This window comes from Plectropomus leopardus, chromosome 14, assembly GCF_008729295.1.
Source record: "Plectropomus leopardus isolate mb chromosome 14, YSFRI_Pleo_2.0, whole genome shotgun sequence".
Lineage (NCBI taxonomy): Eukaryota > Metazoa > Chordata > Actinopteri > Perciformes > Serranidae > Plectropomus > Plectropomus leopardus.
This window is the reverse complement of record NC_056476.1, coordinates 4,913,770-4,984,597: the sequence shown is the minus strand read 5'-3', so window position 1 is coordinate 4,984,597 and position 70,828 is coordinate 4,913,770. Positions and strand designations below refer to the sequence as shown.

The window sequence follows — 70,828 nt, the reverse complement described above, 5'->3', positions numbered from 1 at the left end:
TCACTGTGCGTTCACCGTGTTTCTGGCTCCATTAACAGTCGTCTCACTGAGGAGGAACACGTGGACGAGCGCTGCCTCCACTGATATGAAGAGGTCCCTCTGAAGTCAAGAACCATCTCCTCGTGTGTGTCGTTGACTTTGAGGGAGAGAGATTGCCGCGTCTCTGCGGGCTGACTCATGCTTGTTAGTGAGGAGCTGCTCTGCTGTGCAGTCATCAGCGGATTTAATGACATGATCGCTGTGATGTGTGGTGATGCAGGCCCGGGTCAGCGGGGGGACCAGTTGGGACTGTCTGACTGCCTGTTGCTAGGAGCTGCGCAGTGATGGTCAGCAGGGTCTGAGGATTGAGTGTGATGATGCTGAGTCACAGTCAATAAGCAGAGTCTCGAGTGAAGCAAATTTCAGTACAAGAGGGGTCACAGATCAAACTCACCTCATGATAACATGAGCAAGTGGAAAGGAGAAGGAGTCTGTTGAAGTAGCAGCAGTGATAGAAGTAGTAGAAGTGGTACTTTCTACAATAACAAGGGAATTAGGAAACATACCGCTCTGCTTCTTCTTCACTGAGATTCATTCTTGACTGATATATTAATGCAACCCAGTCATCACCATAAAATGTTAGGATTGTCCATTTCTGCAAACCACTGATAGGTTACATTTGTATGTTTTTTTTTTGTTTATTTGTTGAAAAGAAACCTACATCCTTGTCAGTATTAAAAGCAGGTATGTTTGTATTTGGGTCTCATTTATGTCCTTGACCAACGAAACATGTTTAACTGACTGAAAAAGAGATGATATATGGATAACATGAAAGTACTGATCGTACATTTAATTTAATTTAATTTTCTCATTTTATTTTATTTTTTTATGTTTGTTATATTACTTTAATATTCTATTTTCATGTATTTATTATATATTTTCATTATATTTATTTATTTCATCCAATTAATAATTAATGAATTTCATTTCATTTATAATCTGTTATTCTTATTCTTATTCTTATTATTGTTGTTGTTGTTGTTGTTGTTGTTGTTGTTGTTACTGTTATTGTCATTATTCATTTTATTTTCTTTGTCTGTTGGAAAGTGTGACTGTATGAGGGGATATACATTTGCACGTACGTTTTGATATACAGTTAAAAAATCAATGAAAAATAATGCTAAAAAAAAATAAAAGCAGGTGTAAAGTTTTCCATGTTCACCGTATTAGTTCAGCACCGTATTAGTTCAGCAAGCATACATTTGTTAAACAACAAAACATTTGTTAATAATTAGCATTTACATACAAGCGGAGGCTGATGGGAATGTCAACACTTTGGACATAAAGTAAATGTTGATGTGATGAGAGGATGAAAAATCAGATTATCACCAAAGTTCATCCTGTGTGGACAACATGACTTTCTGAAACAAAAATTAGATGGAAAACCATACAGTCGTTGACAAGACATTCAGCTCAAAACGACAAACAACAAAGGATCAGAAAAATCATTAATCCTCAGGGAGTCATGACTGTCTGTACTAAATGTCATTTTCCATTCAGTCTGGTGAACGGACAAACACACCCGCAGCACGGCTAAAAATATTATACGGACTGATAAAAACTAATATGGTCAAAACACAACAAAGGATATGAGACCATGATAGTTAATGCTATTCACACTGAAGGTCATTTATAAAAGAGGTGTTTTTTTTAGAATCGACTCTCTCAAAGGCACTTACGCAAAAAAGGCCACTCAACATCATATCCTATTAAATTAAATTAAACTCTCCTGACTGCTGAAATAGTGAGAGTGCCTCCTGTTGGATTTAAAGATTTATCAGCTGATTTCCTGCCCTACTCCTCACCCTGAACCCTGCAGTGTGTCTGCTACTGGAGCACACGGCAATATGAAGATTAAAAAACAGCATCGAGGACAGAAAGAGATTCCTCCAGCCTTCTCTCTTCCTCTCTCACATGCATCATTCAATAGTAACACTCGAGGGCTTACGAAACATTTTTTTTCTTCTTGGGAAAATCTCCTTAAAACCCACTCTGAAAATAAAGCCCTGAGGGTGTGAGAGCTTTGAAAGAGACATCAGATGGGCTGAGAGGACGTCCTGTCCTCCCCTCCAGCTCTGAACAGTCTGCAGCAGCTCTGGAGCTTTACGCGTCCGGCTGGTGTTTCATAAACTGCAGGAGCGTGGCTGTTTAGCTGCTCCTTAACAGTCAGGATTTCCCCTCATGTCATGATGTAACGTCCACAGTACGCATATTTACTTCAAACATGCCTTTGATTTATTCTGATAAATTACGTCAAATCGTTACCCAAGACTCTGTTTCTCATGGTGCCGCTTTCCTTTTGGATTCTGCAAATAATGGACATGTTACAGCTTAGATTTTTATGTACTGTTTACTTTGCATCTTAATGTTTCGCTGTGGGTTAGGTTTAGGCACAAAAAACACTTGGTTGTGGTTATAAACAGATAGTGTTTAGGTTTAAAATACCTGGTTTGTTCGCTGCAATTATGGCTGGAAATGTCCTGAAAAAATATTAGCTTTTATCGCTACAAACAAAGCCAACCCCTCATTCAAAAATACCTGCTTTTGTTGCCACAGTCACAGCTGGAAATGTCCTAAACTCTTCTTAAAAACACTCGCTTAAGTCACTTGGAAATAGAAGATCATCATAGCCAGAAATGTCCCAAACTCAAAAATAAATACCTGCTTTTTCTGTACAATTGCAGTGGGAAAAGTCCCAAACTCTCATTAAGACACACTCTTTTGTTGCTATAATCATGGCTGGAAATGTCCCTAAATCAAGCTAAAAATATTTGTTTTTGTTGCAACGATCACAGCTGAAAATGTTCCAAACTCTTGTTAAAAAAATACCCGCTTTTTTTGCCCCAAAGAAAAAAGCAAGTATTTGCAAATGTCCCAAATCATTCAAAGAATAACAGTATTTGTTGAGACTGTCTTGGCTGGAAATGTCCCAAACTCTAGTTAAAAAATACACACTTTTGTTGCAGCAATCACAGTTAAAAAATGTCCCAAACTCTTGTTAAAAGAATATGTGCTTTTGCTGCAGCGATCGTGGCTGGAAATGTCCCAAACTGTCGTTTAAAAAATATCTAATTTTATTGCTACAAACACAGTTGGAAATGTCCCAAACTCTCGTTAAAAAATACCTACTTTTGTCACTGCAAAGACAGCTGGAAATGTCCCAAACTCTCATTAGCAGTGGTGGCTGTAGTGTTTAGCTTTAAATTTTAGGGGAGATTTGCAGAAATAACTCACAGATGATTCCCACATGACTTCATTAACTTGCGTCATTTGAAAACATAACTGACTCTAAATATTTCCCCGTCTTTGTATCCGTCCTTCTGTCACGCTCTGAATAAAACAAATGAAGGAGACTTGTGTGGGTTAATCCTCCATGAAGGCCGGGCTCCGCGAGGCGGTCCGGGCCGGTCTATTGTGTCTGGGTGTGTGTGCTCAGCTGGGACGGCTGTAATACTGAACCCCAGCAGGGCGAAGCAGGAAGCTGTCTGAGTATTTATATCTCGCTCCTCTCCAACAATACGGAGCTGTGAACGAGCCAAGTCCAGCAGGATCTCACACTGACTCGCCCACAAAACCATCACAAGACAATGTTTGTGTTTGAAGATGATTACTATGTTAACTTTTTATCTTTATTATAGCTTTCTCTGCTATTCTGTGTACAAGTTATGTGGCGTTTACTCAATATTTGAAAGTATAAAGGAGTTGTTAGTGACTAAATTTCTTTTGGTTTTGTGTTATTAAACATGTTTTTGTGTTGAGGAATGGGCCAAATGTTTGGTATGACATGGAAATAAAAGCTAACGATTATGCTATAATATCACTTTAAAAGTCATATGTATATATACATATGTTGAATTTTGTTTTCACTTTTTTATTTTTTGATTTAAAAGACTTTGTAGTTCAATTACAAAATGTTCTATGTTGAAATGTAATTCTGATTTTATTTAATGTCATGTAATTTATTCATGCAATACCTTTCTGTCATAACAGTTTTGTTTTATTAAAAATATTTATTTTTAAAGCATTCTGTATTTTTAAAAAATAATTATTTTCAATTTTATTAAATTGCCAGCACAGATATTCACTTTTGATTATGGTTACATTTTATTTTTCTCTCATTTTTAGGTTATATATTTTAGCCGTTTTAGTGTGGAGGCTGGTTATTGATCTTGATATCACTAGATCCGCGAAAAACAACAAAAATACCTGACGGTTAACTCAAGGTCCACTTGATAAAACTGTGAAATGCAGTTTAGCGTTCTGTAAAAAGATGTGTTTACAGTTTCACAGCATTTATTCAACATTTATGAACTCCTTTAATTTATTTCGCTGCATAAACTGATTAACTGCAGCCAAAGAAGAATTAAGTTGAAAACTCAAACAGTTTGGGGTTTAATGGCCAAAAACACCAGAAATAAACTTATTTTTCTTTCTTGACATTCGTGAAGAGCTCCAAAAAGCCTTTGTCAGATACTTTCATCAGACATTTATCTTCTCAGAAAGGTGACCAACAGACTGAACGAATACCACCGTAAAACCAAGGTGATAAAAAAGCCCAAACTGAACTTACATAAGGAGCTAAACAGTGAGGCTTCAGAAGACGCAGTCAGTGCTGTCCTGTGTGTTAATGCCTCCTCACAGAGGTTAGTACAGTCCGAAAACACTCCTGTTATTGACACGTCTGTTGGGACAGACAGAGACAGAGACAGAGACAGAGAAGTCAGAGTCACAATATTGAAATGTTTGCCTTGAGGCAGCGGAGTGTAATGAAAGTCCTCCTCAGGTGGGAGAGCTCCCACATCAACACCTGCCATTGCTCCTGCTGAGCCGCCTGATGGAAAACAGCCACCACCGATAAACAGTCTCAGTCGTTCACTTCAGCGAGGCCACTGCATCGACGGAGCAGGGTGAAAATACAAACAAACAAACAAACAAACATATGTTTAACCCTTAGGGACTGCTTGTTGCATTTTCACGCTTTCCATTCTTCATGTTTTGATCATTTTGGCTGTGGTTCATGCGTATGGCGTAAATTTTGCCATTTTTCCATCTGATGATGTCCTTTTTATCATATTTGCCATATGGAGAATAAACAGGGAACTATTACAATCAATGTTGCTGCAAATCTTTTTGCTCTTTGTTCCTATTCAAAGTACCCCCAAAATCCCTCCATGTGCATCTATCTTTGGGGCTGTTGGTTTTGTTTGTTTTTATCGTGTTAATTAAGCTTTTTTTCATTGTTGTCAGCATATTCTCAGATCTTTCAGCTCATTAGAAGTCATATTGGACATTTTTAATTCTTTTATCAGTCTGAACACACAGGCCGATAGTTCCTGTTTATTTAGCGATATTTTATGTGAGAGTGTTTGTTATATTGCGGCTTTGAAGACTCTTTCCTGCAGCTGAAAGGTCACCGGTTGGAGCCAGCGTGAGTCCGTCAGCTCCTTCCACTTCTGTTGACGAGTCCCAGAGCGATACAGCGACCCCCCACCTGCGCTACCAGCGATTCGCCCCGAAACATCGCGCCAGCCGAGCGTCTGAAAGTGTAAATGCAGAGCGTGCGGGCTGTACAGTAAAACCTCTGCGAGGCCTCCTGACAGCAGCAGCGAGCGTTTCATCAGACGGGGGCCCGCCGCTGCCTGTCTCATAACTTCCTCTCTCTTTGATCCCCAACCCTGCAGTCATATGCAAAGCAGGTTGGGAAGACGCCGCCATGCTGGGAGCGATCGCATGTACAGAGCAAAGAGTGGAGTAGACTGCGTTTCATTTTCAGAGGTTAAAGTCTGGCAGGGAGCTTCACACTGACACACCGGAGCTGTGAATTATAACAACACGCTTTTCTTATGAGACACAATTCTCTCAAGTCCAACAACAACACGTAAAAGATCCTTAAACTTGGAGGGGTGCTGCTTATAGCCGAGAGCATCATCATCATCAGATGGTGCTCACTTCGCACAGAAGCGTCATTATTTTACTATTTTAAAGTAAAAACATTTAAGAATCGTTGATGTGCAGGAAAACTTGCAATTTCTTTTTCCTGGTGAACCTCCCTTTGCGTCCACGTGCCTCGCCCTTTTCTTCTCTAGAGTTAGTGAGTCCATACATTTCCCAGAATGCCTTTTAAGTGTCCCCAAAAACGGGACTAATGCTGCATTCATATGATGTCAGAAGGTCGTACTTTCCTAGTTTGGAAGTCGCTCCTCCAACTTCATTGAGTTCACGTGCTTTGAGGTCATAAAGTGGGAACAACATCGAAGCTACAAAGAAGACGGGATTCATTTTTATGCTTCGAGCGTTTGTTTCCAGTTTATTCATGACAACAAAGAGCAAAGGAGACCAATTAGTTGAGCCATGACTTCAAAGACAGACATTTTAAATCACTAAAATATAGCTGAGTCACTCTACATGGTCTGTGGTTTACATTAACACCATATTACACTTTGCATTTGATCAATAATTGATATTTAATATGTGAATTAAGAAAAAAAGTTTCTTACCATTTGCCAAATATTGACTTTTTCTCGCCATGTTAGTGCATTTATGACATCAAGTCAGCAACTCGTGCTATAAAATTATGTCTGAGTTACCAAACTGTTTTTCCGCAGCGTTTCTCAGCAGCATTTGAGCTACAAAACTGTGTTTTTTCACTGTCACATCACAGTGTTTTCCAGTGGCATCCGAGGCACTGAACCTGGGTATTTTTATCCAACCCTTCCTTGCTTTTCAAGCAGATTTTGTGCACTCAAACATACCCACCCTAACCCTTTTAACCCAAAACATGATATTTTCTGAACCATAACCAAGTGATTTTTTTACCCATACCTTCACTTTGCTGGGAAACGTAAAGTTTCAACGTACCCACTCTGCCTGTTAGCAAAAATGTGTAATATAAACATTGTTTTTTCTGGTAATTGGGTTGTAACGGCTTGTATGTGATACAACAGGATCTCTGCTCATGTTTAAATCTTTTTCCTCTCTGCTGCGGATCAAAAAGACCTCATGTTCATGTTGAAAACATGTAATATTTAACACTGTCGTTCTGCACCCGCACAAAATAGCAAAGCCCGTTAGAGCAGTGGTTCCCAACTGGTCCAGCTACGGGGTCTGGATATTTCTTTAGTCTTTAGCTAAAGGTCCAAACTTGAGATTCCACATTTTCAATTTTATATCACAAAATGAAAACAACGAGTTGGCTCAGACCACAAAGAAAAAAAACATATTGCAAGACTACAAAGAAAAACTTCAAACTTGACCATTCAGAAAGGATCTGTGACCCACCAGCTGGGAACCACTGTGTTTAAGAGCTACACATCCAGTATTTTTTTATGGTTCTTCAAAATAAATGTCCTCTCTCCTACTCTGGGACAAATGCCTGTGCTCTAAATATGATAAATGTTGAGTGGGACATGTCTCCTGTGCCCCTTCACCCATCTTTGTACTGCGCACTGATGGCAAACTGTGCAAGCTTGCCAAAAACACTGGCAAAAGTGTTCAAATGGCTTTGTAACGCCAAAAACAAAGACGAAACTCTATTACCTGACAAAAGATCTTCAGCTGCACAGCGGTGTACAGAGAGATCTCCTGCAGTGCTCAGACCTCACACTGTCACGACTCGGGAAATGCAGGAAAGGACCTAAATGCAGCCAGTCGAGGCAGCAGGATGATATCAGCGGTTTATTGTTGAAGCGAGGGAATGGATAGACTTGCTGGCCTGAAAGCTATAGTGCAAAACACAGTGCAGTTTTAACGACCTGCCAAGGAGTGAATGGAGACGGGCTGATTAACCCGTTCAGATCCCAAATGGACTTAACTTTTCTAGGATGTCTAATTCTATGATTACTGTCATCTGACCACCCAAATGCACAGACTTACAATTTTCCATCATTTTAAACAAACAAATAACCTGCACCAATGGCCAAATAGGTAAAAAAGATGAAAAATATTAAACAGCAAACAAATCTTCAATTAGAGAAAAAAAAGCATAACAACACCACAGAAAAAGGTATAAATGATAACAATAAAAACAATAAATCATGTCTGTGAATTAACCAAAGCAGCATTATCTAGCATCCAATTAAAATGATCTACAGACATATCATCACATTTTTTTGTGTTTGGAAAATAATTAGGTCAAGTGATGAGAAAAGGAGGGAAAGTCCGAGGGCATCCGTTGGATGGATGGAAAATGACAAAGAAGCGACTGTGGGGAATATGTGGCTGGAGAGGACAAACTGTGACACATAACTGATTCACAGATTGAACTCCGGCCGTCACGTTCTCAAACATTCGACCTGCAGATGACGACGGTGTCTGCCGACGATCATGTTAATGCTGCGAGGAAACAGCAGCAGCAGCAGCTCTGCTTTCTAGAGACTTCAAAGTTCAGTCTGACGGATCCTCGCAGCCTCAGTCTGCCATGGATTTTTAATGCACCCGCTGCTAAGCTAACAACAATAAAGAAACACTCCTCTTTAATACAGAGAGCATCCGAGTTTTCTTTCCGAGAATCCAGTCTTTTCTGTCACTAAAACACAGACACACACAGGAGTATGGAGACATTGAGGAGGGGAAAAACATTCTTGGTGACCTATTTGGTTACTTTTATCAGGATATGGTGACTTTATCTGCTTAATATGAGGGTGGAGACGACACACACTCACACTCGCTCACTGAGGTTATACTGGCCTCCATAGGGGGTCTTTGCTGCAGAGCAGAGCAGCTGGTTGGCCTCGATACTCGAAAAGAGCGTGTGTGTGTGTGTTTGTGTGTGAGAGTGTATAACAATAAAAATATTTCGGATATGTCATTGTGGGTCTGTGCTTCAAGAAACTGTTGTACTTTAACGGTGTGTCGCTCATGAAGAAAACAATAGAGATGTGTGGGAGGAAGACAGAGAGGGAGTACATATAGCGTTGCATTATGTGGCCAAAAGTATGTGGACAGCCAAACATGTCACTCGTGTTCACTTTGTTGCCTAATCCCAGTCATCGTGACGGTCCTCGCTGTTGTATTAACCATAAGGACAGTGCAGCTTTATGCATGCTGTGACATCACGGTAATGAGCTGCATCATCCCACCGTGACGTCATCCCACCATGTGCATTTGGTGACATCACCGCAACGGCATCCCGGCGAGTAAACAGCTGACCTAAAATGTCATAGGCAGGCGCAGAAGTTCCTGACAGAGATGCATCATGTGATGAAGTTGGAGTGCACGTGTCTGGCGGTTGCAGTTTGTGGCAACACCAGCAACAACGACAGTGTAAAGAGTGAAAAGAAAGAAATAAATGTTTGTTTTTAAAGTGAAACCAAAAGTCACTTTAGTTATTTTAATGTCTAAAATATGACTGTTTACTTAATTAAATGTCAAAATATGTTTTTCCATGCCCTCCAGAACAAATACAAAGAAGCAGTGCTATCTGCAGAATGACATAATTTGTCTTTGACTTCCCAAACTGAAAAATAAACAAGAGGATTTTATCATTTGGGTGAAAAAAATTGATAAAAAGAGTAATGCTGTCATTTTTCTTGGGAGAAAAGTCTCAGTCAGCGTTTAGATTTCCTGTCTTTCGAATAACGAGGTCCAGACCGAAAAGGATTGTCCACATACTTTTGGGCAACGCCAGACAGATCAGTGTCAGATAGAGAGTGAGGGAAGTAGAGAGAGAGAAGAAGAAGAAGAAAGTGCAGGGAAATGAGTGTGAAAGAGAAAGAGAGAGGAGAGAGAGGTGACAGTCGGAGAGGTGAGAGAGGAGAGAGGGAGGAGGCGTGAGTTTGCATAAAGAGGAGCGGGAGGGGCGAGAGACACTGAGATACATAGGAGAGAGACAGAGAGAGAGAGAGGGCGAGGTGACATTTAAAAATTGAGAAGAAGAGCGAGCAAAGAGGTCGAAGAGGGAGATTTGTGTGTGTGTGTGTGTGTGTGGCAGCTGTTTATTAAACTGATGTCAGCTGGTGTGTTTACGCCTTTTTAATTGCGAAGACCAAGGCGCGACAATGTCAGATGACACTCAGGTCGACACACACACACAGACAGACTGAAAAAAACAAAATCATCAAACAGTGATGACGAACTTGAAGATGCAGCCAGTCACATCCACAGACAAACATGGACTTCTGTTTGGACGCCGTAAATTTTGGCATTTTGGCCGTCAATATTCTTGGACTTTTGGAGCCAGAAGTGACCATATTTGGACAAGAGGACGGAGTCCAGTGACAAAAAACCTAATATAGTAAAAGTAGGCAGGTTTCCATTACAGATCTGTTCAACTTAAGAGATATTTTCAAAATTGCAATAAAACACAGTTGCGAGATGACTGTGTTTCTATTGACCGAATTGTCTCACGGTGTTACGCGAGTTTCCTCTCACAATAACATTCCAGTAACCATGGTGATGGATGTTCAAAACATCGGCAGGTTTATTTTTATTGCAGCCGCTCAATAAAGCCAATCGAATATCACCATCATTTATTTCTCTCGTATAAGAGTCTCGATCTCTTTCTCCGCCCATACATACTGCGCCATGTTTTGTAGAAAGTCACGTGACTTTGTTGTACTTCTTATTATTATTTGGGTCTACTGGTGGTTGGCATCCATGAAGTTGCATTACCGCCAACAAGTGTTGCACATCATATGATCTATAAAAGCGAGAAAAAAAAGTGTTCCCATTGCAGTTTTACAAAATGTGGCTTTTACGAATCGCCTGAAATACCACCTTGTGCAAGCGTAAAAACGTTTTGTATTCACATTTCATTTCAATTTGTGCAATTTGAGGATTAATGGATATCCGTCTCGTTTGTGTTGAAAAAGTCAACCCCATTCATAAAAATGGAATCATTGCAAGACGGTCGTTGGAAAAGATGTGCATGACGATGCAATTTGTGCTTCAAACCGCCTCACTCAGAGACTTTGCTCTACACTTTTACATCCCTAGAAGCATGTGATAGTGATGAGACATTTCCGGAAAAATCTGCCTCGAGCAGAAACTGTTCTGGTTTCTCAGCAGGACGATGAATAAACAGATGCAGAATAAAAACAAACTGACAGGAACAACCAATTCAGCCGACACATTCGGGAATAGTCTAAAAGAGTCTGTGTGTGTGTGTGTCTGTGTGTGTGTCCAGAGAAGGAAACAGCCTCACCATCGAAACAAAAAGCTCGTAATGAATCACCTCTCTCTCTTGTTTCTTTCCTGTAACGAGTGACCAGCAGCTCCTTCTCTCGCAGCTGCATTAATCAACGCCTTCAGTAACGATCCCCCTCCGCGCTCTCCTTTAACGCCTCTAAAACAGAGAGACAGCATTTTAAAAAGATCACAGATAACTTATTCACAGTCATTTGTTTGAAACTTTTTAACTTTTAAACCAACAATGACAAAGCTCTTTTTTAAGTTTTGTCCCAACTAACACTGGAAGGAAAAATCAAGACAAACAAATTATCATATTCAGGTGGAGATAATGGTGTGGAAATAACTACTATGCAATGATGCAAAAGCAGAAAATTACACAATTTTAAATAACATGCCATTTCAGATTTCTCACACAGTTTAACACAGGTGTTAATTCAGCTGAACGCAAACCTGTTTAGTGTAAAATGTTGTTACACTGCTCATTTCTAAGTTTTAACTTGTTGTTGCTTCCTCTCAGAAACATGCTTGCGATCCTGAAAGCCTTTTTCCGCCTTAACCGTTCTCACTCCAAACTCACCAAATAGTGCCACTTTGGCAGAGCTTTCAGTGTACGAGTGTGACACCAAAAGCCTGCCATGATGCTGGCTGACAGCTGGATGGCACCGGCGTGTTGCATCCACATGCAACACACACGGGCGATGTCACTTGAAAACGAGGCTGGACAGAACCGGTCGCATGTGCATGAAACGCTAATGGACAGCATCAGTTACTATGAAAGATAAGGAGCATGAGGGTGCTACATGTCACTCTTTTGTCTAATCCTAACCACTGTGACGGTCTGTGCTGTTATGTAAACATAAGGACCATGCTGCCTCATCCCACCATGTGCATTTGTTGACATGATGGTACAGGCTGCCTCATCCCACCACGACATCAGCCCACCACGTTCATTTGTTAACAGCTGATGCATAACGTTACCTAAAACGTCATAAGTAGACAAAGAAGGTCACTGAAAGAACGGCACCACTTGATGGGTTGGAATGAGATCATGTTGCCAAGTACCATCAACTTTTACAGCGATGCATTTACAGCGACGCATCGGTATATACAGTATGTGAGACTGAAAAGAACAATCGTTTACAAAAGCCGTACAAAAATTACCAATAAAGTAAATAAATACAATTTCAGCTCTGTTCATCCTGAGGTATTTATTTCAAAATAGTGACCGGACTTCATGGAACTGATTTATATGCAATTATATGTAACACATGAAACATGGCTAGATAGAAAATCTGAGTTAGGGTTTGGAAAAAAAAAAAGTAAATAAATTTAGTTTCGTTTCATCACAGCAAAGAGACAGCAAACAAGCACTGAAGAACAAAATACTAAAAAGTGAACTTCCCCTGCAGTTAAACTGCTGCAGCCTCCGGAGAGAGCGCTTCAGGAGGAAGAACAACAAGATGTAATTATGAGTGGAGGGAACTGAATTTGAAAAACAAAGATTAAAAAATAACCAACAGAGTTTGTGAGGCAGATCCATGCAGCAACAGCAGTGCTGATTTTTATTCATGCAAATGTCTTTTTGTGTTTTTAACTGGAAAAGTGCCACGTTTCCTCCCTGCTGAGTTCAAATAAATCAGTATATTTTAATGCTTTTTTTTTAGTGTAAAAGTCAACAGATGATAAAAAATGCAGCATTTTTACAGCAGAAGATGAAGGCTAAAAATATTAGAGACTAATTCTTCAAATATTATGATTTTGTTCGAAAAATATCTTCGACCTTATGTGACAGATATTTTAACTATCATCAAAATATTAGGGTGATATTGTCAAAGCATTATAATTTCATTCTAAAAATACTGAGTTACTATCCCCAAAATATTACAACTTTGGTCTTAAAATATTTTGACTACAAATATTCAAACTTTATTCTCAAAATATCATAACTTTGCTCTGGAAATATTATGATGTAATTCTTTAAATATGAAAACTTGATTGAGACTTTTTTGAGATTTCACCCCAAAATGTAGCTTTTTATAAAAAAAATCATCTTCCACATTTTAATTTTAAGCCTATAATCTCAAAATATTACTTCTTTTTTGTTTGTTTAACGAATATGGGTATTTTTGTTTTTTTCCCCCTGAAATATTTTGACTTAATCTCTCAACATCTCTAACAGTGGCCCTAATACTTCATTAAATATTTTTATATTTTAGACTAAAATAATGTTACTGTTTGTTTTTGGCTAAGCTAACAGCAAACCACCAAAACAGAAACATTAGTCATAAACCAGTTCACATAGGCTATTATTTAGTGTTACTAAAATGACATTGTACATTTAATTCGTTTTATGTTTGGTGCCCAACCTTTAGATATGTCTTATGCACTAAAGTTTAATATTATTAGCCTATGGATGTTGTTTTAATAGGTTTTTAATTTTATTATGCCATTTTTTTCATATTAATATCTGAAAAAACCTGAAACAACAAACTGCTATTGTTAATATTATGAACATTGTGAAGTATTCAGGTATTGTCTTCACAAAAGAAGAACAAAAGGGTAAAAAGGTTAAAAGCAGAACTAACAGTAAAGTTAAAACATTAACCCGAAATGTCTGCAGAACAGTTTGTTCTCTGCTGGAGGTGTAAACCAGTCCGTCCGTCCGTCCATCCGTCACTAATATTTCATAAAGTACTTCAGTTCACCTATATCGCCATAGCAACCTCAGCCTGTTTTTAATTGGAGCCTGAGGCCAGTCTGCATCCCTTTCATCTTACACTCACACACACACACACACACACACACACACACACACACACACACACAAAGACACACTGTGTGCATCTCTCTGCTGTCACACAGACGCATACAGATATACTTCTTCTTTATGTTTTTAACACACACACACACACACACACACACACACACACACACACACACACACACACACAGACTGCTCTGAGGCGTCGTCTCCCGGTAGGATGGAGCGATGTGGTGTCAGTCATCGCTCTTCATGTTAGAGGTTCAAATCTGGTTCACGAGTGTCAGTCAGTTTGTCTCCGTTACGATGACTTCCTCCCTGTTCGTCCTTTTCCCTCTGCAGCAGGTTTACAATCTTTTAACAGTCAGCCGCGCCTTATAAAACAGTTTTAAAGATGAGGTATAACTTTATTTATCCTGAGGGAAATTGCTGTGCAGCAGTTCAAGTATGACGTGAGAGAGAGCGCACACATATAGAGAGTAAATAGAGAATACAGGTATCAGTAAAGTGCAATCCAAAATATGCACAATGCTTAAAATATAAACAGGTTAATGGAAGAATCACATATACATGATACCAAAAACACATTAAAAACACATGACATAAAAAAATGCAAAACTTAAATAAATAAAATAATAATTAATTAATAAATAAAAAGCATCATCACAGGAATTTTTTTAAGGACATTGAGATGAAGAAGTGCAGCTCCAGGCCTGCGATTAGAGCTGGTTAAGCAGCTTAATGCTGCACATTTATACATATTTTGAGTGTTTCTAGTTCTTGTTGTTGATGCACTGAAACTGAAAATTTTAATTTGAATTGAATTGAATTTGAATTAAAAAAAATCACTATGTTCTTCCATAAAAAAATCATAAAGCGACATTCTGCAAAACAAGAATTATTAATTTTAAAAAGTTATAACTTACAGCAGTGAGTTTTCTCTGCCTCTGCCATTGCCGCTCGTTGGTGCGAAATGCATCATGGCTGTCCCAAATCCACACAAGTCACGCCCCAAAGCATCCTCGATTAAAAAGGTGGAGCAAGACCACATCCGGAAATTTGGGTCAAACTTAGCTAGATGTGGACTTTGAACTGGAACACCACTCGGGCCTCTCACAAGTCCACATGAACACAAGTACCACCAGACTGAGAACGGCCTACCGAATACACGAGGGGAGACAACGAGACAACGAGACACAGGTGCAACACATCAGGGCAGGTAATCACACAGGCAGGAAACACGGGAGGAGACGAAGTGAAGAGACCTGAAACGAGGTAACGTGAGTTTTAATGTAATTCAGGACACACAAGATACGAAACATGAGGATAACAAAGAAGGCAATTTAACTAAATGTGACGGGTTCTTTCATAACAGATCATATTTAACACAACCGTCTGATTAAAAACCCACCGTGATCATACGGACCACTGAGGTCACCAAGGTCAGGACCTCTGTATTTTTTCTGAGGTGTATATCTGAAACTTATCTTAAAAACTTACTGACGACACTCAATGATGTGTGTTGGTGGGTGATGAAAGTGAATGCTTTTGTCGTCAGTATGCAATCGCAGTCAGGTTATATATATATATATATATATATATATATATGTGTGTGTGTGTGTGTATGTATATGTATATAAATATTTTCTTCAGATTTTACTTTAAGTAAAAGAGTTAAATTACACATTTTATTAAGAAAAAGTGAAAGTTTGCAAAAATACAGATACTCCTCGAAAATACTTCAATACTGGGGCGGCCTTTAGGTAGTGTATGCACCCCATTTTTCTGAGGCTTCTGCAGCGGCCTGATTTCAAGTCTGGCCTGCAGCCTTTTTCGGCATGTCGTTCCCCCTCTCTCACCCACCTTTCCTGTCTCTCTTCAGCTGAATAAAGGAATAAAGGGAAAATGCCCCGAAAAAATAATCTAAAAAAAAAAGAAAATACTTCAGTATTGTGACGAAGCATTGTTACTTCACATCACTGCTCAATAACACACACATACAAAAACAGATCATTAATGCCACTGCCCACTGAAATGCTTTTAAAGCTATTGTCATCCATCAACCATCCATGCATATCTTTAGATCAGGGAAATTGAAACATTTTTAGGGGTGCATGCCCCCAAACCTCTCTAGCAAACTCAGTTTTAGGACTTCAGTATTTTAAAACCCTGCGTTTGCCCGCCTGCGTTACTGCTGACTATAATCAATGAATGTTGGTTTGGTTTTACTTGAAAGCAGAGTCTGTAGGAGGTGAAAGCTTTTATCAGTGTCATACTCAAGAGCGTCAGGCTATGGCTATTTCCTGGAAGTAGTGCCTTCCAGTACACACCCAATATGTACTGAACCAGAAAAATGGTTTGTATAAAAGACATGTTTTGTTTATTTTAAAGTGAAAAAGAGACGACGACAGTGAACCCAGCTGAACTCCTGTCGGGTTAAGTGATCAAACATTACTTAAATTGTGCATCATCTTTTGAAACGTCTGGAGCTTTGAATTATTGAAAGGCAACATCTTCCCTTTGTGAGGGACGGCGCAGTATATCTTCGGCCAAAAGGTGATAACGAGGCGCCCTATAGCATGTTTCTGTGGAGTCAGCCGGCTCAGCTTCAAGTTGAACCTCTTTTGAAAATGCTGAAAGTTGAAAAGGTCATTTTTTTTAGTATCCATTAACTGCTAACTCCACTCAGCCTGGAGAGATGGATGAGACATCTGTACTTTCAGCTCCGCACAGAGGCTTTTAAAAATGGTCGACAAAACCGGATAAAAAAAAAAGATGTATTTGAAAAATGGTGCAGCACATAAGTCCGCTTATACGCTGTTGACCCAGCTCTTGAGGGGAGAGGGAGGCAACATAAAACCAGATGGATTTGGTAAAATAAAGTTATTTACTGCCTGAATCAGTTTTAACTTTAGAAAAATATCAGAAAAAAAACGGAGGCAGACTTCAAAGGGAAAGGGGCCTGAGGGTACTGCTTTAATCAGCCAAATAAATACTACCAAAAGTGGTATCCAAAGTTTCAACGAGCTTTACCTGACTAAATAAAAGAAACAGAAGATAAATAAATAAATAAAACCAACCTTTGAAACCAACATTAGTTTGTATATTACGTTTAGATACCTTTCACAAGCCTTTTAACCTTTGACACCTCAGTAAATTAGTTTGATTTCTTTTGAAAATGTAAAAAGGCAACAAGCAGCTTGGTAAGAGATTGCAGGAAACTTGGAAAAGCTGACAAGAAAGTGAACTGAACATTAGTAAAATAAATAAATAAATACTTTTTAAAGACAAAGAGAGAAAGAAAGAGAGAAATATTAGGGAATAAATATAAGTAAAATTTTTTTATTATGATTATATATAAAAAATCAATCACATTAAAGCACTATTTTCAAGCAATTTTCACATTTTTTTGCTCTCTTAAAAAAATGTGGGAAACAGGCAATGAGCAACTTCACAACAAATCATCCAAAATTGGCAAGGAATTAGTGAAAAGTTACAACAACAACAGCAAAAAAAGAAACATGTTTTAAAGAAATTAAGACAATTTTGCTCTGGTTTTGAAGTGCTGCTGGGATTTGAAACCAGTATCTCCTGTTTACAAAACAGGTGTTTTAACCAGCTAAGCCACAGCATCTCTTCACATCTGAGATGCTTTTTGAATCAAATCCTCCTCATATCAACACTGAACAACAAGACAGCAAGTCGGGTAATTCACAAAAAAGACGAACACGCTGATATTTTATGTCGTCATGAGTGAAAAAGTCTAAAGAAAAGTACAGCATCAGTGTGAACATAGTCACACAACGAGAGGCTCAAACCAAAAAGTACATAAGTAAGAGTCTCATGCTGCAACAACTGGATGAATTTGGCATCTTTTTCAATCTAATTTGTTATCATTAATCTATGACAGCATATTAGGCCATTGTAGATAAAAATGTCACAAAAAAAAACACAAAGGGAAATATTCTGATTAAAAACAAACAAACTGAGATTTATGTCACAAATTTGCAAGACAAACGTCAGATGTTCTCTGAGATTATGAAGTCACAATTTTTTTTTTTTTTAAACCACAGTGGCTCTAACATGTCGTCATATAAATCTGGTCAAAGACAGAAATACTTTGATGAAGCCAGGATCTCCTGTTTCCAAGACAGGCGATTTAATAAGCAAAGCCCGCGCACCCAACCAATTGGCATCTCTTTTATGATGAATCACACGCCTTTTGATAAAAAGTCTCTTTGTATCAAAGCAAAACAAAACAGTAAGTCAGATATTTCAGAAAAAGAGGAATAAAAGCTGATATTTTAGCTTTAATACCATGTCATGATGAGATGAGAAGGATTTTTTTTTTGTCTTTAGAGAGAAGTTTAGAAACAACTTCAGTGTGAAGGCTTCAAATGTAAAGATATACACCCAAGAGATTAACAGTCTCATGCTGCTCAAACTTGGCGTCTTTTTCAGTTTAATTTTTCATCTTAAAATCAACTTCCTCCTCATTAGCTCAAAGAAGACATTGCTTTATGATCCAGGGAATATGAGAATATTTGGCTCAGTCTCCTCATTTGCTCAGAAAGAGACATGCTGAGCTTCTATGTACTTCTATGATCCAGTGATGTTGCAGTAAGATGCTGCTGGGATTTGAATCAAAGATCTCCTATTTACAAGACAGGTGTTTTAATGAGACATAGAGTTTATTCGTATTAAAGCCAAACAACAAGACAGCGAGCAGAAAGCTGATATTTTTGATTTAGTGTCATATCACAATGAGCAGAGAAGAAATTTCTGCCTTTAGACAAAAGTTTAGACAAGATTTCTGTGTGAAGTTTTCAAACATCAACCCTTTAACACATGGATCAATGTCAGTTTTGCTATGCTGCATTCAGACGCTTTTCAAAAAGCATTTAAACTTGTGTTTTGATTTCTCTTTTAAAAATATGGGGGGAAAGCAATAGCAAGAAAAAAAATGTAATTATATCATATTAGATATTTTAATAAAAAATAGAGGAAAAAAGTCTGGAAAATTGTAATTCTTATTATTATATTTTTAAAATTATGTTACAGAAACATTATAATTTTATTTGTACCTCTTGCTATACATTTAATTAATTTAATTATTTATGCTCATGTTACTTTTTTTTTTTTACTAATTTCTTGCTAATTTTTGGGCCATTTTTTCTTAAGTTGCTCATTGGCTTCTCCCCATGTTTCTGAAAGAAATTCAGACACTATGTTCAGGTTTCAAAGGGTTAAGATATACACCAAAGATATTATGAGTTTCATGCTCCAACAACTTTGCATCTTTTTCAGAATAACTTCTTAAAACTTTAAAAGTTCCTCCTCATTAGCACAAAGCATATTAACATTTATCATTGGCTCAAAGAAGGACTTATTTTTTATCAACCAGGGACTCAAACATGATGCACTAAGGTGCTGCTGGGATTTGAACCCAGGATCTCCTGTTTACAAGACAGGTGCTTTAACCAGCTAAGCCACAGCACCTGTAGGATGGAGCATTTTTGATGAATGAGATGCTTTTAGAAGCAAATTCTCTTCATATCAAAGCAAAACAATATCGTGAAACGGATATTTCACAACACAGAAGAAATACATGCTGATATTTTAGATTAGTACCATGTCATGATGAGTAGAGAAGAAATAGTTGCCTTTGGAGAGAAGTTTAGGCACAACTTCTGTCAAACGGCTTCAAACATAAATTTATACACCCAAGAGATTAAGAGTCTCATGCTCCACCAACTTGGCATCTTTTTCAGGATAATTTATTTTGATCAAATTCCTCCTCATTAGCTCAAAGAAGACATTGCTTCATGATCGAGGGAATATGTGAATCTCTGGTTCAGTCTCTAAGTTAGGAAATACTTTTTGATATAGCAATCCTGTGATCTAGAGACGATGTAGGAAGGTACTGCTGCGATTAGAACTCTCCTCTAACTGGGTAAATTCAGTATGATTTTACATTAAAATCTCTTAATTTGTTCAAAGATTAAAACACTTCTTGCCATAGCTAAATTTGGATGCAGTGATGTTGCAATAGAGTGGTGAAGGGATGATTTTTGTAGGCCAACCTTATGGGATTTTTGACTGGGATTTTCGGTTATCGCCAAAAATAAGCTCTGTGACAAACGCAAGTTTATGAGACTTAAAGACAGATAAATGTACAAATTCGAGTGCGAGTCTGTAAAGGCGGACAGGTGGGTTTAATGAGTTTCTGTGTCCGCTGTGATGACGTCTAACGTCCCAGACAAACACTGTAGTCCCATTTAGCCACTTGTTAGCAAACGCCTTTTTTAAGACGAGTAAAACCTTAAAAGTTCAAAAATCGTGTCTAAGCAGACGTATTTTATGTTGCAGAACAAAACGTCGAAATATCTTTAGCCTGTGTTAACCACGAACCTTATTTAGGGCATTTTCCTGAAAACCCATTTAAAAAACCCATAGACTTTAAGACGAGGGAACCGGACTTTCGTGTTTTAGGACTCATTACTTCACCGCTCTATAAGGTGCTGGTGGGATTGATCCCAAGAGCTGTTTACAAGACAGGCGCTTTAATCAGCTACGCCACATTACCTATACCATCTGAATTTGACGCTTTTTGGTCAAATTTTTAACTTTCAAAGCAAAACAAGACAACAGCAAGTCCTATATTTCACTTAAAAAAACATTCAAGGTGGTATTTTAGGTTTAGTGCCATGTCTTCATGTGCAGAAATGACTGCCAGTGAGAAGTTTAGGTGCAGCCGTAAAGCAAAGGCTTCAAACACATAAAGATACAATTAAGAGATCAAAAGTGTAATGGCTTTTTTTTTTTTTGGCATAACTTTTCATCTTAAACTCAAATTCCTCCTGATAAACTCAGAGACTTTGCTTTATGATGAAGGAAATGTGAATTTCTGGCTCCATTTCTTTTCCAGGCATTTCCTCTGATACAGTAACTCTGAACCCCTGAGATGACATATTCAGGTGCTGCTGGGATTTGAACCCAGGATCTCCTGTTTACGAGACAGGTGCTTTAACCAGCTAAGCCACAGCACCTGACTGGATATTTTAGATAAAAGACATGAATTTTGAAGCAAACTCACCTCATATCAATGCAAAATAACAAGATGTTAAGTGGTCCAAAAAAAAAAAAAAATGCTGGTCAGACTGGCCGCGTGAGTGCTGTGTGAGTGACGAGGAGGAGAAGATGGCAGCTGCCCTGTGCTTGGTTTTCGTGAGCTCGGATGTCCCGTGAACCGCAGAACAGGATATGTTAGATGCTTTGTCAGTACAATAATTCCCCAAATTAACAGAAAAAGTCACTGAATTTGTCGCTGGTGTTAACCACAGACTTTATTTAAGGTATTTTTCCTAAAACCCTAGAGAGGAAGCATGGCTTTCCTTGGCCTCCGGGAGAAAACGCCACTTTCTGTACACGGGGCGCCTGCTCCACCAACTGAGCCACCAGGTGCCCCAGATTTTTCAATATGATCTTTCAAAGGTTTTATTTGCTCGACAAAGCAATCTTTATAATGCAGTCTTGTAATTCAGAGGTGATATAGTAAGCTAAGCCACAGCACCTATAACACTGAGAAATTCTTATTGAGCTAAAATCTCCCCACATCAAAGCTGAACATCAGTGCAGCAAGCTGATATTTTAGATTAAGTGTCATGTTATGATAAGTGGAGAAGAAAATGATGCCTTTAGTGAGGAGTTTAGGAGCAACTTCAGTGTGAGGGTATAGACACCATAAGGTCTCACACGCGAACTGGGTAAATTTGGTCATTTTCAATATAATTTTCAATAAAGTGAGACTGTAATGATGCACTAAGGTGCTGCTGGGATTTGAACCCAGGATCTCCTGTTTACTAGACAGGTGCTTTAACCAGCTAAGCCACAGCACCTGTAAATCTGACCTGAAAAGGGTATTAAAAGAAGATTGATTATATATATATACTTATTTAATATTTTGTAATGACTTTGTCTCTCTTTTTAAGTCAATTTCCAGGCTATTTTCTTTTCACCTTCCCCCTTTTTGTAGTTTGTAGGACATCTCATGCCAAATTGATTTTTTTTCCCCCATGTTTTTGAAGGAAGGACTTAGATCTTGATATAGAAATCCTGTGATGATGCAGTTAGGTGATGCTGACATTTAAACCCAGGATCTCCTGTTTACACCAGCTAATGATAACAGGGAAGCACAGGCGGAAATCATATTGTTGATGAAACACTGCTCCATACCAGTTAGTCAGTCCAGGGAGAAAGCATGTACAGTGTATGGACCCTGCAGCTGGCCATCACTGATGTCATTAATTACACCTGTGTAAAAAAACCTGTGAAAAAAGCCTGTGAGGGAGACGCTCCTCTCTGGTCTCGCCAGATCAAAGCAACACCTGCATTACCTGCAGGTGCCAAAGAAAAAAAACCCTCTGCATATTTCATCACATGCACTCTCAAACTTTTCAAAAAGAGCACACATACAGGTTATGTTCATAAAAGTCCCTTTCAAAGGGTGTGGGAGTGAATGTTTGCAGCTCTGTCCTGCTCCACAGTGCTCAAAGCCCTACCTGTCAAAGATATGAGAAACTGTTTGAAAAACCTAACAGTAAAACAAATTTTAACCTTTATGTTGGTTTAATATGTTTTCAAAAGGATAATCTGACCATCATTGTTTCTCATATTTCCATAATAGTAAGGCCATGAGCAATTTTTAAATATAAGAATGCTTTCTCTTTGTCTGTGTTTCTCCTACGTGGATCATCATCATTAGGACGGTATTTTTTTTTTTTTTTTACCTGAGACCTGTTGAGTTTAGCCTCACTCTGTTAGCATGAGTGTTAATTCACAGCCACAGTGAAAAGAGTGTCTTGATCCTTAATTATGTCATGCATTTCTGGGTTAATTAAATAATTGGTCAATACCATGTGGTACGAAGTTGTCGACTGTGGACAGTTGTCCCACATCTCTCTTGCCAAAAGGTGGGTTTCCATTAACCCTAAAATTGCTTAAATTGAAATTGCCCAAAAAAAATAGGGCTATGGAAACACGTTAATTTAAAAAAAAAAAAAAACCTCCCATTCATCAGTCACATAATGAACACATTTATAGGTCACACAGTGCTATGGCTATGCTCTTGTTGCTCTTGTTAAGGATCAAAGCAATAGTTTGACAATTTGAGAAAAGCACTGTTTTGAAATCTTGCAAAAGTCGATATCAGTCTCATGTCTGTGCATTAAATTCCTTTAGCTGAAGTCAGGACAGAGTTAGCTTAGTAATTAAAAAATGCACCTCCAAAAGCTTTGTTGTATTCTGGCGACGTCTAAACTGCAGGAAATCGCTACATCTGGCCGTTGTTAGGCAATAAACAGCTAAAGCGCCTAACTCCCCACAACTCCAATATGTTATGGTCACTCACTGATTTATTAAACAGAGCAGTTATATGAATAAATGTATATATGGCCAATATTATGACAATAATGTTGAGAAACTACAATTATGAAGAGACAGAAATTAAACTGTGGTTTTCTATACGGCTATAAATTATTCAGACACATACACACACACACACATGTCTGGCCTGAGGCTTGAGGGACTCAGGTGAACCACTTAGCTTATTAACCCTCCAACACACACACATACACACACACACACACACACACACACACACACACACACACAGACCTTTAACAAGACAAAGGGAGGCTCCATCTTTTGACAGGCGAAGTGAGCAGGGTGTTGCACTCCATCTTTGTTCTGTCTCAAACCAGCGGAGCGTATAGCATCATGGGAAATGAGAGGGGGAGGGGCTTTCATGTCAGATTTCGCCTGTTAATTTAGTCAATCAATGTGCCACTTGTACCCAGGCACGGTTCGTCAATCTGTGCCCGAGTCCACTTAAAAAGCTTGTTGCGAGTACAGTTCATACAAACTCAGGTTGACATCAGGTATTTAAGAAAACTGACCCAAAACACAGAAGTGGATGAATATTTTACATTAGTAGCTGTCGGCGAGCTGTTGGCATTTCTCAAAGTCACCTCGCTGCCATGGTTTATGCACGCAGCATGCGGCAACCTTGGAAGGTCATTCTTCTTGCCATTTTATCCAAAATATATACTTTAGTAGTCTTCCTATCGACAACAGAGGTAGCCACCTAGGACGCTACCCAGAGAGGTGAAACACTCCTTGCTCTTGTCTTGTTCTCGGGAGTGGATGAAACCACTGACGAACTCTTTTTCTTTTTTCATGGAGTGAAAAAGCCACAAACTCATCTTCCCTGCTGAAGACACCATTTTGATATTGTACCGCGAATTTCCGCACTTACCAGAATAATAAACGTGTTGGACTCGGTGTGCGAGGTTTGTGTCCGTGACGTTTTTTGTTGGATTAAGGATCCAAAAAAAAAGCGTCTGAAAAAAATGGACTCAGTGTTCAAAGACCTTAAGGTGTAACGTTATAACTGCAACATTCTGAGGATGTTTTGTTGATGTAGAAAGGTGACAGATCATAGAACGTTCTTTCAGAAAACGTTCCTACAATGTTGCATAAGAACAAAGGAAGAACATTATCAAAGCAACATTCAGAACATGTTATTAAGGCCTGATATTACACTTTTTTTAAATGTAATTTGATATGTAAACAAAAACAAAAATCAAATCGTTCTGGAAACTAAAAGAAAATCTTCCGCTGAAAATGTTACTGAAAAATTGCATTGGTTGCATCGTACCATTCTCAGAAAGTTTTAAGAACCAAAAATTGCTAGCTGGGATGCCAGAGCAGTGTTTCCCAAACCTCTTCTGCATGTTTTGGATGTCTCCCTGCTCCATCACAGCTGATTCAAGTGATCAACTCGTTATGAACTCCTGAAGCTGCTTGATAACAAACTGATGGTTTAACTCAGCTGTGTAGCAGCAGGGAGAGATCCAAAACAAGCAGGACAAGTGGAAATGCTGTGCCAGAGCATTAATGGGTACGGTGGTGTGGAGTAAATGTGGAGAGCACATTTAAGGTATCCTTTTATGTTGTCTGTTTATGCTCCAGGATGCCGTTACGTTGACGTCAACAAATGCACATAGTGGGATGATGTTAATGTTTACACAACATGAGCACATGGCAACCAAGGCCGCCCGTCATGATGGTTAGGATTAGGCAACAAAGTCACGGACAGTTTAGGTTTAGGTTTAGGTAAAAGAGGCAAATGGTAGCTCAATTCTATTTTAATTTCAATTTTATTTTTAAAGCCCATTATCACAAATTACAATTTGCACCATATGACATTCCTCTGTCCTTGGACCTTCACAACTACAAAAGAAAAACTTGAAACCTTGGGAAGAGTGACTGAGCTCAAGAATGAGTACTAAAACCCGGAAATGAGTTCATATGGTACAAATTTCCGAATCCTAAGATAGCGAAGGAATAGCCAGACACTTGCTACTCTGCCTTACTCTGCCTCTGATTGGCTACAAACCCACTCCTCTTGTCTGAACCTGACCAACCCAACTAACAAAAGCAACGAGTACTAGCCACTTATAGCGAGAGTAAGGCAGGTCGTTCCCGCGTCGATCTGTGTCGGCCTAAGTCTATTTCTTGGAGGCAGTGCGTAAAAGTGCAAAACCACCTCAAATCAAACTCACAAAATCAGTATCAACAGAAAACAATCATTTGTTTTTGTTTTGCATTTCCTCCCCCAAAAAAGCATCAGTTTAATTAATGCGTGACTACTTTTCCTGTCTGTGTGATGCATCGGGTTTGTACTGCTGTAGCTGACGTGATTACAAAAAGACAAATGAAGGAGACAAGACGAGAGACAAAGTGTTCAGGGGGAGAAGAAAGACGAGGAGAGTGGAAGAGAAAAAGGAGGTTTTCACCTTGTTCTCCAAGAAGAAGAAGACAGATGAGAGGTGTGGGGGTGCTGCCTTAATGAGAGGACACACATACACACACACACACACACACACACACACACACACACACACTGACACAGCACAATTGCAACCAGCTGCTGCTGTTTATCCAGCCACAAGCAGTACAGCTGCGTCGTCACAGCAACGAGGCAAAGCTTGGGGGCTGCGGACGAAAGCAGCAATCACAAGGTCAACAGTGTGTGTGTGTGTGTGTGTGTGTGTGTGTGTGTGTGTGTGTGCGTGTGTGTGCAGGGATACTTATGAAGAGTGTGAAAAATGACCTCCTTCATGATTAACAAAAATAAAGGGAAAGTCGGTCCTAAAACTACAAAGTCACTATTTTTTTTAACAAAGCATTAACACTCCTCCTGATGTCAAAAACATTTTAAGAAATCCACCAAAACGGTTTGAACTTTGACTGAGTTTGCCTTTTTTTCGGCAGCTCTGTTTCTCTTGTGTGCACTTAAAGCCTGAGCTCAGCTATAGTTGTGTAAAAGCTTCTCAACCTTCAGAAAACAGCTGCTGTTTGTGTTCACTTGTTTAGTGTGAATTTCCTTCCGGAGTATAATCAATGAATTGACGCTTGTCCAAATATTTCCAGTAGCTCTGGTCAAACTTGTTGGAAAATATATTTGCGAGGATCTAAAACGTTGTTTTCCGGGACCACGTTTTTGATAACACATATCAAATCAGAGGCCCCATTCACTATATCCCATTTCATATCTGATATACGTCCATTAACACTAATCTACATACATGAATCTCCATTAGCGAGATAAGGGATCTAATTGCAGCTGTCTGTCTTAATGTCTGGTTCAGTCTCAGCGTTTCCAGCAGCTGTTTCCACCAAACAAGCTCTGACTAAAGCCGCCGTTCTCTACCTGCTCAGAGATCTAATCGCCAGAAAAGATGTTGGCATTGTGCGTTTCCATTAACCACTGATATATTACATTTGCATGTTATTATTCAGATGATAGACTTTATATTTCAACAATACCGTAACTCACTGCATTGTTGGAAAAGATCATGTTTTGGTGTAAAATACTATGTTTTCCAGAAGTACCAGTAATAAAACCATAAATAATGTGTTTCAAAATATCGGTTTACGACTATATTTCAGCTAGAGACGTGGTCTTCGTTACATTTCGTGTGTTTTTATAAACAAGCTGTCTGTGTGATACTGGTAAAGTTACAGTGTTTCTGAACGTACGTTAGCATTAGCTTCATATTGAATTGTTTATCTAACGTTAGCTGGCCCATTAGCTTCTACAGCCAGATAAAAGGTAGGCCTGTAAGCTAGCAGCTTAGCCTATTCACATTTGTCGCTTTAAAAGCTCACTGACATGTTGTCTGTGTTATTTTGAGAGTGCGACACTGGACCGAGAGCCGGGGCGTCGTGTGGACCAAACACCTGAGGACCGTGGCCTTTGCAGGAGGGTCGGTAGCCGACAGCAGACAGTCCCGTCATGTTGCATGACAGTGTGCGACCTTCACAAGTGGTCATAGGCTAATGCAGCTGGTCAGTTCATTACCGATTTCCAGATCCTCACGGACAATAGCACTATTTCTCGTAAATACTCTGAATGCTGTACTGTACTGTAAATAGACTGTTTTAGCTAGCTCTTATATCTCCAAAATGTTTTAAAATGTATGCAACTTTACTATTTTATAATTAAATTTGTTTTACAAAGTGACGTGTTTCTACTTAAATAAATCAATCGACACATTACAATATCATATTATCACAATACTTTTTGAACTACATTTAAACAATATGAATACCTACATTTGTATGTAACTGTTTGGTCACTTCAAAGGCATTTTTATCCACTCTGTAATAAGTCAATGCTAGCCACCCCTAGCAGTGAAAACAAGCTAACGTTAGCTCCACAGCAACATCACAGTAACACAACATACAACCTACAGCGTTACACTGCAATAATGTAGCTGTGAAGCAGAAATGAGGCTCGTTTGAGGTTCTTCCCGGTCCCGTTAGGTCTCACCACTTCGGAAAAGCCGCTCCGGTGTTCACCCTCATTTTATCTCGGGCTTACTAGTACACTGCTGGCGCTCTCGCTTTGACCACATCCGATCACAGAAAATGAAAAACTGGGCCGCAATGCAGAAAAGGCAGAAATGGGTGCATAAAAATTGGCAGAATGCAGAAAATTAAGTGTTTGATGCAAAGATTTTCTGGAAAAGCACCCAAAACCACCTGTTTCATGTGTCCCCCCAAATCCTGAAACACAACCCACATGTTGAATGAAGTAAACAGAACCAGATCGTCTGCAAACATGCAAGTCTGAGGTTCCCAAAGTGGACACTCTCCCCAATCTATGAATATCACAAAATCGGTGACAAGGGAAGACTGGCAGTCTTGATTGGTGGCAAAATTAAATTACTGTGTGATAAAATGTTTGGGGACACATGTGCTTTACTGACAGGAGCCCAAATTAAACATAATTTGTCTCTAGTTTTGAACAAAGACCAAAGAAAAGAAAGTTATGACATCTCAAGCACTACATCCAGATTTTTGTACATCCTTTTGTTTCATCACATGAAAGCTGTCATCATCTTCTTCCAAACATTTTAATTTTGTTATTGTTTACGAATCCGAGACTTCACCTGCGTTCACAGACACTAAAATAGAAGACGAAGGAGAATAGGGGGAGGCAGTGTTTGCTTCTGTGTTTGTAAAGTCGTCTCTCCCACTCATTTTCTTTTTCTTCCTCTTCTCTAATTTGGGAATGCAGGATGTGGTTTTCATAACAATGAGGAGTTATATTTCATTTCACTGCTGACTGAGGCACAAACACACTCATACAAACACACAGATACACACAAAAGTGACATGTGCATCTTTACATTCAGACAGCGCGCTCACACACAAGATGCAGGCACACATGAACAGCACTCACACTCACCATTGTGCGCACAATAATAAACACATGACTACAAACACACAAAGAACACATTCACTCACACAGAAACCTGCTCATTACAAATGCAGATGCACATACAAGTGTGTACTTTATGTGTATTCGATATTATGCAAATGTTCAACAGTGACTGAACACAAAGACGCACACATACAGACGAGGAGGAGGAAGATGGAGAATGAAGAAAATGGAAATGAGAAAGCTGCTGGATGAGTGACAGACGTTATTCAACTGCAGCTGAACTGTAGCTGGGATTCGACGCACTTTGAGGATATTTTTGTAATCGCTATGATCATGTGAAGCAATTACATTTGTTTGTCATCATTATTTAATTATAATTTTTACCTTGAAGACGTGACTTCGACTGAAGGGAAGATAAGTCTAAACCCCAAATTTATGGAGTGTTTATGTGCTCATTATTATTCTGCTCCGTGTATACATGACTGATAGTATCCAGGTTTTTCTGTGTCTGGGTTTCTTGCCATTTCATTTACTCAAGTTTAGTCAATTTTAACATTCTTGTACTTTACTTGAATAACTTTACTGTGTGCCGCCTGTACAACACTGCATTTTAAAGGGAAATATTGTTCTTTTTACTTATTTTACTAGTTACCTTTTATGTTCTCATATGATATAATGTGCTACTGTACTACTAATTTTCCCAGTAGTACAGAAAGTTTCCAGTTGTATACAAGTGTATGTGTACTTTTCACTGTAAATGAGCCAGGTCAGGGTGTGTGGATATTTGTGTGCTCAGATTTTTCTTTTTACATTTTCTCTATGTGTACAACTTAAATGTTTCTCATTAACATACATCTTTTCTTTGTATAAACATTTAAAATGTACATTGGCACATTAACTGTTATGTTACTCTGTAAAAAAAGAGCATGTGTAGAGTGTAGGACATTTGTGATATTTAAATATCCAAATATGGAGATACTTCATTAGTGGCATGAAAAATTAAGAGAACATCTGTTGGAGTTGGTCTCAATTGATATTAAAATGAAAGTGTGCTGTATTTGTGACCTCAGACTTTAAAAAATACTCCTTCAATACAAGTAAAAGTACTTTTTATAAATGTAACTATTATTTTATTTTATCTCACTGTGATGTAAATATAAAATGTAATATTTCTGTATTTTGGTTTGAGCTTCCGATGAATCGTTCCTGTGAGGTAAGAAGTTATAAAAAAAAGTTTCTTAACATAACCTGAATCAATAATATATTTCAATCCGGTATATTATTCATGTTTCTGCTCTCAGCAGTGATGAGTCACATGCAGGAGGGAAACTGAAGGAGGAGAAATAATTAAACACATCTATCTGTCTATGCAGGAAGCTTTTATTTTGTAACCAGAGAAAGATGCAGTAACATTATTTGACATTAGACTTCCCTGAGAGGGTTTTACAACAGAATGACGATGTGAAGTTTGAGGCTTCTCCTCCTCCTCCTCCTCCTCCTCCTCCTCCTCCATGTGGCTCATCTCCTGAGCTGAAATAGAATTGACTTCCTGATACAAGGTTAAATGAGTTTGATGTCAATTCTCTGCAGGGAGACGGAGAGGGAGGGAGCTAAAATGAATATGTTGACTGTTGGGTCGACATCATCATGCTGTCTGTGTGTGTGTGTGTGTGTGTGTGTGTGTGTGTGTGCGTGTGCGTGTGCGTGTGTGTGTGTGTTTTGCATCTTTAATTTGCAAACATCCAGGAGCCTTGAACAGTCAGATAACTTATGAGCTCAATTTTCAGTCTGAGGTTTGTGTCTGCAAAGCATCAAGTGAAAATCAAGTCAGACTGTTTGTGTCTGGAGCCGGCAACAGGTCAAAACCAATCGAATCCACAGAATAAATGTCGGTACTTTTCTGCAAATTTGTACATTTTTTATATGGTGGATGTCTCTCGGCACATGTGGTTAGGTGAGGGCACAAGACCCACCTGATTATGGTTAGAAAAAGATTATGTTTTGGCTTAACATATTTGCTTTTTGTGGCACTATCCCAGTGGGAAATGCAGCGATGTCTCCATAAAAAACAATCACATCTTGTGACAATATCCTGGCAGAAAACGCAGCAATATCGTGGTTGAAAAGAATCTCTTTTTATAGCAGTAACCCAGCGGGAAACACAATGTCTCAGTAAAAATCACAGAAGTGGTTGGAAAAATATCATGTTTTGGTGAAGAATATCTGCTTTTGCTGGTATAATCCCAGAAGGAAACGCAGCAATATCGTGGTGAAAACAATCACTTTTTGTGGCACTATCCAAGCAGGAAACAAAGCGATGTCTCAGTAAAAACCAACCACTCATTGTGGCACTATCTTGGCAGAAAAAGCAGCACATTTCTAAAAAAAAAACCCAACAACAAATAAACAATAAACTTTTGTGGCACTGCCAGCAAGAAACGCAACAATGTCTCAGGAAAAAACAACTGTTATAAGCACTATTCTGGCAGAAGATGCAGCCATGTCTGCAAAAAAACAATCGCTTTTCCTCGGACTATCTCAGCTGCAAACGCAGTGACAAGTCGCATCAGATACCCACATTTGAGGGGGAAAAGCTGCTGGAAACACGGCAGGAAAAAAAACCCTCTGTTTTGTGGCAATATCACAACTGGAAATGTAGCAATGTCTCATTAAAAAACAATTGCTTTATGTGCTACATTTTAGTAAAAAACAATCACTTTTCATAGCACTACCCCAGCAAGAAATGCAGCCGTGTCTCGGAAAAAAACAAATAGTTTTCACGGCACTATCCTGGCAGGAAATGTGGTGAAAAAAAGTTTTTCACGGCACTATCCCCACTGAAAAAAACAGCAATGGGTTGCCAAATCATAACCGGTTTTGTTGTAGTTTCTTAGTTTTAAAAATGATCTATTTCCTCAACCTCAAGCTCGCAAGGTCAGCTCATATCGACGTCACTTTAGTAACGTTGATATGATGCATATGAAACATGCAAATTTAACATATTCATGGTTTGCTAAAACATGCCTTGTCAACATTTTCTTTCGGCAGCTGGTCTTGGTTTAAGCAACTGTATCTGTCGGTCAAAGAGGAAACCTCAGCTCGCTGTTTTAATAAAGAAGACTGAATATTGTCCTCCACATTATGTGATATACGCACTGCAATTCTCGGTGAATCCCTTGTGCGTGGGCGTGCAATTTGAATCCTATTCAGAAAACGTGGGCTCCGCCAGTAACAATGAGAACCACTTTATGGAGAGGAAAAATGCAAATTCATCAAATTGATAAGAAAAGTCATTAATCAAATGTGTATATTTTTGATAAAAATGTTAATAATTCTGACTTTAAAGTTTTAGAAAAAAAACTAAACGTATTCTGCAGCTGTTTAAACTATTTCTTGATGCAGTTTTACTCAAAGTGAATTTGAAAAGTTGAGAGAAAATAGTTGACAAGAAACTGCACTTTTATGGAACCAAAAGTTCAACTGAGCTTCTGGGAAAATCGCTCTCTTATCTTTGCATTTATTATTTCATAATAAAAGTACTGATTACATCCGTGTGTGTGTGTGTGTGTGTGTGTGCGTGCACATGCATGCTTGAGTATAAAAAACACACAAAAGATGAGTTATTGTCCTTTCATTGCTATCACCTTTCCAGAGAAACCCTGCCTCCCCTGTGTGTGTGTGCGTGTGTGTGTGTGTGTGTTTCCAGTATACGGGGGCTGCTGCGCCTACACAGTGAGATGCTTCACAGCTGCGGTCAACAGTTTCTGGCAAAGACTGTGTGAAGAAAAGTCCTGTTACGACCCGGTGACTCCTCGATGACTCGTCTCGTCATGTGACTGTTCTGATCAAAACAAAGAGCTTTACAGACTGCGGCCAAACTAAAGAAAAAACATGGATAAATGGATGGAAAAAGATTATAAAACCAGATGTTTCCATGCTGAATTGTTTGATAAGTCAGCAATAAACACACACAAATAGGATCTGGCCCATGAAACAGTTTACAGGCCCCAAAATGGTCATGACTGTTTATGCTGTCATTTAAATTGAGTCCAGTACTTTTAAGAGCATGATGGGAAATCAAACTGTATAGTATAGAAATGTTGAACATAAAATAAATCCTATTTCAGAGGTTTCCATTGACTATGTCTGGGTATCCAGCCATTCATGAATAAAAAAGGACACATGAAACAATGACAGCTGAAATTTCATTGCCTCATTAAAAAAATAAATATTTTTAAAAAATCATTAAATTATCAAATTTATAGGCTAAAGATTAAATTTAAAAATATAATTCTGCCCTATATACAGTGAAAATAAAACAACAAATATTAATGATTATAAAATACAAAAATAATTAAAAAAATAACTTTAAAATACAATTGAAAAAAAACCCCTCCAAATTAGAATAATTGATGGTACAGTCTGATGATATGTACTAAAAGAAGAAAACTCAAGATGCAAAACCTAAAATATTCAAAAATTTAATTTAAAAATTTATTTTTAAAGCTAAACATTTAAATAATCCAAAAAATGACATCAGGAGTGGAAGATGTTACGTGAAAAATTCTGTGACACTAATTCAGATATTTTAGGTTCAGATAAATTAAATAAAATTGCATATTTTATATTGTGATGACATTTTTAAATTCAATATGTAACAAGCACCATCTGTTGTCTGTTCCTGGAAGTGCACAGAGCAGTAAAATCCCGGAGCTGAATCCTCCAACATTAAGGGGTCCTTCAGGTTACTGTCAGCGTGTTTTTAATAAGCAAAATCCTTGGTGACCAGTGTGTCCTCATGAATAAATTGGACACATCCTTCTTGCTTTTTTTTGTAATTTATTACAATCATTTTCATTTCTGAAAGTGATACAATAGGCTTTTTTTTTTTTTTTTTAAAAAAAAGTAAAAATTGTGTTTCTTTACACAAAGAATAGTGTCGAACACTACATATAATATATACTTTTTCCGATGTTCTTCAATTCCTTCAATAGTTATTTTATCAACTATTGAAGGGATGAATTTTTCTGTAGAGCTACTGTATTCATAAGACAGTTTTTGAGTGTGAATGTTATGTTATGTTATGTTATGTTATGTTGTTATGTTATTATTTATGTTATGTTTGGAAAGACTGGACTGAGTTCTGACTTTCAAATAATTTAAGTTGCTATTTAGTGAGTCTCTCATTTTGGTCTGCAGTTGTGTTTGTGTTTCCTTTGTCGTTTCTGCGCTCCCTCGTGTGCTCGTCCACACAGCTGCCCTGCATCAGCCTCGTTATCCCTCCTGCTCCTGAGCTTCTCTGGCCTGAACTCCACCTGCACCGCATCCCCTCTTTAGACTAGTTTTCTTTTTTTCAAGTGTTTCTCAAACCAGAATTCAGGAATATCACATTACTGTTAACAGCATTTCTTTAGACTGCACTGGAACTCTGGGTAATGAAGTCCACATATATTAAACAAATAACTCTCAGCACCAACATGCAGTTATTTCAAATATTTTAATAATATATTTTAAAATTCATAAACAAAAAGCCCAGTTTTGTAACATATCATCACACAGCTAAATGATTCACATTTATTCAGTAACACTGTAGTACTAATACACAGAATACAGACAGTAGTGCTTTGGATTTAACTTATTGTGCGTAATGACAGCAAAGACGTTTTGTATGTTTACATAAATGTGTGTCACATGTTTTTTTCTGTTTTGTTTTGTAAGTGTCTGTGTGTCACATGTCATAAGTGTCTTCATGTGCGCTTCCGCTTCATATCAATCACGTGTTGACTTCCTCTAGTCTCTGGACCACAGCAGACGCCACCTTTTTGTAAGCCTCCGCCTAGAAATTAAACACACACGCACACACACACACACACACAATGTAAATGGAGCTAAATTCAGGTTAGAATACAATAGAATAAAAAAACACAATATAAATAGAATAAAAAAGAATAAAATAAAATAAAATGGAGACCTCTGGGCTGTCTGGCGAGGAGACAACCACAGGTTTTCCTTGGTCTGACATCTCTCTGATGTTGAGATGAAGAGGAATGTCACCTGGAGATATAACACAACATTAAAAACAAGACATTTTAAAGTAAGATTTTTACTTCCTGTTTTGTTGTTTTCTAGAAATAACTATTGAAACTTATATACAACCTAAAAAATCATCAACAGAAAACTGTAAACAGGCTAAGATTATGTTTTAGTGTTAATGTCACAGGAGCTGATTTTGTAATGTCACAGCAAAAAAACAAACTCCTTTATGTTAAACTCTTTTATGTTCAAAGTTAGATATGTATACAGAGATGGATGGAGCCTTCTGTCCGTACAGAGCAGTATTACTGGAAATCTTTGGGAACGGTGTAGAAATCTTGTGATATACAATTTTAGGAAACAAGAAAGACATTTAAGAAACAGCACATCAGAATGAATAATAATATAGTGAATAATTAATAATGTTAATGGTACATTATTATGATGTCCTCTACAGTCAGCTGTTATGTTGTCTAAAACTTTTGACGCCATCTTTGGGCTTTATCTGTGCTATCCGAAAGGACACAACGAGGGCAGTGACATTTACAACGTTTGAAACAAACACACCCTATTTTCATAAATAAAAGGAACATAAATGAGCCTTTAAAAGTACGGGCCAACAACAGAAACTAATGTTTTTAAATGAACTTGAAGACCTTGAAAATCTGAACAACATCCAGACTGAAGCAAAACCAGATCACGAAAATTGGCTCTGCCCTGTTTGGTATGACTGACCAAGAGGTCATCATCACTAAGAGATCCCATTAAAACTACCAGACTTAAATAAAAAAATAGATTTAAAAACTGCGACAAACTTTGTTGTACTCTGTAGGTGGTCTATGTAGGTGTAAGTCTTTCTTCCAGGTGTAAATGTGGTCACAGCTCATAACAGAAGAAAAGTGTAAGGAGAAAAATCGATCTTGATATAAAATATTCTGCAACAGTCAACACTTTTGACAGGTTTCAGTCCCATCAGCCAGCTTGCTTTACTTTTAAATACGTAGCTGCTCTCACTGATCCTCCTACAAACCTAAAAGTTTGACTCCCAGAGTGTCTGCGAGCTGTCGGGCCCCGTCAGAGCCGAAGATGTGAGTCTGGTGGTTACATTTGGGACACTGGAAGACGCTCATGTTCTGCACCAGACCGAGAACCTGCAACAACATCGAAACGCAACATTTTTACCGTCCTGTAACTTCAACCCTCATTCTGTGGATAAAACACACACACACACACACACACACACACACACACACACAGATTACCGGCACGTTAACTTTCTTAAACATCTCGGCTCCTCTTCGAGCGTCGAGCAGAGCGATGTCCTGTGGCGTCGACACGATGACCGCACCTGCACACAAAAAAAAACCACACAACGGACACGTGACTCAACTTCACTTTCACACTGAGCAGATTAAACTCATTTAGCAGATTTGACGCATTTTTTGCTATAATTTTCTTAATTGCATTATATTTTTATTTTTGGCTCTTATTATATATGTATACATATTATATATATATATATATATATATATATTTTTTTACAATAAAAGACTACCTCTTTTTAAATAGAACTTTATAAATAACGACATAATTATTAGTATTATCACTGTTGTTTTTGTTATTGTCATTTTCCTAACACTTCCTTTGTAGAGATTCGGGAAATGCAACTCCAGCTAAGCTAAACCTTCACAGAAAAATAAACGTTTTATAAAAATCATTTCAAACTTTTGTCCTCGAGTCTGGTCAAACGTAAACACAAAAAAAAATGTGTTTAAGGTCAGAATTAGGTTTAGGATGAAGTAAAGTTGTATTATTATTATTAACATTTTTAATGAAAACCCTTGTGTGTTTACTGTTGCAGTTCGAGCGTGTGACTGACCGGAAACTGGGATGTTCTGGGAGATTGACAGTTGGACGTCTCCTGTCCCAGGAGGCATATCAACGACCAAATAGTCCAACGTCCCCCAGTCCACCTACAAACAAACACACGTCAGTCTATAAACTTTAATCCCATTTTGCCGCCAACCTCAGATGGATATTTTTAATGTTTTCACCTGTCTGAGCAGTTTCTCTAACGCTGACATCACCATCAGCCCCCTCCACACGATCGGAGCCACTTCGTCCACCAGGAACCCCATCGACATGCTGACAGAGAGGTTAAAGACGCGTCAGAGCAGGTGAGAGCTGAAAATGAAATGATCATTTTTCAGATAAAGGGACTCACCATGGCACCCCGTAGTTGGTAAGAGGGATCATCAGATTGTCTGGGAGATTAAAAACACTCAAAGTCAATTCACAGTTTTAGTATTTTATCCTCAGCAACCTTTAAACCTCCATGACATATAACCACTGTGAATCGTGATATAAAAAAAACCAATGATCGGGTGTCATTTATGACACAGAAAAAGATTAACAATGTGGCGTACTGTCACTGAGCTCCGGGTTTCCCTTCAGGTTCATCAGTTTGGGAATCGACGGACCGTAAACGTCAACATCCAACAGACCAACTGACTTCAGCTGAGAGAGACAGAAAAAGAAAGAAAATAGACTCTGTCAACTTCACAAAATTCAAATTTAGAAGGAAGACAAACTGACACAGTCATTTTACCTCTTATGTACTTTTACTTAGTCATTTACATCTCTTTACATATCTGTATATATATATATATATATATATATATATATATTTAGTATAGTTAATTACTTACTAATGCATAGTCAGCTTTATTGGCCAAGTATGTTTACACAAACAAGGAATCTGACTCCGGTTGGTTTTGCTCTCAATGTACAGGAATTAAACATTAAATATAAAAAAATAAAACCCGAAAATTGTAGTTTTAAATTTATGTATCAAGCCCTAATTAAACAATTTTAGCAAATATATACAAGTATAATATATATTACTACGTTCCTGTTTGCAATTACTGTACACCTGTTTACCACACTTTTTTATATGATTTAGAGGAGATAAAAATAAATGTGATACGAGTGAGAAGATTTCTTACCGGATCATTGGCCATTAATCCAAGAGCCAAATTCACTGTAGAGACAGAAAAACACAAACAGCAGGCTGGCTGAAAAGTATTTGAATTATTTATCAATTCAAAACCAATTGTGCATCAATGCTTCACTGCCAGACAAAATTTGAAGACAAATTTGTTCAAAATACACATAACATGTCTCATTACTACTTTTATTTTTCAGAAGTAAACTCATACTGTACCCGCAGTGGTGGACTTGCCCACGCCACCTTTCCCTGAAGCCACGACGATGACCTGTTTGACCCCCGTGATGGGCTTCTGTTTGGGAAGACCTTTCGCCATCTGCTGCTTCTGCCGCTCCTGAAGCGCCTTACTGTCCACTGACCTCTGAGAGAAACGACAAAACAACAGGAACATCATGAAAACAACACAAAGGTGAGAGGCTGTGACTTCAAAGTCGCTGGTTTCCATTCCTGGTTAGACCTGGTGAGGAAACTTAGATACCTTAGTAACACTGTGAGTTTCACTCTTGCTCTTTTATTATGAAAATTAGGCTTTCGGGAAATCATGGGCAAAACGGCCGAAATTAAAGCAATTTATGCTAACTATAATCGGTTCTATTTATCGGCCAAAAAAATTGTATTATTTGAATTATCGTATGATGTCATAAGTCCCACTATCGGGACGATAATTATCGTGCATCCCTGATTATCTCAAAGTGAAAGTACATGCACACAACATTGAAAGTGTTACAAAGAATAAGAAATAAAATAAAATTTGTTAAAATTAAATGACATTTGGTTTAAAAAATGTTACAGTTATCGCTTTTATTTTGAAACGTTTCCGGTCCTCTTCTGCTCGTTTTCTGTCTGTCTTGACGTTAGCATGAAGCTGTTAGCTATCAGAGCTAACTGAAACTCGCAGAAATAGTCAAATTTCTTACGTGGCAGCGTGTTAACTGGACACAACAGGCAGGTCCCGGTTTTATTTCTGTCCCCGTTCGTAAAATCGATTGTTTATTAGCAAATATTCGCAGTAAATGCGACAGTCTGCTGTATGTGAAATGAGCCATGGTTAGCTGTTTAGATGCTCCTCAGCTCGCTTTGTGCGCATCAAACATGCGCAAATACGCATGCGTGATTTACGTTTTCTGTTGTTTCGCTTTTTAAATAGTTTTAATAATAATAAAATAATAATAAATAAAATAATAATTCTAATTTTCAGACCTTTATTTATTGTTGTATTTTACTGTTTCATGAACTAAGATTAAATTCATTTTTATGTTATTAATACATGCATTTTCAACCAATCAATCCGTTTGAGAATGATTAGTCGAATAATTAATCCATGTCTGCATCTTAATTAGATAATTTGAATAGCCTAATTTTTTACACGGGAAATAACATTCATACATACTAATATAATTTTGAGCTATTTGTTCCTGAAAAATGAAATTAAAATTGGAGTTGGAGGAGGAGTTTAGGAGCCTCGCAGCCAGGGGAATGAAGCTATAGCCAATGGCCATAATTCATTTCAACTGCCTCTTTATATTCACATGTTTAAAAGAATATGTATGAGTTTGCTTTTATTAACCTTTGCATTGTTCCTTTTTGGGTTTTTTTTTCACAAGCTTATATCTTGTGTATGGTTTCTTTACCTTTATTTGTTTTTCTTTTATCACATTTATTTGGCACCGTGTACAAAGAAAACTCATTTTTTTAATTGAAATTTTGTCTCCTTTTTGCTTCATTAATTGAAATAATTCTACTTTCACTTATTTATTTAAATATTTTATGTATGTATCTATTTATTATTTATTTATTTTTACTTTAACAAATTAAATGCGGGAAAAAAAATCACACAATGGTCATATTAATGTAAACATAAATGATCAATTATTAATTTTATTATTTATTCTTTTTATTTTTCTTAAATGTGGCCTGCGTAAATAATGCGCAGCTTTGAGCCCTTTTGGACAGTTTTGGTTGACGTTACTCCGGAAGTGTGTTGCATGAGTTTTCTTCTTTCGCTTTGCCATTCATTGAGCACCTTTGCCAGTATTGCTCTGTGGTTTGACACGGTTTTACTGGTTTCTTTTGTACCGCCGTTTATAAAGAGCATAGAAACCAATAAAGTGGATAAACGTAAATGGCGGAGAAAGGCGCCGCTCCTGTGGCCCGCGCGGTGCTGCAGCAGTGTCTGCAGGCCAGACTGCAGGTGAAACCAGCAGAGGAAAACTCAGAGGCTGAATTTGTCCAGGTGAGATCACCTGAACACCTCACTGTGTCCCTCTGCACTGCATCTGAAGAGCTCATATTATGTTTACTGTGGTGTTTAGTGGAATAACGACATAAAGTAAAACATGTCTGTCCAGAGATGGTTTCTGGATGGCATCTTTCCAAATCTTTAGGCTTAAAGGGGTGTATTTATTTGATTAAAAAGTTTGTAAAACAAGAGTACCTAAATTTATCTTAAAGAAGTGGCCATGACATGTCACCCTTATAGCATATAACAAAATAAATCATCAGCAAAAAGCATTTTACATGTTTCTTTCTTGTCTTGTTGAATTTAACTCGTCTCATGTTAGAAAATGTCTATATTATGGTTGGTATTTCTTTAAAATGTGCTTTAAAATTTCTTCTATTTTTTTTTTTTGTTTTTTTCCATCTCTGACCTATCTGAGTTACCGTATCCATGTGCTGTATACTGATTTATTTTGTTTATTTTTTCTTTATTTTATTTCAATGTTTACACACACACATGCACACACACACACACACACACACACACACATTATTATCTATATTCATTGTGTGTGTGTTTCTTTTCATTCATTCAGCACTCTCGCATGCAAAGTACTTTGAGCTGCACTTTGTGTATGGAAGGTGCTATACAAATAAAATTATTATTATTATTATTATTATTATTATTATTAAGAGTATTAGTAGTAGTGGTATTACTTTATCCTCCCAAATTTAAGCCACACTCGTCTCCCTTTAAAGTGATATTGTATGTTGTTGCTTGGTTTATGTTTTATACCCTAATGGAAGAAAAATATTAATTTTAACATGAGTTGATTTAGAAAATGGAAACACATTTATTTGTGGCACACCTTTTAAATAACACTTTTTTTCTGGGGAAAAAGTGTCGAGTATTTTCCAGTCAAAAGACTCAAGAAAAGTCACGAGTCACTGGTGTTGAAGTCCAAGTGGAGTTGCAAGTCTCAAAAATAGTCCACACTTTTTAAAAAATACTATAGGAATAATAAGATAAAAGGGACAAATTACAGCATTTTGCACTAAAACTGAAAGAGACACAGTGTCCGTTGGTCCACATCGCTGATGCCTGATGTTCTGTTTTCAGATCGACAGAGGGATGGTGATCTACATCTGTTTCTTTAAAGGAGCCACAGACGACGTCCTGCCTAAAATGGGTCAGAGACCTTTTTGACGGATGTCTTGCATGGACATAAAGCCTCCTGTGGCTCAGTGTGTTGCTTTATCACACACTATTTGGTTTATTATCTGCACATTAAATTTTAGCTCCGTCCACTGTCTGTAAATCCCTCAGTATGAGGTGTAAACACTGTGTCCTCCCTCCTGTCCCCTCCAGTGTCCACACTGTTGAACGTGCGTCTGTGTGAGTCCGACTCGGGGAAGATGCTGTCGGTGTCGGAGCTCCCTGGCAGCGTTTTAATCGTCCCTCAGGCCACGCTGGGCGGGAAAGCCAAAGGCAGGGCCATGCAGTACCACAACAACATCGGCAAAGAGGACGGGCTGCGGCTGTACGGCGCCTTCGTTTCTCTGTGCGAGAAGGAGCTGACGGCTGCTTCAGCTGAAGTGACGGTGAAACACGGGACGTACGGAAACAGACAAGTGCTGAAGCTCGACACCAACGGACCCTACACACACCTGATGGAGTTCTGACAAATGAAGCTTTGCAGTGTCATCGTGGAGGTCGAAATTGTCTCTATATATACCACACAGTACCTAAAACTCATTTTGATATGTTTTGTTTTTTTTTTACATTTTTGTATATAAACAAAATCACACTGGAATATGTCACGGTTTTGTTACAATCTGCCACAAACATGAAAAAGTACCATACGAAAGAACATAAACACTCACATTTCTGAAGTTAAGGGGACTTAAAATGCGTTCAGAAGTACACAAAAAGTTTGTGTAAAAACTTTGCAATAGAAGAGCACTATGCAAGAAAACATGCTGAATTCATAGTGCCATCTCTTAAATTTAATAATAAATAATAGAAATTTCTTTTTAAAAGGAGCCTTCCAAAACCCTCAAGGTTACCTCACAAATAACCTAGTAAAAATCTCTGAACAAAAACTAATTCTGTAACATAATTTTAAAGACAAAATTATGTTAATTATAAATATAGTTAAAGGACATTTTCCACCAGCTTTTATTTTAAATACATTGTCTAAATCAACAAATTAATTCCAATTTGCTGTACATTTCTTGCCAAGTTGCCATCTTTTTACCCATGTTCTACAGATAGCATATAAAATGTTTTCAATCAGTCCAGCCTGAAAGAAAACTTATAGTTACACATGAAAATATCAGCAATAGTAATACATTTCTTGCAGGGCCTATTTTCAGCATTATTAGTACTTTTTGATTCTCAAATTACACTCTAATTGCATTTTACTGATACTTACACTCTTGTACTTTTGTAATATTTTCAGTGTGGTATTTTTATTTTAAAGAAATGCATCTTAATGCTTAATCTTTGTGCACTGAATACTAGTGAAGTGTTTATGAATGAGTGTCAGGTGTCCTCCGGCCAGCAGGAGGCGCTCAGCTGTGTTTCAGTGAACGGAAATGAACAGCACAAAGTAAGCTTGGGTTACAGCAGCATCTACAACCTGCGTCAAAACCCCAAAACGAGTCCTCCGTCAAGCGTCGATCAAACGGCAGCAATCAAATATCCGGTTAATCGCCTTTGCTGCCAAAATAAAAGCACATAAAACAGGGAATACTTTGAGAATGAGTGGTTCCACAAAACAGAGACCTAAAAATGAGGCATTATTTTGCAGTAGAATTACCAGTGTCATATATGTGTAGTTGGGCAATGTTGTTAGATAAGGCTCTCTTAAATTAAACCAATAATGTGCATGGCCTGAAACCTATTTCTAAAAAGAAAAAAAATGAGTTTTTGGCCGTCAGTAATTTCTTTCTACTACTTTCTTTAGCTACACAAGAACAGAAATAGGCACAGACAAATTAGGGGAGTAAAAAAATGGGAAATTGCAGTGCAGTAAATGCAATACATAAGTAAGTTATGAGTGAAGATGCAAAGCTTTCAAAAGGACTAAAATAAAATTATAAAAAAAGCAAATGTATGGTGAATATTAAATACAGCAGGTATAGGGCATATTCAAACGAGATAGAAAACTAAATAACAGTAAGATACAAAATATGAGAACTAGCTATCAGTAAGGTGCAAAATATAACAGCAACAACAAAAAAAGGTAATAGTTGGGTGCAAACAGTGAGGTGAACATAGGTACAAACCAGTATGTTCAATATGCACAATGACACAAAAAGGTCACCACTAGGCTTTGAATGATGAATGAAATTATTTTTTAAAAGGTAGAATTAAAAGAAGAATAAAATAGAAAACATTGTTTCGATTATTTGGAATAAAAGCTTGCAGGTGAACAAAAGTAGTCACAGTTTTTTGATTTGATTTATTTCGAACATGTAAAAAAAGAAAATATCGAAGTGATTATACAAACAAGCAGACAGAAAAAAAAGTAAAATTTACAGGTAATAAAAAAAACAAAACAAAGGAAATAGTCAAACACGTAATAACTTGGTTTAAGGGATTTAGAAGAAGTACAAACCGTATTAATCCCACAATAAACATGTATCACATAGTAGTTGGATATCTTTTATCAATTTATGGACATTTAAAAAATACATTACGATATATGCCAAATATTTTAAGCTAAATGTAAGCCATTATTTTGAAAATCCACACACCGGAAGGTACACAGTTCCTCTTGCTAGCTTAAATGTACGAACCACCGAAAGCTACAATTAGCTAATAGTTTGAGATTAAATGTAACTATTTGGAGTATTTCTATCAACATTTAGATGAAGGTACATAAATTGAGTTGTTTATGTGAACATTTGAGTCTAAAAATAGCGAGCTGAAAGTTGAGTTTTTGTTGGAAAATGAAGGCGGTGTTACGAGGATTTGGGTTCACCGGACACAAGATGATCTAAGGTGGGAAACGGTTTTCAGTCAGAAAAGTTTAACATTTTTCATTATAAATTTGTTGTATGAAAATTATATTTGTATTTTTGTGGTGTCGGACCGATGGAGATAGTCTCTCTGTATGTGTTGGGTTATTTTGTTTTTATTTTACAGAGATGAAAACTATAACACAAGAAATACATTTTTGTTATTAATAAATCTAGCTAACGTTACATATTTATTTTTCCAATAAATCGATTCATGCTTGGTTTTTGAAATGCTAATAATATTGACTTCATGTCTATCGCGTTATTTATGCTCTAAACGATGTCCTAATAGCATATTTCGACTTAATTACTGTCAAAAATCCAGATGTATTTAATTGAGAAAACAGATTAATTACTTGCTTATTAGCATCAAAAAGAGAATTTTAGCACTCTTATTTAATAATTATAAAACTCCACGTTTTTTTTGTTTTAGTTGCCATCAATGACGTGCTCATTATATGATAGGGGCTCAAAAGGATGTGAAAACACGGTCATATACATAGAGATTTTTAATATAAAATGGTGAAAAGCAAGAAAATATTTGATAATTTGCCCATAACCTGCAACAAAAAAGTTTAGCAGTCCTACATAATAAATATCAAACAATAATGCAATACCAAAATTGTTGTCAATAGTTTTTTACAGTCTGTTAATCAATAAATTGATAATATTTATAATTTAAGATTTGATTAACTGATATTGATTTGCTTTGTTATTACATATAAGTAAAAGATTTACATCTCTGTCTTTGTCCCTCCTTTACAGATGCCTTCTTTTGACCTTATTAATAAGGTGGAGCTGTTTGTGCGAACAGGAACGTATCCTGCAGACGCATCAAAGAGCTCAAAGAAAGTAACCAAAGCTGCCAGCAAACACTTCATCTATAAAGGTATTTTATAGCTTCACTGCCGGGTTTACACAGAGGTGTATCTTACACATCAGAAAACTTTTTTTCTCTCTTAGAGCAGAATAGTTAAAGCTTGTGAGCAATACACTAAAATATGCATTCACCTTGAAAAATTGAAGTGGAAGCCAAAAAATGAAAGATACCTAAACAACTCAATGAATAACAAACTCTCTGGATGGTACAACCTGGATTATTTGAGCAAACGCATTATTTGTCATTTGGGTAAAATATAATATATACAAAGCATTGCTGTCTGTTACCATATATCTCAAATGTGTTGCTATGTGGACATTTGAAACAGCCCTGATGGCAGTCCTGTATCTCCCACACTTCTGACATTTCACTCACTGAGTGGCTCAAAAAAAAAGTCAGAAATGATGTTTGAAATATGAACTCACTGGATAGTGGACATCTTTTAGTGACTTATATGGGGGCAAAGTAATGAAACACATAGTATTGTTTCAATACTATCTTTATTCAAGCTTGATTTTAATAATTTAAATGGCAAGTACTTTTTTTTCAATTAAAATAAAGTTTTCTTATTAATTTTCAACCCCTTTATCAGTTGCAAGGAGCATTACCTTCCATCTAGTAAGTTTGTATTCACACCCCTGTTCTTAAAACGAAAACGTTCACTAAAGATTTGATTAAAATGGTCAAATTTCTTGAGAGAGGGTGATCCAGGACTTTTATATGTAGTATGACAATTCTGGGTCGCAGCCATAATGCAAGTAAACTGTAATGAAGACAGTAGTGTTATGTAGCAGTTATGTAACGTCTGTCCCAAGTGCTCAGCAGTCTGGGTCAAATTTTGTTGAAAATCTGGATGATTAGTCCTTTGTAAGTGAGTCACTTGGTTTAAAAAGGGGGCGGATAAAATATTTTTCTATATCCTGTGTTAATTTATTTGAAAAGTAACAACGGCCCTCTCTGGAAATACCCAGTTAAAGTACCTCGATATTGTACCAAAGTACAGTACGTGAGTAAATGTTCTAACAATGTACTGTTGAGTTTGGGGTCTTGTTGTTGTTTTTTTTTTAATTTATATTGTACATACCTTTCTGCTGTAACAATGCAATTTTCCCCATTGTAGGATTATCTTATATTATCTTATCTTAAAAATTAATGTGGTGTTTTAAGTTTCCTTGTAACTGACTGCAGTTCTTCCCTCTGTCCTTCAGATGGCTGTCTGTGGCGAGCCTATCGAGGCCGCCTCCTCCGTGTTGTCAAGAGCGACGAGGAAGTGAGGGAGATCCTTGTGCGTTACCATGACAACAACAACCACGCTGGCCGGTGCCGAACAGTAAAGGAGATAATGGTGAGTTAATGTGATAATATTTACTCACTATAGAGCAAAACAGTTTGGATATTGTGATCAAATATGAAATTGATTGTACACTATTATAGAAGCTGCGGTGAGAGTCGTGATGTTTGACACAAGTCTTCCTGTCTTTTTGTCCAGCTGATGTATTACTGGGTTGGAGTGACGGAGGCGGTAAAGACCTGGATCAAAGCTTGTGCTGTTTGTCAGAGCAGAAGTCCGGCCGAACCGCCAGAGCCGCCCGTCAGCTTCTGTTTGGCCTACGGATGCGATGCCTCCAGCTACGTTAACCCTGAGCTCAGCTTCCACAGGTCAGTCTCCACGTTTAGAACGTTTTTTTGATAAGTTAGAAACAAAAACAATAATATTCATACTGTTAAGTTTGTTCTGATTATCACCAGAATCAATAGGGCTCATCTTCTGTTTGTAAGACTCATCATTGTCAAACCTGACTCAGTTTTCATCGGTCTAAGCTGTAGTTTGTCAGCTTCAGCAGATATAACAGAATGCAAATCAGGCAATGCAAAAAATAATACTTGCTATAATCAGTCGATAAGTAAGGTGTGAAAATACCTAGTAATGAATAAAGGTAAAAAAAATGCAGGTAGCATATAGAGAATGATTCAATTGAAAATATTTTGTGTGACCAGTCATGTTGTCATAATATGCAGATGATGTTATACTGTACATGTCAGGTGTAGCACAATCATTTTTTCTGATTAAATTCAATTATTGTGGAATTTTTCTCAGGTTACAAAACAAAAACTGGACTCAATCAGATTTTTTTTCAAATCAATTGACAGTTTTCAAAGCTGACAGATGGAGAGGTAAAGTCTGACACTTTTGATGAGTGTCGCACGACAAACGTATGGATTTTTGACAGAAAATGTGTAACTCGACCCTTTACTATCATGTCGAGCACATGGCGAGTGTTGTTATTTCACGTTCACCGTCATATTTTGTTTTGCAAGGTGATCGCTGAGCCTCTCTGGCACATCTAGGCAACTGGAGTTTTGTGTGTCCCGACATGTTCATCAAAACAATTGGCAAACATCCGAAATTACATCTCCTCATTCAGGTCTACGTAATGATAGAAGGTTATAAGAATAAAATTAAACCTAAAATGGAGCCTAGTGCTACTCCACAGGCAGACTTTCCATTTGGTCAACTTTGTCTCAGGTTTGAAAACAAAACTCGTCTTCCTCTGTCCCTCAGGTTTCCCAAGGAGGCAGAGCAGCGGCAGAGGTGGCTGGTGGTGGCTCAGAGGGACGAAGGCTCGCTTCGCACCAAGTCCTGCCTCTGCTCGAGACACTTTGAGCCGTCATGTTTCACGCTGAGTGAGGAGGGTCAGCTGACTCTATCACTGGACGCCATACCGACCATTATCCCAGTGACGGCGCAGGAGGACGAGGTGACACAATGCAGGCCACACATACAGTATGAATAAATAAAAAAGTTCTCTGCACGGCATTTTGTACATACATACATAGAAACCTACCTCTCCTCTGTAGAGTAAAGGCTGAAGATCAAATACATTCAGGAATATGACCGTGCTACTATTGGGATACGCAAAAATAAATGTGCAAATGTACGGCATGCTAAATGCAAAGGCCAAACACACAGGAAGTAGCATGAAAACAAAATACAGTCAATAAGCAGGAGCCCAAATATGTGTTTTTTGAAGAGTTGTAGAGGAAGACACCACGTCTAGATCTGTGGTTCCTAGTCATGAAATGGTTATCCAGGCAAAATAATAAGAGTAAAATTCTGATTTATTTTGGTCATCATCTCATCTTGGATTTTTACTACTATATTTTCAAGGCTTAAAACCAAATGTAACTGTGTTTTTGCCATAAGGGCTCCTCAGTTTGGGAACAACCTGACTGAGGAGATAAGGCTTGCAGAAACAGTGACTTTTTTAAAATCACCTCTTAAAAACCCATTTTTATAGACATGCTGTTTTTTGCTGTATAGTTATTATTATTATTATTATTAGTATTATTAACGCATTAGTATTATTATTAAGTCTTTCAAAGAAATGAAGTCATGCACAGAAAAAAAGGTTGAGAGACACTAATCTAGATACCTGACTCTAGTTAACGCTTAATAAAACATGTGGAGAAGGGCCTTTAGGAAACTTTTGAGTGCAGCTGGTTGGTCCTGATCAAGCACTCCTTGGTTTCCAGGTTCCAGTCCCTTCAGATGAGGACTTCCTCAACTCCAACACCCTGGAAGACCTCCTCTCCCCAGCCACAGAAACCACAGACCCCCCTGAGCCGGCTATCTATCCCTCTGAAACCCCTGTGCAACTGCAGGAGCACCAGTACTGCCTCCCGGCTCCTGATCCGTACTCCAGAGGGGTGCAGAGGGTGGTGTTGGAGAATAGGAGGAAGACTATTATCGAGCCAAGCTTCACGGCTTACAACCAGATCGCCAGGTAGACCACCTGACCACCTCATTCACGTGTTACAGTTTAACATGTTAAATTTAACTGAGTGTCTCATCCTGCAGGTATCTGAGCCACAGGGTGTTACCTATGCAAAGCAAGAAATCCAGAAGTTCCTTAAAAAGGATGGCCAGGCGCTTTAGCTTAATAGGTGAGTGGAGAGAGTAATAAAACACAGCATCGCTCCTTTTATTTGCGTCCTTCAATCCCCAAATGAGCAGTATTATAATACCTGATTAAGATGAAATGTGATTAGAAACATTTCACTTCTGTTTCAGATGGCGTCCTGATGTACACACGACTCGCTCGTCCTCTCAGAGTGCCGCGCTGCAGAGAGGAGGTTTGCATTATGTAATTAAATAGATATTTTACTGCCAAAAATATGGCCTTTTAATAAAAATAGGCCATCTAGGCAGTAGAAACAAACAATTTCTTTTGAAGTTGGTGCTAGAAAACAAAGAAAACGGATGTGCTTGCTGAAGATGTAGAAAACCTACAACTACTTGATCTTCTTGATGAACTTCTGTACTGTTTGTGTCTGTGATGGTGGCAGGAAATACGAAAATGCAGAAGTACAGCCTGTAGTTCAAGCAAAAACCCAGAGAGCCAGGGAAACTCCACTCAATGACGTGTTTTGCATCAGTTTAGTTATTCAGGGTTTTGGCGGGGGGTGCGCTGGTTAGATGGAGGACCACAGTACATCTACACATACTACCCACGCTGTTTTGATGCAAAGCTGGTTGGAAAAGTGTCCCTTTAAAGTGTATTATGAAGTTTAAATGAATTCCCTGTAAGCATCTTAAAGTTTGTTGGTTTGCAGTTTTTAAAAACTGAAGCATAAAAGCAGGAATCTTCTGGGGAGTGAACAAATTCCTGCGACAACTGCACCAACTGCGCTACCTTTTTTATTTCAGGTAAACTCGATCCTGCAGCAGTTCCACGACAACCAGGGTCACTACGGCCAGGGAATCTGCCAGCGAGAGATCGCAAAGCGCTTCTACTGGGCCAGCATGACCCGAGACCTGGCCCGCTGGATCTCCAGCTGCCACACCTGCCTCAACAGATCCAAGAGGAGGTGGCTCCGCTGCAGCGTCAACAACTGCACCAACTGCTGCGGGCCGGTGGAGAGAGGCCTCGGCCTCACCTTCCATAAGTATGAGCACGTGTCTTCTCGTTAGATAAGCAGAGAGAGGCAGATACTGAGGTTAGATAGCTTACTATCTCATGTTTTCTAAACAGTCAGATTTCAGTAGTAACGCTTACAATATTTGATCCTTTTTTGACAAGTATTTAGTGCTTTCTTTAGCCAGTGGACATTTCTCGAAGGGAAAATAAACTTAAATCTGGGTTAGGGAGAAATCCGGAAAAGGCAAAAAATGGCAGAATATATAAATACACTACACAAAATAAGGGCTGTCTGTGGTAATGCATTTATCGTTATGCAAATAAGGCGTTCATTTTTTACATTAATCACCAGCCGCCATCCCTGTATTTGAGATGCTGTACCGAGCTCATTTAAAGTGATGGTACTGGTATCATATAAAACTGAAGGACCTAAGGAATGCAGTGGGAGGGAGGAATAATGTTCCAAATTTAAGGTAAATTTTGGCGATGGAAAAACAGCATGGCCATTTCACAAAATACAATGTCTTTACCTCCAGGTTTCCTCTTGACAACGTCGCCATGCTGGCTCAGTGGTTGAAGGCTGTTGGTCGTCCTAACTGGCATCCACGTCTCTGGTCGTCCGTTTGTTCGACCCACTTCACCGAGGACTGCTTCGACCGCAGCGGGGATAAGGTCACCATCCATCCAGACGCCGTGCCCACACTCTTAGTCCACAGCGACTCAGCGGTGAGGCTGAGGAGTTACTTTCTGCACATCATATCCTTGAATAATGAATGTGGTAAAATGACAGTAGCAGTGGTATTGCAATACTGTTTTAAAAACAAAAGTTGACTTATGTATTTCTCCACAGATGCCATCCAGAGGTCCGACCCAGCCGCCTGTGAGAGAGGAGGTATGTTCTGGCTACGATGATATTGTGGATTTGACAAAATATTACATATTACCTATAGGAATTGTCAATCCAATCTAATCCTGATGCCATTTATATAACATTATTTTGTATTATAATGATCTCTTTCTGTGTGGGCAGGCCTATTTTGCCAAGTATGATGCCGTGGAGCTCTACCTGACCAAACGCACCTATCCTCATGGACTGTCATATGTGGAGAAGAACACCTTCAGGAGGTTCTGCAAGAAGTTTACCATCAAAGGTTTGCACAAATCAAAATAAATAAACGTAATGACATACAGTGATGACATAAACCTTACAGGCATGCATCTACAGTAGTGTGTGTCGAAGCTCAAGCTCTTTAAGAAGAGATGAAAAATAATAACCTCAGCATTCATGTACAAAAAACATAGAAACTGACCCTTTTTTCATTTGCTAGAAACATATTGTCACAAGTTTCTCTAACACTGTGACAAAATGGGGAACGTATTGGGAGATGTCACACAAGTCATGCCTAATGTGTCACCTCAAGTCCAAACTGTTTACTTTTTTTAACTTTAGATGGTTTTCTTGGTATTTTCATGATGGCTTTTGAAATATTTACGAGGGTAGGAAATAAGAAATAACTTGAAAAATTTTTTAATTGAAATCATTTTTTTCTAACATTATTTTCTCTAGTTTAACCTCTTCAGGAATAGTAATTATTAAAAAAGAAACAGTCTGAGACAGGAAAATCAGTCAAAACTCAAAAACGTTGTGATGTGAGGCTGCAAGTTAACATTGCCTTTTATGAGGAGGTCACAACAGATGGATCAGATCACCGTAACTGTATTTATAGCTATCATGATTACATATTTAAAATTATGTCATACAATTATTTAATTTTAAGCACTTTTCCAGGTCAATTCTGTGTTTTTAATTTTATTTATTTATTTATTTATTTTTACAAACTTTCAGTTAATTTTCTTGTTTGTTTTTTTTGAAATTAATTTATTTCAAATTTTTTTGTTTTTTTCTTTCATCGCTAATTGCCTTCTTCCCATGTTTTTGAAAGAAATTAAGCCAATTTGCTCAGGTTTCAAATGGTTTAAGACAAATTCTAGGTCCTGTCATTATAAAAGTTGATTGAACTGTGCGTATTTCACCTCACAAACATGATTACTTGTTTCTTGGTCTGCCAGACGGCGTGCTCCACAATGTGAGAGAAGATTGGGTGCGTTTGGTTCTGAGGAGCAGGCAGCGAGTTGAAGCCGCCCTGCTGGATTATCACAACGAGCTGAACCACCTCGACATCAACAAGTGTCTCAGACTGCTCAATGAAAGGTGAGAGGGGATCATCTTTGTCACTGATAAATCATACTTTTGTCAAAATTAGATGAAACATTATTGATTGTGCAGAGACCCAGAACAGTAAAACCTCCTTAAAAAACACATCATTCTTTTAGTTTTATCACTGTAATTCACCTTGAACCAAAAATAAACCAGTAGCAGACGGCAATTTCTGCATATTTTATTGTAAGATACTTAAACACACAATAAAGATGAAAGGGCAAAGTTTAGCATGAAGTTGGGGTTATTGTAGGTGTTCAAGTGATTTTTCTTTAAGTTGAGATTATTGTTACTGAACCCTGGAGGTGAAGATATTTAATACCATGCTGTTTTACTGTTAACCAGCGCATAATATCATGATCAGGTACTTCTGGAAAACCATGAGATCCGATGTGGTGCAGTGGATCAACAGCTGCAAGGAGTGCAGCAGGAAGAGGAGGAAGAAGCCAGAAAACCAAACACAACAGAAAGGATCAGAGTCGCATCTGGAGGCGCCGAGATCACCACAGACACACGATGATTTGGACAGGTGTGTGAGTGGAAACACTGCACTTCAGTCATCAAGCAGAACTGACATATTTCTCATCATAGGTGAACTACGAGAAGCAGTAATAGCAGTATTATTTATTTCTTTATGCATTTTAATCTATTTTACTAGATGGTATATAATTTTACTATTTTAAAAAATATATTTTTATCTATTATTATACTTTGTGCTTTTATCCTTTCATTTACTTTGACTGACTGTTTAGAGTACTTAATTTATTATTATTAATTACAGGTGAACTAGGAGAAGCAGTAATAGCTGTAGAAATGTGTCAGCAGCAGTACAATAAGTAATATAGTTAAACAATACGTTATAGAAGTTAAAACAGAAGTAACATTGGTAGTATAAATAATAGCTCAGTGAGCAGGTTCAGTATGATTTGTCAAATTACAGTTGCACAATAAAATACATGTTGTAGCTCTGTCATGCTAGAACATATGTATATATATATATATATTGAAAATAAAAGGAATAAAATAAAACAATGCACAATAATATATGATATATAGTGAATTATATACAGTTCCTACAGTTTGAAAGTCTTTTGGTGCACCTATTTATTCTGTGTGTCTGCATCTTTTGACAGTGGGAGGGATGTTTACAGCAATGATGACGAGACTGATGGTGGGGATGTTGAAGAGAGGCAGCCAGCAGCAGCTTCAGAGAACAGAGCGGTAAGTTTCTCTGCTCTAACATCCTGAACGACAATTTCAACTTCATTGATGTAGCTAATGAAGTTTTCCTTAAAGGAACAGTTTTAATATAACCTTTTGTCATGTTTGCTGAAACTGTGTGAAAACTTTTGTGTGTGTGCACTTTGTGTTACAGTTCTATAAAAAAGTGCTACACAAATAAAGTCTTATTGCTTTATTGAGATATTCTGTAAAAAAAAAAAATCACGTTCCCTCTCCTATCGCCTCTAATAGCATTCGTTGGAATCGGCCACTGTGAACCGAAAACAACCAGTCAGAGACGTAGAGTCTCAAATGCAGCTGTCGATCACATCAGTCACTGACTGTGAACTGCTGTCAAACTGTATAACTAAGTAGCGCTGATCAAACATGAATTGTCTGTTACTGCATTGTCTGTTTCTCGCCTCAAATGTTTTCAGAAAAATATCTTAGTGTGCTGTTTAGCTGTAAAATGAGAAAGTTTGTGATGCTGTAAATAATCGTGTACTAGCTAAGCACCGCTAACCAGCGTGAGCAAACTTTCTTATATCACTCTAGTTATCGGGCGCTCTCTCACTTTGGACTTTTTATCTCGGTCCCAGGACAGCCCTTTGTCCCCCCAACCTGTGACTCCCATCAACCCTCAGCCCAGAATCCCCATACTTCTTCATTTAAAAACTCCCATCAACCTCCAGTGCAGATCTCCCATAATCCTCCAGTCAAGGACTCCTAACGCCCCCCTTGTGGCCAAACTCCAGTCCGGCAAAAGAGAGACTCGTCCACAATCTGAAGTTAAGGAGACAAACAGTTACGACATCCAGCTTGAGAACCGGAGCAGCGTCCAGGATCAGGTGGAGCTTCAGTTAGAGGAGCAGACACAATCTCAGGATCAGGAGGAGATACAACCTCAGATCCAGGAAGAGACTGTTGTTTCTCAGGGCAGCGCCAGAACACATCACTATGTCAAAGTCCAGGACGTAACCAAACCACCTCCAGAGTCACATCCTCCAGCCGAGCTCCCTGCAAAACCTAAACGTCCACAAGCCGCAAGGAAGCTGAGTCAACCTCCAAGTCAAAGTAGAGGGCTGAAGACCCAGAATCTAACCCGGAGTCACAGCCGCGTTAGGCACCTGGGGAAGAGAAGAAAAGACCTGGAGGCAGCGACGTCGGCTAAGAGGAGCCCCAGCTGTGGTCTGGAGCCTGTGGTGGCCCCGAGCACCAAACCCTGGCCGGTGTTCACCATCGCTGGCTCTGCTGCGACACAGACAGCCAAACCGCTTCCTAAAGTGCACAGGTATGTACAAATACTTTTTTCTTGGTGACCAGGCTTTCCTTTATCCATCTTACATATCACTAAATATGTATTTAAAACTGCTGTATATATGTGTGTGAGCAGCCCCGATCCCTCTCGGAGGCCCGGTGGACTACAGGCCCGGACGGTCATCCAGCAGTGCAGTAAGGCGAAGGTTAAGATCAGACCAGGTCTGGACGGAGCAGAAGCTCAGTGGGCGGAGGTTGGTGTGTGTGTGTGTGTGTGTTTGTCTGTTCATTCTTTTGTGCATTTGTTGTCTGTCATTTATAGCACAAACAACAAATACATCAAGACAAAGAGCAAAAGAAACACATTTCTCAAATAACTTGAATTACCATCTTGTGATTTTATGCCTCTGCTAACCAGTCAAGTTGCAGTTTCCGTTTACATCCGTGTCTGTTCGTACTCATCGAGCTCTTATAGAAGATAATGCATGAAAAATTCCTAAATCTGGATGCTTCACACCAGCTTGAGGCAGGCAGCACAGAAGATCTGTACAGTCAGCACAGTCTCAAGGTGGACACGCAAGTTTAGTGGCAGCAGTATGTTAAGTTCAAGAGGACGTTTGTGCCAAATTATAAGAAATTCCTTCAAGGTGTTGTTAAGATAACAAGTTCAAGAGAAAGAAACAGATGCAAAGTCACAGCTATTTTTGACCTCTGAACACCAAAATGATAATCAGATTATTGTTGAGTCTAAGGAGGCGTTTGTGCCAAATTTTAAGAAACTCCCCAAAGTTGTTATTGCATTCACAAGAATGAGACAGTCATGAGGTCACAGCGACCTTGACCTTCGACCACCAAAATCTAAATAAGTTCATCATTCGGTCCAAGTAAATGTTTGCTCCAAATTTTACAAAATTCCCTTGAGATTTCTTGTTCACAATGGGATGGATGGGAAGACAGCAGGACAACCATAACATAATGGCTCCAACATCAGCTATGACATTAAGGCAGAGTCATAAATATTAATATGAAATAAAATAAAATATAAATAAAAGCAATGTAAAAATGCTCACATTTTACCATGTACCATTATGCCAATGTTGACTTGCTAACATACTAAACATTATGACATATTTAAATCCAGTGGCTGCTAACATGCTATGTCATCTAAGTGTCAGAATACTTCTACCACAGCAGTAACATTGTGTTAAGTGAAATTTAACTTGACAATTAAAGAGATCAGCTGGAACAATGTGCGCTTATTGTAGCTGGTGATGTAGCTCACGTTGGTTTTGTCACAAAAACGTCACATTAAGAAGTCCACAATAAATGTAGTTGTTTTGTTATGAGCTGTTATTGTCTGCTCACCTTGTCCGCCCTTTCAATTATCTGAAATGCAGCTTTAAGGTGCACAACTTTTCCGGTATTCATCACACCTTCATTTAATGGTATAGTAATATTGTGTCTCTGTCCTCAGATCCAGGAGGGGATGGTTGTTTACGTGTGCTTCTTCCAAGGAGCCGCTGAGGATGTGGTTTATGAGATGGGTGAGATATCTTATTACTCTGCAGCCTTCACTCAGCATGTTATCTTCACAAATTATCTTATCGCCAGATACATGCATGCAAACTGATACTTAGAAGGAAAATTAGTGAGGATTTAAAAGAATAAATTCTTTTCAAATCTGGAATAAATGGATCGAATTTGCAACCAAACTGTGAGCAGACCTTCTCTGACCCCACTACTGTCTCAACTTCCTCTCCTGTTTTTGATAGGACCTGTAGAAATGTACATTTCCTTAGCTCCAGTGCATATAGTTGAGCTTACTTACAGAGTAAGTATGTAAATGCTAAAATGTGCATATGTATATGTAAGTAAGTGAGCATATGTGGAACTAGAAGTAGTATATATTTGCTTTTTCTTTTAATGCAAACAAAGAAAGTAGTGGAAAGAAAAGAAATGCAATTATCCTGTTAACTGTACTACATCTGCATTACACAGGCATTATATTTGTAAGTATTGGGGGAAAAATATTGTGTTTTTGAAAAAGTCACAAACACAGAGAAAATTTAAAAAAAGAAGGAAAATTAGTGCGCAAAAAGAAACGCACTCAGGAGTATTATGGACTTGTGTAAAATGAAGAGATTGCATCTTTGTTGTTTTTACTAGACAAGAGATTTGCTTTAACAATAAAAAAGAGCAGGAAAACAATGGTATAAGATTATGAATGCAACTGAATTAAATATAAATATAAATCCCGTCTTTCTCTATGATCTCCTCCACAGCCAACTGTCTGATGTCCACCAAATTTTTCCGAAAAGACACCGGGCACACGGTTTCCGTTCTTGACCATCCCGGGAGTGTTTTATTTATCCCCCAGGACTCTCTGCTGGGGGAGCCGGTGGCCAACAGGAGGATGCAGTACAGAGGGGGGTGTGAGCTGTGGTGGGGCGCCCAGCTCTTCTCTAACCTGGTGTCCGCCTGCAGGGAGTTAATGTCCGGCTCGGTGAAATGCAGGAAGGCAGGCGTGAAGGTTGAGGAGGGAATCTACGGACAGAAACAAGAGATGGAGCTGAGCTCTGTGGAGCCGCTGACGCTCCTGCTGGAGTTCTGAGGTACGCCTGAACATTGTGTCTGTTCGATCTGTGTGGACAGAATAATTCAGGACTGTTGCACATGGATAAACTACAGTTTATACAAGTCCTCATCAAAATTTTATTACCCTCGTTCATTGGCTGCTCCCTCTCCTTATATCCCGCTCCTTTTAAATCAGTCAGGAAGCCAAAACAGCCTTTACTTTTAATGGTAGAAAACAAGAAATGTTGACTTTTATCCAAATTAAGATATTAGCACTTCCTTGTTTTGTTTTCTCATTCTTATTTGCCTTTTACAAAAAAAGATAATGTGGCAGCATGCATGTTAATCAGTGTCTCCAAAATATGTATAGAAAATCAAACTTTTTAACATCTGATGCATCTAAACAAGCAGTCTGCTGTTGTGTAAAAAGTGTCTGTACACGCGTGTAGTTTACAGGACTGTATCTTTGTTCATATTGTTCATATTGTACAGTTTAGAGAAAAAACATTGATATTAAATTATTATTTCTTTTTAAAAACAAAACTGTACATTGACTTTTTGATAGCAGTGGTTGTTTTGTTCGTACAGAGCTCAAAACAGCTCAAAGCAGTGAATTTTATTCGTCAGTTGAAGTGTTTTCATGGAGGATTGTATATCAAATAATGCCCAAAATAAGTTAATTATACAAGTCAGTTTAAATGATTTCAGCAGCAAAATTCAGTCACTCAGCAAGCCACACAGCTCATGTAAATGTCTACAGCCTCCCTTTACTTTCTGTAGTTAAGGTGTAATAATTTCTCCATATTTAATAATTTAGTTCATGTTGAGCTTTTGCACATTACAGCCAAACTATACATAAATCAGCAAACCGATAAATAACGGCACATAGCTTCTGTTTTATACACTGAACATACATTAAACTCATGACTTTTTGTATTGTATTTGTGTGATCAAACTGCACATTTTATGTTTAATCAAGATGTTGATAAGCTGAACCTGTCAGGTGGATGGATTATTTTGGAAGAGGAGAGTTCACTTACCAAAAAAAAGTTTTACAAATTTGTGATCAGAATTTGAGAGAAATATACTGTATCTATTGACTGCATGAAAAAGTTTTTAACTTAAACTTAAAAATGAGAGCAAAAACAAAGATGGCTGCATTTAAATCTTTGTTTAGTATACATAATACTCAGTTAATTTAGTATTATCAGATGTTCGTTTGTTTCCATTTATCGTGCACATTTATGTCATCGCTATAAAGTCACACTTTGTTTGTTTTTTGAGTGTTGAGGGTGCTGCTGTTTGAGGGACGTCTTGTCAGACCGGAGCAACAGACCTTAAAGTTCAAGGTTAGTCGACCTCTTTTATCAGGGCAGAACTTTTGCTGCGTTTTTTTGTATATAATTTCTCTCATTTTTGAATAAAATAAAAACTCTTTTAGAAACTCTGCCTGTGACTCATGCAGGCCAGATCACACAACCTTTTAGGACAATGCCAACATTTCTCTGATTAAATAATATTAAATTAAAAAAATCCTCTTTATTAGCACAGATGGTTTGGTCTAATTTACCAGCTCTACATTAAAATAAGCTCATATAAATACTGCATGGAAGCTAAAGTCCTGAAAGGTGACTTTTTTTAATCTTGTCCACAGGATAATTATCTTGTATGCACAACTTTTATATCTTATGGGAACAGTTTATTATTTCATGTGCACAAGATAATGACTTGTAAGCTCAAGAAACAAAAGACAATGAAACGAAGTAAAAAAAGGACTAAATTCAGAAAGAAATACAGAATTAAAGAAAACATTGTTCTCTTTTTATTCAGAGCCACTGTAATTGTAAATACTATACAGTATTTTACACAACTGTAAAGATAAAGTGGAACAGACAACTTTTTACATTTTTCCACCACGTTTCTAAGTGGTTTTATTGTTGTCGCAAAGACAACAGGGTTATTTTCTGTATTCCTCAGAGCCGAGTAACGACCACAGTTTCCACAGTTACTTGTGTTTTACACCGTGCGTCATTTCCGCTATTACTGGGAATAGTAACTGCAAAGAACTTGCATTAATTTTCTTTGGTGATTGGGGATTGCTTCCAGTAGTTTCTGCGGACAAACTTAAGTGCTGTCCTCTTCCTGTTTTGACTGCTTTCATTTTCTTGGGAAATTGAATGCGGTGGCGGACAGAGTACACAGTGAAAGTTATGCTTATAGGGAATAAATCTAACTGCTGATTGTGTCATTAATCAATAGCTGTTAAATTTATTTCATGATGATAAGTTAAAGCAAAAAAAAGTGTCTGTTTCCACTTTAAAACAAAAATCACTCAAGTCTTTCAGCAGAAGAAAATGTGCAGAGCAGCTGGCAGAGCAGTGTGAGTCTCAACTACTTTAGTCAAAACTAATGAAATAAAACGGAAACATTTGCAAACAAAAAAAAGGGTCGCTAATTTACAGGATCATAATCAATAAGCAGACTCTGGATCAATACCAGAATATCAATCATTCATGTTAACCTGACAGTAAACACTCTCTACACAATTGACCTTTGTCCCGTAGTTTTAGAGATAACGCAAAAATTATTGTGACATTCTTGAAAGACATCCACTTCTTGTTAGCTCGAGCCTCTTCAAGATCACTTTTTGTGTTTCTCACGTTTTATATCAAAATGAAGTTATTTTTTGTTTTGTTTATTTTGGACTGTTGGTTGAACAAAACAAGAAATTTGAAGACAAAGATTGGAGCTTTAAGAAATCACACGGAGAGATTATTTAAAAGAACACTTGGCAGAGTTATGGAGGGTAAAAATAATGATTTTTAGCTGCCGCCCTTGAATGCACTGTACTTTTTCAGTTTGCATCACTGAAATAATTGTAAATGTTTTGTTGGTCGTGCAGTTTTAATTATAACTGTACAATTTTCCCACAGTGATTAATACTCCATCTTAAAGGTGTTTGTGAATTTCTGTCATAATTATATCATTTTGAGAACAAAAATAATTGACATCATTGGAAAATCTCCCACTCTTTAAAGCGTCTTTTAGTACAACCGAAAGCTGAACAAGAATTTTTAGGCGACCAAAACGTAACAGTTAACTTTAATGAAATAAGGACAGTTACAGCTCTGCCCTGAAAACAGTTTATCAAAACAGACATGCTTTTAATTATGCCTAACTTTAAGCCTCAATAACATTTAAACAGGTGAATTATAAAACAATTCACCCCCCTTACAGGTAAATTTGGGAAATTAGCTATAGAGACCAAAACTGTTTTTGTACCAGGCTGTAAACATTTTTATTTTTGCTGTAGAGTCAGTTATTTTAACATAGAAATCTGTCAGAACAAGACAATAAGCGACAATTAAATTATTTTAAACATAAATAAAAAAGAATCCAAAAACGTCTCCTGAAATATTGTAACAATCAAAGTGCCTTCATTGATTCTTTGGGGGGGTCAGTTGGCTGTGCGCTCAGTTACACTCATCTGATTCAGTTTTTATGTAAAATGTGAATTCACAGAGCTTCAAACATCCAGAAACTAATTAAACTAAACAGAAACAATTAAAACAAAGTTTATGGATTTTTAAAAAAAAAGCTCCAACCTGAAACTGCAGAAACATGATGCAAAAAAATACAAAGTGCTGCCCTGATCTCCCGACGACTAACTCAGGTTTTACTGAGTTTTATTTAAACCTTAATTTAAACTCTGTATGTCCTGAATGATTTATTCAGTATAATGTACATGTTACATGCCTTACTTTCATCAGTGCGACATTCACAAATTCTTGCTTGATTCAACACTTTATGTCAGTCTTTCCACTTTTTGGGTTTTCTCGACCATCGTTAAACATCATCAGTGAAACTTCCTGCAGATGCTTCACATTTAAAGTCCATACAATCAGAGGGATGATAAAGGACTTTGTTTTGCTCGATTTACGGTCAGAGCTTTACAGGTAATAACACTCTTAGTGTTACTTATTGGGATTTTTATTAGCAAAATCTTTTATCTGCTGGTGCTTGTATTTGAAACTCAAATATTACTTTTTAAGAGAGGAATTTACTTTGACTCAACAGTCAGAGCTGAGTCGTCTCCTATTTTTACTGAGTTGCTCACAACTCACATGCACCCTGAAATCAGGGCTCACTGCTGGCTTCAAGCGCTTCATTTTCAGGGGTCTCGAGCCAAAAAGATGACAGCGATTGGTCTGATTTTTGCTGTCATGACCTATGATTTTGAAGACTTTCAGTACGCCTCATTTGAAAACCTTTTATTTCAACCTTCTGTTCCCTACTCTGGTGGCGTCCCGTCTTCTTCTTCAGGCGGAATCGACTCCACGGTTTATTTCCGCTCTTCAGTCGCCCTCCCACACACAGTCGCACTCCCGTAGCGGGTTTCTCTGGCGCATCGTCGTGATGACGGTGATCCTGTTCTCGGACAGCTCTCGTAGCTGGTTGATGAGCTCCTGTACGCAGGGGCTGGGCCAGGGGTGCCCGTTCAGGTAATCTCTCAGGATGAACGAGCGCTCCACCAGCAGCTCCAGCTGCACCAGGTGTCGCAGCCGGTGGAGGCTCAGCAGGTCCTTCTCTGGTTCTCTGCGGAAAAAGCTGAGACAAAAGAGGAGACCTGTTGGACTTGTCCTGCATGAACATGACATGAAGCAAACATATCTGTGCGAGTGTGGGTGTAGAGTTTGGGGGGTACACAAGGGCTACTACCCCCCACCCATATTTAATATTTACACTAAAATTATGAGCTTATCATTTTATACTTTTCATGTTTCGGTGCTCCTGGAATCACTCCCACTCTGCCACCGGACCTGTAACTTTTAAACCTGTTAATCGATGCTCTAGAGACACCATCTCCCCCTTTCTTTAGTTTTCCTTTTCTTTCTTTGTTTAAGTTTTAACTGTTATTAATATTATTATTCATATATATATATATAAGCAGAAGGTAGATTTATTGGTCATTTTTAAGCAAAGTTTGAAAAATGTAAATTACAATTATCCTTGTATGTATGTATGTATATATATATGGTTTTATTGTTATTTTCTACACATTATTACAGCTTCGGTATTAGTTATTTTCCCTGCTACATTATGCTCTTATCCGTGTTATTATTTTACTACTATTGGTTTTATTATTATTATTATTGTCCTCATCGTTAATAATAATTTTGAATTAAAACTCGCTACCAGAGCCAGAGATTATATTATTACTATTATCATTATTATTGATATGACAAAATTGAAGATATTTGCATCCTAAATTAATGCAGGAAAGGCTCAAATTGTTGCATAAAATTCCTCAGAACACAGGAAATTGTTTAGTGCTCAAAATCTTCTGGTGTTGGAAACCCAAACACCCCATTTCACGTGTCCACTTATTTCTTTTTAAAGATTATTTTTTGGGGCTTTTATTGCCTTTAATTGACAGGACAGTGTGAGCGTGACAGGGGGAGAAATGCAGCAAAGGTCCGAGGCCGGATCAGCCTCTGCACGTGGGCAGCGCTCTATCCACTGGGCCACCAGGCACCGCACATGTGTCTCCTTTTTTAATGCTGAAATGAAACCCACGCTTCTGTGTGGAAGCAAACGCAGATTTCTTTAAGAATTTGAAGAGAGGGAAAGTTTCCTCTGCAGTGTCGTTGTTTGAGCTCTGCTGGTTGTTGTGATTTCAGTCTCTGTAACTTTGCAGCAGACCTACAATAACTTCCTGTCAGGCTCACCGTATCCGGAGCGTCCTGAGCTGAGGAAACAGCATGGGGATCCGTCTGCAGAGGCTGCCGCTGGAGCGGTTCTGCTCGATGTCGAGGTGCTCAAGCGCTGGGACTTTAGGAGCGATGGAGTCCATGTCTTTGAGAGTTATGGCCACGCGCAGCGTCAGTCTGGTGACGCTGGACGGGATGGTGGTCGTGTAGGTGGCGAGAGAGTTACCACCTGTGAGGGCAAAAAACAGCAGTGACAGGAAGAGAAAGGATTTGCCTCGTGCGCATCTTTACATCAGGACAAAAACTTTTAAAAAAAAGTACCTGATGGAGGCAAAACCAACAACTTCATCAAACACAGGAAAAGCTCACCGATGATGGTGAGCGTCTCCAGCTGTTGGAGAGGACTCAGCCAGGTAGTGAGGCGACACTCGATGCCCTCTCTGATGTACCTGTAGCGGACAGTCAGCGACCTGAGCGACGTCAGGCTCCTCAGAGCGTTCTCTGGCAGGATGGTTTCTGGGTAATCCACCAGCTCCAGACTGGTCAGCGCCGGGCCGCCGTACCGGGCCGCTCCTGCAGGACCGAGGAGGAGGAGGAGAGTCTGTGAGTAACATTTTAGAAACTCTGACAGTGCGGCAAATTCTCTGATGGTTTACAAAACGTTATCATCTTGTGGTGTGTATTTTTGTGTGTCATTTTGCTCAAATTGATTACCTGCAGTCAAGAACAGGTTAAAAATAATAATTAAGAAAAAATCTCTCCTGGCAGAAATCAGCAAAGCTCCATCTCTGAACATTCAGCAAAAAAACTGCTGAAAACTCACTTGTTCATCTCCCCGACAATCATACTAATATTTCTGTTTTTATTTTGTTTAATATTTTAATTTCTGTTTTTTGCTTTCTTTCTCTGTACAGCAGCCTCAGGAAAATTGAAAGACAATTTCAAGGTTTAAATTTTGGAAAACTAATATTTGATATTTAAGATTAGGACTGATATTGGTTAAAAAAAAAATAACTCAATGAAAGAAGAAAATAATAATGTATAAAATTCCATTTCAAAGCTTGATTTTGAAAATTTACATTTTGTGCGCAAAGCAACAAGAGTGTGTGTAATATTAAAGCGGGGCCTAGGGGTTAAGTATTAAGGATCGACAGATTATCGGTTTGGCTGATTATCAGTGCTGATATGTGGCACTTTGCCAGTTATCTGTATCTGGGTTGTATTTGAATGAAAATGAAAATTAATTAATGAAAAAGTGTACGTATTACACTCAATAACACCAGGGAAGGCAGTGTTAGCATGGGAGAAACTTTTATTTGTAAAACCTCAGGGAGATTTTTTATTAAATAATTTCTTTATTACATTTTCACTGAACTTATATATATATATGTATATGTATATATATATATATATATATATATATATAAAAACTTATATATATATATATATATATATATATATTTTCTCTAAAGTTGTTGGGAACTTGATGTTTATGATGTTGAAAGCTGCAATTTTAATTAAACATTTGCTAAAGGTATTTAAACAAAAATTTGTGTTGGTAATTTCTGTATTCAAATTCCAATTCTAGATTTTGACAAAAATACTTTTTAAAAAAAACAAATTATAAATGCATATCGTTATTGGTCTCGTTTAGTACTATTAATCGGTATAAGCCCCCCCAAAAAACAATATTAGGCAACCCCTATTAAGGAATATGATAATGTCATATCTGGAGGCTTCTGGTGATTCCTAACTCTATTAAATACATGCGATTTGTTGGACAAAAAATGGACAAAAAGTACAGAAGCACAGGTCTGAAGTAAGAGACACCACAGCAGGTAAAGAGGACAGGTGACCAGGTGACAGGCTGACCTGGGTGATCCGGGTCCGGGGGGCTGAGGTAGTCGTCGGGCAGCGGCTCCGGCGGCTCCCCCCTCATCCCCCAGGACAGGTGCTTCAGCTTCTTCAGGTTCAGCATCAGGTTGTGGAAGACTCCGCAGGGCACCGGCCTCACCGTGTCCAGCCCGTAGCCCTCCCCCTGCTGATGGAAGAGCAGGTATCGCAGGTTGACCAGGTGTGACACGGTGTTGATGAACTCCACCGTGCACGGCAGCCGCACGTTACACACGCTCAGGTGAGTCAGCCTCTCCTGCAGCTGCGCGCTCAGACTCCTCCCGAGCATCGGCTCATCCCAGGTGGCGTTCCGCACCCCGAGGTCCCTCAAGTCCGGGAACCGGGACAGGTTGTCCAGGTATTTCTCCTTGTACAGCCGCCCTCCGTCCACGAACACGATGGCGGTGAGAGAGGGCAGGAACTTGACGAGCCGCCGCCACTCTTTACGCCGCAGGTGTCGCACCGCCACCCGGGTGAGCTTGCGGTGGCGCAGGGTGTCCCAGAAGCCGTAGGTGTAGCGGCGGAGGTCGGACAGCACCACCGTGTAGTCCCTCCACAGCGACGGGTGGTCTATGAGCCTCTTGAGGTGCCTGCAGCCGGCCCGGACCGTGTGCTTCTCCTCCGTGTTCAGGTAGCTGAACACGGTGACCCAAACTTCAGGTGGGAGCTGCGGCAGCTCGTCCATCGGAACCAGCGGTCGCTGCTAACGGCTAACGGTTAATCCTCAGCCCGCCTCAGGAGCGCGTCAGCGGGGTGAAAATCACAGCCGTGCATACCACCGAAGCTCCGGGAGCTCACGACGTGTCCGGTTCAAGTGTAAACACTGTTGAAACGTGTTTGATCATCGTTAAATGCGGATGTAACATCTGCAGGAGCTGCTAGCTGATGTTCACATTATGGACATATATGGTTTACACTGCGACTGTTTTCGTACAGGCGACGCGCTGTGATGACGTCGATTGTTATTAAAATCAAAACAAAACAAAAACAATTTTCCTTTATTTTTTGTAATAATTTAACAGGAACTTTGATTATTTAATTGAACGATGAGTAAATTTGATATGAAATATAATTATTTAGTTTAATAACCAGTACGTTTATTGTGGAATTTAACGGTAAATGCAAGTTTATTTTAACGTGTTAATGTAATAGAAAATGTAACGATTTGTTTTTTAAAAGACATTAATTCAGTAGTAATTGTAATGATTTGATTTTATTCTAAACTAATATAATGGGAAATGTCATGATTTAAATCTTTAACATGTTAGAAATGTGATTTGATTCAATGATACGTTAATGTAATAGAAAATTCAGTAATTTAGCACTTACATTAAAAAAGAAGTGTTATGTTTTAATTTAATGTGTTCATTTAACAAGAAGTTTTAATTACTTTATTAACATGTTCATATAATAGGAAAGGTAATGATTTAATTGATCAACATTCATTTAATAAAAGATGTGATATGATTCAATTACACATTAATTTGGTAGAAAATACAATCACTTATTTACATGTTAATTTAGTAGTAAATATAATTATTGAATTTACTTTAAATTAAATTAGTAAGAATGGTAAGGATTTAATATAAGTTAATTTCACAACAATTTACAGAAGGAAATCTTTGTGTTGAATGGGCAAAGTTGGAGTTAGCAATTCTGTCAAACAGACACATTGTTGCTTTCTTTATTTCCATGTTTATTTTTCCCTTTCTTTTTTTCTTTGTATATCATTACAGTGATTCTCTGAAAGCAGTGCGAAACACAGAAATCATACTGCACACAAACATGGTGTCCATATTGTTTATTTTGTTTTGGTTCTGAATGGCTGCAGTTTTTATTTTCTTTATTTTTGTATTGTTTTTTTTTTGTTGTTTTTTTTTACATTTATATCTTTTGCGAGTTGAAGATGAAAGCAGCCAGTTCACAGTTGATTCCTGTGTAACAGAATGCAGATGAGCAGGTTCAGCACAGACTAATGATCTCTGAACTATGTTTAACTTTAACGATACCTGATGTTACAGGTACTTTAATGGGGCTTTTGTTCCCTGCTGCAGCATTAAATCTGTTAAAACATGTTCTGTTAAGCGTTCAGTTTGACATGTTGGAAATCACAGTGAAATTTCCAACATGTAAGAGTTTCTTAAAAGCCTGTTGTGGAAGATTTAAAATTTAAGTCACATCATGAACTCTATGTTCTTAGTAGTTCATTTTTCAAGTATAAAAAAAATATTATTATAAATAAATATTTCACAGGCGAGTCGACAGAACTTAGTTGACATGTTAATTGCAAATTAAATTTCCTAAAAAATAAAAAATCTGAAATGGTGCGAAAACAGAAAATCATAAAATGTGTGGAAATGATTTCGATGTTAAAATAGAGCTGAAAGAACATACACATAAAATCACAGCCGATGAAATATATTTTAATCTTTTTCATTTGTTGATGTAATGGAAAAAAATATATAAATTAAAAGAAATCAACAACAAAAAAAAGGCCCAGTGATGTTAAAGGACAGAAAGAACACGTTATCTGTTGAGGGTCAAAGGTCACTAGGAAGGTTAGTAAAAGGTGGAAAATCTGACCAGTCTTAAACTTCAAACTGAGATTTCACATCACGTTGACATTTACCAAAAAAATCAGCCTGTTTTCTATAATGTGCTGTAATTGTAGTTTCTGATGCGCTAACTTCTCCTCGTCGTGCTGCGTCCGTTAAAACATCTGAATCAGTTAGTGATTTTCTACGTTTGTCAGTTTGATCATTCAGCTGTGGCTTTAAAATGAAGATTATGAGACAACAAAGAAAAGAAAAAGTTATCATCCCTTACTCTAAAACCAAACATCTTTTTCTTGCTCTAATAGAAATTATTTCTCCCTGCAGGACTGTTTAACATCGGTGCAAAACTGAGTGAAACTTATTGGTGGAGTTGGGTAATTATATTTAGGGAATAGAAACAAAAACCAATCTAGTTTATAATGCATTTTTTTCTGAACCAGAAAAAAAACGAGTACAGTCTTACAGCGCGACAGTCTGCTGAACGGAGTATGAAAATGAGAGCAGTCAGGATGGTTTTGAAACAGAGTCCCTCAGACAGTATGAAGAAAACGATAACAATCATAGCCCTGGTAGTTCAAACATTCATCGAGAATTTCTATATACAAGCCTCTGGACTTTATATTTACACAGCTCGTGAGTGTGAACAAATTCATCAGCTTTTAAACTCTCCACCTGCCGCACAGCGTCCACCAGACTCCTCCGAATATGAGTAAGAGCTTCGCCTGAAAGGAAATATTTTGGTGTCCTGTGAGTCTAAATGCTTAATCAGAAGCCCAGAAACACTCAGAGTCACTTCAGTAGTCATTCGTCTTCGTTCCAAGGCAGATACCGGTGTTTGTTTGAGTTCGTTCACTGCACATAACCCTCCCCCGTCTTTATCAGTTCAACAAACACTTCCTTTTTGTTTCCTCTTCTAGTGTTACGGCGAGAACGTTAGGATCATCCACCCGATCACGAAGTAGAAGAGGAACACCGGGTACACCACCAGCGCCTTGCGGTTTGGCGGCTGGCTGTCGGCGAGGAAGGCCGTGGAGGCGAAGGTGGACCAGCCGAAGGACACCGTCACCACCACCAGCCGCACGGCGAAGCTGACCTTCCCCGAGCTGCCGACCAGGACGATCCGACACACGGCCATGGCCACCGTCAGAGGCATGATGCAGTATCCCAACACACACAGGCTCTGGAAGAAGGAGATGGTGCCGCCAAGCAGCTTGGAGTTGAGGGTGATGATGATGGAGCCGAACCAGACGATGACGAAGACCTGGAGGAAATTTCAACACGTGAGTGAGGAGTCAGAGGACAGGTTTATGGCTTTTTATAGGCTTTAAACAAAATCACACCACAGCAGAAAGTTACGCAGCTAAAATTCGGACATGGATAACCCTTATCAGTAGTAATACAGAGCCAGCGTTACACCAAGTACTCCGTCAAGCTACTGAAAAATACGAATTGGCAGCAGTTTAGATTATCAATCAATCATTCAGTTTGTTTTCAAGAGAAAATGCAAAAACCGTCTCAGAGTCCTGCTTCTTAATTGTGGGAAATTACTTATTTGATCCAACTGTAAATTGAATATTTTTGGACTCTGAGCAGTTGGTCAAAATAAAGAAACAATGTGAAGATGTATTCTTAAATTCAGAAACTTGTGATTGTGAAAACAGTTTTATTTTTCTGTGTTCCTACATTTTACTGACCAAACAAGACACTAACTGGCAGATTATTACATAAGGAAAATAGTTGTTAGCTGCAGCCTTGTGCAGGACACACCCACATTTGTTGATATTAGTGGTGCAACTTCCCACATTAAATGTGCAATTAATTAAATTACAAAACAAACAATGTCAGTGAATCTGGGGATCCGGGGATAGCTGGCCAATTTACTTTATTTTACCCTGTTGGTAAGCCTGCCTTGCCCAACAATAGCTTAAATATAAAATGTAAAGAAATTAAAATTAGCTTCTAACAATTCACAGCGTCACAACTGTTAGGTTCATTATATGTTGAAAGATTTTGATCCTTTGACACCTGGACTGACATCATTTTTCTGGTGCTGCATTCAGTATCACTAAACCTTTAAAGAAACGTACGAAACCCGAGAAAACTGTTTTGATTTCTTTCTAAACATGGGAAAAACTCAATTAGCAAATGAGTAATATTGTAACTTTATTCTCGTATTTAAGAGTTTATTCTCATAATTTTACAACTACTTTTTACTACTTTTTTTTCTCATTATATTGTGGCTTTATTCTCGTAACATTGTGACTTTATTCTCATAATTAAGAGTTTATTCTCTTAATTTTACTACTTTTTTTCTCATAATATTGTGGCTTTAGTCTCGTAATATTGTGAGTTTATTCTCATAATTTTACGACTTTTTTTCTCATAATATTGCACCTTTAGTCTCATAATACTGTCAGTCTATTCTCAGATTTTTACTACTTTTTTTCTCATAATATTGTGGTTTTATTCTCATAATATTGTGAATTATTCTCGTAATTAAGAGTTTATTTTCATAATTTTACTACTTTTTTGCTCGCAATATTGCGCCTTTATTCTTGTAACATTATGACTTTATTCTCGAAATCTCACATTTTTATTTCCTCTAACATGGCCCCTGACTCCCTCTCCAGGGCTTAGAAAGAATCTGAAGTTCCTCCCCTGTTTTGCACCACCCCCTCCCCTTTCATAAATAACGAACAGTCCCTTAATCTTACAAACTGGCCTTTGGGTGTAAGTTGAATTTTTAGACCATAAACACCGTCCCACTGAATAAACTCTGGATAAACGGAGTCGTTAGTACCTCAGCAAACTGCGGCCCCCCCTGAAGGTCGCTGTCGGCCGCGCCGCCCTGCAGCAGCAGCGCCAGCGTCACGCAGAGCAGCAGCGGGCCCCACAGGTCCCAGTCCCGCAGCAGAGCCGTGCTCCGCTTCGGGTACAGGACGTGGACGAACTTGTTCCCGACCGCTCGCAGATCCCGCAGGATGGTCTCCTTCACCGGCTCGTCCAGCGTGGAGAACTCGTCGTCCCGGCTGGCGGACGGTCCGACGGGCACAGAGATGTCCCCCTCCACCGGGATGTCCTCCGAGATGGAGACATCTGACAGCCCCGCGAACGGTCTGCTGGCCTCCTCCGCCGCCGCCATTTTCACTTGGAGGATTTCGGTGTGTTAACGTCGACCGTTTTTGATCCCGGAGGTTCAGACGGGACCAGCAGAGCCCATTTAATGAATGTCAACACGAGGCACAAACTGGAGCCGCAAATGCTCCTCTAAACCTCTGGATTCAGTCCCAGTTGGACCAGTTTGTCCAGCCGGTGGTGACAGGCTGCAGCTCCACGTCAGCTGAGGATTGTTTACTTCCGCAGGACGCGAGTCACGCACATCCGGCTGCTGTGTTCAGGGACACGGTGTCCTTTATTTTATTTTATTTTTTTAAATTTTGTTTTTTATTATTTTTCAGTTTATACGGTACATTTGTTGTACAGACATAAAATTAATTCTAAAACATTGAAATATGGTCATTATAATATCATATGTAAAAGACTGTCATACATTAAAAAAAATACACACACACACACACACACACATATATACATAT

The 70,828-nt window shown here is 38.3% G+C and overlaps 5 protein-coding genes and 3 non-coding genes across 9 annotated transcripts; 2 read left to right on the top strand and 6 right to left on the bottom strand.

The window, feature by feature from the left end:
• Nucleotides 1-19,352: 19,352 nt before the first annotated feature.
• On the bottom strand, nucleotides 19,353-19,426 carry trnat-ugu. Its single transcript has one exon. It is a non-coding gene; the product is annotated as a tRNA-Thr (tRNA).
• Nucleotides 19,427-20,902: 1,476 nt separating this feature from the next.
• trnat-cgu lies at nucleotides 20,903-20,976 on the bottom strand. The gene has a single exon. It is a non-coding gene; the product is annotated as a tRNA-Thr (tRNA).
• A 775-nt stretch (nucleotides 20,977-21,751) lies between these two features.
• On the bottom strand, nucleotides 21,752-21,825 carry trnat-agu. Its single transcript has one exon. It is a non-coding gene; the product is annotated as a tRNA-Thr (tRNA).
• A 12,379-nt stretch (nucleotides 21,826-34,204) lies between these two features.
• On the bottom strand, nucleotides 34,205-38,827 carry LOC121953871 (iron-sulfur protein NUBPL-like). Its single transcript, XM_042501122.1, has 11 exons — nucleotides 38,679-38,827; nucleotides 37,978-38,122; nucleotides 37,760-37,794; nucleotides 37,181-37,271; nucleotides 36,979-37,018; nucleotides 36,809-36,899; nucleotides 36,634-36,727; nucleotides 36,017-36,102; nucleotides 35,785-35,905; nucleotides 34,693-34,775; nucleotides 34,205-34,557 (listed from the first exon to the last, which is right to left on the bottom strand). The coding sequence occupies exons 1-11, from the start codon at nucleotides 38,805-38,807 to the stop codon at nucleotides 34,495-34,497; spliced, it is 978 nt and encodes a 325-aa protein (XP_042357056.1). The 5' UTR covers nucleotides 38,808-38,827; the 3' UTR covers nucleotides 34,205-34,494.
• An 876-nt stretch (nucleotides 38,828-39,703) lies between these two features.
• dtd2 (D-aminoacyl-tRNA deacylase 2) lies at nucleotides 39,704-42,363 on the top strand. The gene is made up of 3 exons (XM_042501204.1): nucleotides 39,704-39,994; nucleotides 41,099-41,168; nucleotides 41,348-42,363. The coding sequence occupies exons 1-3, from the start codon at nucleotides 39,884-39,886 to the stop codon at nucleotides 41,659-41,661; spliced, it is 495 nt and encodes a 164-aa protein (XP_042357138.1). The 5' UTR covers nucleotides 39,704-39,883; the 3' UTR covers nucleotides 41,662-42,363.
• A 1,298-nt stretch (nucleotides 42,364-43,661) lies between these two features.
• LOC121953707 lies at nucleotides 43,662-57,611 on the top strand. The gene is made up of 19 exons (XM_042500912.1): nucleotides 43,662-43,987; nucleotides 44,770-44,893; nucleotides 46,093-46,229; nucleotides 46,374-46,543; nucleotides 47,448-47,643; nucleotides 48,419-48,669; nucleotides 48,744-48,829; nucleotides 48,957-49,018; nucleotides 49,593-49,831; nucleotides 50,340-50,529; nucleotides 50,654-50,695; nucleotides 50,834-50,954; nucleotides 51,874-52,015; nucleotides 52,386-52,550; nucleotides 53,155-53,242; nucleotides 53,842-54,533; nucleotides 54,636-54,753; nucleotides 55,974-56,043; nucleotides 56,782-57,611. Exons 2-19 carry the CDS (start codon nucleotides 44,770-44,772, stop codon nucleotides 57,108-57,110), a joined length of 3,222 nt encoding a protein of 1,073 aa, XP_042356846.1. The 5' UTR covers nucleotides 43,662-43,987; the 3' UTR covers nucleotides 57,111-57,611.
• A 1,275-nt stretch (nucleotides 57,612-58,886) lies between these two features.
• On the bottom strand, nucleotides 58,887-65,594 carry LOC121953694. 2 transcript variants are annotated; one of them, XM_042500894.1, is made up of 4 exons: nucleotides 64,657-65,594; nucleotides 63,106-63,357; nucleotides 62,803-63,013; nucleotides 58,887-61,681 (listed from the first exon to the last, which is right to left on the bottom strand). In XM_042500894.1, the coding sequence occupies exons 1-4, from the start codon at nucleotides 65,360-65,362 to the stop codon at nucleotides 61,429-61,431; spliced, it is 1,422 nt and encodes a 473-aa protein (XP_042356828.1). In that variant the 5' UTR covers nucleotides 65,363-65,594; the 3' UTR covers nucleotides 58,887-61,428. The 2 variants fall into 2 exon arrangements, with proteins under 2 accessions (XP_042356828.1, XP_042356829.1); XM_042500895.1 differs by having other exon boundaries at nucleotides 63,154-63,357.
• A 2,050-nt stretch (nucleotides 65,595-67,644) lies between these two features.
• Nucleotides 67,645-70,618, bottom strand: yipf6 (Yip1 domain family, member 6). The gene is made up of 2 exons (XM_042501453.1): nucleotides 70,033-70,618; nucleotides 67,645-68,493 (listed from the first exon to the last, which is right to left on the bottom strand). Exons 1-2 carry the CDS (start codon nucleotides 70,372-70,374, stop codon nucleotides 68,152-68,154), a joined length of 684 nt encoding a protein of 227 aa, XP_042357387.1. The 5' UTR covers nucleotides 70,375-70,618; the 3' UTR covers nucleotides 67,645-68,151.
• Nucleotides 70,619-70,828: the final 210 nt, after the last annotated feature.

Bases quoted from the DNA above. Each gene is read 5' to 3' on its own strand.
- dtd2 (XM_042501204.1), top strand. From the start codon at position 39,884: ATGGCGGAGAAAGGCGCCGCTCCTGTGGCCCGCGCGGTGCTGCAGCAG. The intron at 39,995-41,098 runs GTGAGATCACCT...TTCTGTTTTCAG, and splicing joins CAGAGGCTGAATTTGTCCAG to ATCGACAGAGGGATGGTGAT. The intron at 41,169-41,347 runs GTCAGAGACCTT...TGTCCCCTCCAG, and splicing joins CGACGTCCTGCCTAAAATGG to TGTCCACACTGTTGAACGTG.
- LOC121953871 (XM_042501122.1), bottom strand. From the start codon at position 38,807: ATGGCTCATTTCACATACAGCAGACTGTCGCATTTACTGCGAATATTT. The intron at 36,728-36,808 runs GTGAAAACATTA...GTTTGTTTGTAG, and splicing joins TAGAGAAACTGCTCAGACAG to GTGGACTGGGGGACGTTGGA. The intron at 36,103-36,633 runs GTCAGTCACACG...TTTTGTGTGCAG, and splicing joins CCAGAACATCCCAGTTTCCG to GTGCGGTCATCGTGTCGACG.
- yipf6 (XM_042501453.1), bottom strand. From the start codon at position 70,374: ATGGCGGCGGCGGAGGAGGCCAGCAGACCGTTCGCGGGGCTGTCAGAT. The intron at 68,494-70,032 runs GTACTAACGACT...AATTTCCTCCAG, and splicing joins GGGGGCCGCAGTTTGCTGAG to GTCTTCGTCATCGTCTGGTT.
- LOC121953707 (XM_042500912.1), top strand. From the start codon at position 44,770: ATGCCTTCTTTTGACCTTATTAATAAGGTGGAGCTGTTTGTGCGAACA. The intron at 48,830-48,956 runs GTGAGTGGAGAG...CTTCTGTTTCAG, and splicing joins CAGGCGCTTTAGCTTAATAG to ATGGCGTCCTGATGTACACA. The intron at 53,243-53,841 runs GTAAGTTTCTCT...TCTCGGTCCCAG, and splicing joins CAGCTTCAGAGAACAGAGCG to GACAGCCCTTTGTCCCCCCA.
- LOC121953694 (XM_042500894.1), bottom strand. From the start codon at position 65,362: ATGGACGAGCTGCCGCAGCTCCCACCTGAAGTTTGGGTCACCGTGTTC. The intron at 63,358-64,656 runs GTCAGCCTGTCA...TCGGTCCTGCAG, and splicing joins CCCGGACCCGGATCACCCAG to GAGCGGCCCGGTACGGCGGC. The intron at 63,014-63,105 runs GTACTTTTTTTT...TTGCCCTCACAG, and splicing joins GTTGGTTTTGCCTCCATCAG to GTGGTAACTCTCTCGCCACC.